This window comes from Siphateles boraxobius, unplaced genomic scaffold, assembly GCF_051911475.1.
Source record: "Siphateles boraxobius isolate OS27281-9 unplaced genomic scaffold, OSU_SipBor_1 19, whole genome shotgun sequence".
NCBI classification, from domain to species: Eukaryota; Metazoa; Chordata; class Actinopteri; order Cypriniformes; family Leuciscidae; genus Siphateles; species Siphateles boraxobius.
The window spans coordinates 6,043,434-6,104,381 of NW_027508799.1; the positions used below are offsets into that span (position 1 = coordinate 6,043,434).

At 42.0% G+C, this 60,948-nt stretch overlaps 2 protein-coding genes and 1 long non-coding RNA gene across 4 annotated transcripts; 2 read left to right on the plus strand and 1 right to left on the minus strand.

Annotated features, from left to right (window-relative positions):
• Positions 1-27,882: 27,882 nt before the first annotated feature.
• Positions 27,883-40,834, plus strand: LOC143742463 (uncharacterized). The gene is made up of 2 exons (XM_077235333.1): positions 27,883-28,061; positions 39,099-40,834. Exons 1-2 carry the CDS (start codon positions 27,899-27,901, stop codon positions 40,286-40,288), a joined length of 1,353 nt encoding a protein of 450 aa, XP_077091448.1. The 5' UTR covers positions 27,883-27,898; the 3' UTR covers positions 40,289-40,834.
• On the minus strand, positions 35,728-44,287 carry LOC143742579 (uncharacterized). Its single transcript, XR_013205494.1, has 3 exons — positions 43,469-44,287; positions 41,451-42,089; positions 35,728-40,625 (listed from the first exon to the last, which is right to left on the minus strand). It is a non-coding gene; the product is annotated as an uncharacterized LOC143742579 (long non-coding RNA).
• Positions 44,288-44,434: 147 nt separating this feature from the next.
• Positions 44,435-60,012, plus strand: LOC143742515 (uncharacterized). 2 transcript variants are annotated; one of them, XM_077235399.1, is made up of 8 exons: positions 44,511-44,562; positions 45,348-45,414; positions 46,392-46,467; positions 47,423-48,773; positions 48,852-49,007; positions 49,163-49,231; positions 58,648-58,827; positions 58,947-60,012. In XM_077235399.1, the coding sequence occupies exons 4-6, from the start codon at positions 48,454-48,456 to the stop codon at positions 49,167-49,169; spliced, it is 483 nt and encodes a 160-aa protein (XP_077091514.1). In that variant the 5' UTR covers positions 44,511-44,562; positions 45,348-45,414; positions 46,392-46,467; positions 47,423-48,453; the 3' UTR covers positions 49,170-49,231; positions 58,648-58,827; positions 58,947-60,012. The 2 variants fall into 2 exon arrangements, with proteins under 2 accessions (XP_077091513.1, XP_077091514.1); XM_077235398.1 differs by lacking the exon at positions 49,163-49,231 and having other exon boundaries at positions 44,435-44,562.
• Positions 60,013-60,948: the final 936 nt, after the last annotated feature.

Consider the following 60,948-nt stretch of genomic DNA (forward strand, 5'->3'; position numbering starts at 1 on the left):
AATGGCTGAAAACTTCTTGAGACACTCATGAAGAAGTGTAACTTTGCCAAGATGAAGTGATCCATCCGGGCTTCTGCGATGGTGTCATATGACGATGACTTTGGATTGGGGCGCTTCTTGGCTTTGACCTGATCCACATAGGTGACAATATATGGCCAAATTTCAATGGCTCGCTCCACTGCTGGAAGGTTTGCCAGCCATCGATGTCCGCAAAATGGCAGAGGAAATGTATCACACTTTGTCACTAACACAAAGTTCTCTCTCCTTGCAGGTGCACAATGAAACAGGTAGTGCAGCGCTTTCAGGACTTTCTCAACTTGCCACACTGTAAAGCCGTTCTTGAATGAGTTGTGCATCAGAAGGCCACAACTCCTAATTATTTGTAGTTGGGCTCCACCACACTGCTCTCTGTGTTCCTCTTGTAAGAGTTCAACAAACTTCAAGTTTACAGCGGGCCCATCCATACAAATTATAGTGAGAGCATGTTGTTCAGATTCAGCTCCTTTGTACCTTCCTGCACATTTGTAAAAAAAAGAAAAAAGAAAAAGATCAATCCAATGTGCCAAGTAATCCACATTATAATATAATAATAATGGTTGTGCTTATATAGCAGAGAGAGAGAGAGAGAGATTTCTCTCTTTTGTATGTATTTGTGTGTGTTTGTATCGGGGTTTTGATGGATCTTTTTATCCATCAAAACCCTGATACAAACACACACAAATACATACACCTAAACAATAAAATGCAAACATACACAAACACAGGCGATAATTAACGTTAATCATTATATAATTGGTATATGGGTATATGTTCAGTGAGTTCAATTCACATTTGTTTTATTACAAACGACAGACATTAGTTATGATACAGGATCCCTTCGTACATTAAAAATGTGAGCTTTTACATTAAAAAACTTTATGCAGATTGTAACAGTAGTACTGGTTAATGTGCTCTTTTCAAGTCAGTATATGGTGACAGTGGTATTTCTATGTGCGTGGCCTATAAATGTAATGGTAAATTTTGCTAATTAAATTAATTATTTTCTATAGGTTTACTAACTGGTAAAATCATGTGTTTTGTGGTAAAATACAAAATCTAATGTGTATGTACAGACATAGCTTGTTTCTGCATCTCTATTTACAGCTCATTGAATGTTTACTGTTGCTATGGCAGTAAGTTAAGTGACAGCCTACATTGGCAGCTACATTTGCCCTACAGCCCATAAAATCACAATTCGGCATATTTAAACTATAAACCACATCTACCAACAGTTATACCTCTTAAACTCTGAGCTAATGTGTTGTTACGTTAGATTGTCAAAGTGACCATAGACCTGTGACATGACTGGAGCACATCACCAGTCCTATGCCCAGAGTGAACACCGGGGGAGTGTTGGTGTTTACACCGCTAGCATAAGAGCTTTAAACCGCACTAACATTACACAATTTTACACCACACTTAGTATGAATAATAATATGCGATTTCAAACACAATCATAACGTTACTTACATTGAAATGACCCAACATGTCCTCGGCTCTGGAGTGACCCATGAATACCGATCCATAGTAGCGGGAGATGACGTAGTGTGTGCCAGTCTCATCATCAGTAGTCCAGAATCGCAAATGAAGGTCCATTTGTTTGTTCTTTGTCGTTTTATTCAAACTTTCGTCAAACATGACGACATATGGCTTCTCACTATCGCTGCACGATAGCTCTTTCTTGATAAATGAAGCGATGCCATATTTGGCGACATATGCCTTTTTTTTCACCACAGGTGAATGACTTTGTTAGCTGCGAATCGGGGAACATGGCAGCAAAGATGTCACGTATGTCCTCGTTAGATTTAAATGAATTGTGCCTCGTCACAGTATGGAGAACTCATAGTTACTCTGCCTTTTGGGTGTCTGGCGGTGAAATGAAACTTGTTATAGCCGACTGTGAGCTGGCATCTGAACTAGTAACATCGTTAGGTCGAGCTCCAAACAATGCAGGGATTAACCTGGACCCGCTATGACTAGCTGCTGCAACGTACCGCTGGTGCTTTCCTCCTTTCATGTGCGACTCGACGGCTTTGAGCCCCATGTTCCCTAATGAAAAGGTCTTTTTGCAGAATTTACACATTGCCTCATTATTATTTTTAGCCGGCGCCAACCACCCCCTAAATGCATCCTCTTCCATCCACTTGTCGTTAAATTTACACTTCCCCATCTTTGCATTTTGAACCTCACCTCGACAACCGCGTAATGGCGGCACGCAGGCGCAGACCGACTTCAGCGTCTGTAGCTGACCTACCGTAATAAGCTATTAAATCGCGGACACTCTCATTTGACACGTACTAAATTGGTCAACTATTAGATGTTTTATGGTGGACCACTGTGCTTCCCTATTGTCATTAAGCAGACCGGCTGAAAATGTAATACCTACAGCAACTTTACGGTAAATTTAAGACAATTTAAGACCTTAATTTCCCGGATTTTAATTTAAGACATTTTAAGAGTTTTTAAGGACCCGCGGGAACCCTGATATATGATGGCATTTTGCAACTTTTGAGAATAATCATACTTTTTTGTTTTTCTTGACCCTGTAATTTAGTAACTGTAGAACACATTAACTGTAATTATGCGCATATGATGAAATTATTACAGTTTCTTGTCAATCTATGTCTATTTTAATGTGAACAATGCGCTGCCACTTTAATTCAGTGCGGTGCAGCACAGCAAAAATAGACTCAGGGTTGCAAACTCTCACGCATCTGGTGTGACACTCACGCATTCAGACTCAATCTCACTGTCTCACGCTCAACAATGAAATCTCACGCTAAATTAGACATTCTTCTGTGTGTATTTTTTTTTTTCACTCATGTGCACTAATTTCCGAATTACTATAAGCAAGTTCAGGCTCTTAAGTACTGATTGGACCACTGCATTTTCTTACGCAGAGAAAAATTGCGGACAAAGAGGACACTGACACCGATAGACTACACAGAGAAGGTTACTTTTGATATGGAACAAATTCTCAGCTGGTGCTTTTAAATGTGACAGATCGCTGTAGCGCGTCAGTTCAAACGGCACGTCCTGCTGAAATTCAGCAGATCAACAGCCTTGAGCAAACCATCAGTTTAGTTCTAACACGTCCTTTAAAAGGTGTAAGGATACTTAATGCATCAAATAATGAGACTAAATTTGATACTTGCATGTCTCGCCCATTTGAATGAAACTGTTCTGATGCAATTTGTTGAGGCTCCAGTTGATCTTTGCTGATGTTGTTTTGATGAGAGAGAGAACCAGTTGAAGTCAGAGGATCTTTGGTGAATGGAAAGACAAGGCCGCAGCCTGGCACAAGCTTGGGGTCCTTAGAAAACTTCTAATTTAGCAGCATCTTCACATCAGGACTTACTGTATGTACACACCGCGCCGACTTGAGCTTCCAAAGCTACCGGAAGTCATTCATTTTCAATGGAAGCTGGCTTCTCTCAGCTGCAAGGAGTGTCAAATCCATCGGCGTCGCGTTTTGAGCATCAATCAGAAAGTTGAAAGTAGCTCAACTTTATGGTAATGAGCTATGACGCGGATCAGCGGCAAGCAGCTGCAAAAGCCAGCAACCAATCGGAATATAGACGTCCTTCGCACTGGCTGATTCCAGAGAAACATACCATGTAAACTTTCGTTCCTACCAAAACATTTGTTCCGAGAAAATGGAGGAGAAGCTAATCATCACCGTTGCTGGGTTTCTTATCATTTATGATATCACGTTGTTTGCATATAGATAACGGTCCTGGAGGGTGTCATGAACCCCAAATCTCCGAGTCTGACGTCTTCTCCACAAATACAATACAGCAGGACCAAACACAACAACTTCGCGATGATCCAGTGATACATGTTTGAGAATGAGCGCAACTTTTATTTGAAATATTTATGAATCCTCGTTTCAAGCGGGAATGCAATTCCTTTGCTCACAGTAACACCGATTTGACCAATTGCACTAATGCAAATAATAATAATAACAATAATAGCTAATTATTATTTTTTCCCCCCGATCAAATGTGACCAAAGCGGTTATAAAAATGCTGTCATTATAAAAGGTTTCTTCAATATATTGCTTGTTTTTTCTGTTTATTACATTTAAAGTTGTGACACTTCTCTTCTCCCTGCTACGTCAGAGCGGCCAAAGTGTCAACAAGCTTCCCCATACTTTTTGACAAGCGTCCTTGGCAGGGCGGCCAGAGCTTCTTTGTCTCTTAAGTCGGCGCCGGTGTGAACGTACAGTAAGAGACTCAAGGGAGTCAAAAAGCCAAGAGCTTCCAGGGAGAAGAGAGAGTCCAGAGAGTTCGAAAGCCAAGAGAGAGAGGAGCTGATCTTGATCAGTGATTTTTAAAAGGGTGAAGATGTCACACCCTCTGGGGGTCTGTGAGCCAATAAGAAGTGCATAATGCATACATTAAATAATTATATTTTATATACTGACAACAATAAGAAACATGAGTAAATGAGTAAAAGAACAAATAAAAGTAACCATCACACAATAAACAAATGCATGCACATGAAACAAATCTTTATTCAAACTACAAGCATGTATTTGGGCGCTGAAGCCCACATCCTACTGCCATCTCAACACAGCGGTTCCCATTCTGCGACTTTATTCTGATGAATTCACCAGAGGTGACCGTGCCTTCGTGCCGGAGCTTGTTGCTGCGCTGCGCTTCACAATCTGAGGCGATGAGGGCAGATGGAGAGATCTTATGACAGTCTCATCCATGGCACCGTTTCCAGGATTCAGCTCTGGGCTCCTCATCCTCAGTGCTCACACCAGTCTGAATAAAAACATGTTTAGTTACTTTATAGATTTGTTTATTTACCTTATTTACAGCACATTAGTCTAATGTCAACAGTGTTGACAACAGTGAATTAACGTTATCCTATCCTATGATAATGCCACACATACATCACTCAGATGTCTTTTTCATGTTGTGATGTGCTCATCTGCAATATGTCAATACTTACAATATTTTCCTTTCAGATGTAAATAGACATTTTAAATAAGCGTGTTTAAGATGTATATGGTTATGTAAATCCACTTTAGAGACGTTACGTGTGCTTAGAGCTCCCCTGTTAGCTAGCTATACAAAACATGTTTTTACAACTATAATCACAACTATACTATACTGTCTAACTACTTTACACCTTCAACAGTTAAAACGTCTACTCTATTGTAGTTTAACACATAAGGAACCGTGTTTACTCACATTTGAAAACCCCCGGCGTCGCTGATCTCCGTGATGTTTGATAATGACGTATGCTCTCGCGTGGCCTCCTGGGATAGATGAGTACAAGCTGAAAAGCACTCAAATGTTTGGGCGAAAGCAGGAGATCATCCGGGAACTTCTCGCCTACTCTTTTATGAATAGTGATGTTTCGAACGTACTGCTTCTTTCACGTACTGTTTTCGCCTACTATATAGTAGGAAAGTAGGCATATTGGAACGCACTATTGTCCAAATCTCGCGATAATTAGTACGTCAACCAGGTAATTCTCGCCTACTCTTTTATGAATACTGAGGATTCGAACGTACTTTTTTGCTCGCCTACTCTTTTTCCCATACTATATAGTAGGGAAGTATGCGGTTTGGAACGCAGCATTTGTGTTCATGCAGCACATTTGAATCTGTAATTTCATTGGGTGTTTAAGAAAAGAATCTTCAAGATTCCTATAATACCCATGCATCACAAAGTTAGCAAAATGTAATATAAATTAACAAATGGGGAACGAAGATTGGAGTTTATAGAGACCAAATATGCCACACATATTTGTATGCAAAGTTTGAAACATTAACCCATTGGAGTTTACAAGAAAACAAAGGCCAAAAAAACATCAGAAGGAAAATGATGAGATGTGAAAATTAGATACATGTTTATACAATTCTCAAGTGGTTATATATATATATATATATATATATATATATATATATATATAGGATTAACAGGGTTTATTTCTCCTTCTCAGGAGTATTAAGTGAGTGTCACATCTCTCAGGAATTTCCTTTTTGAGGTCGTAAAAATCCTTATCTATGTAACTGGACTCCGAGTTCTGCCAGTGGTGTTAGTTTCATTGGGATGTTAGTTTCGGGGGAAGTTACACTGATCTTTGTTGGGAGAGTGAGTTTGCCGGACTATTCATTAGATAAAATGAATAATTTGTGTGTGTGTGATTGGTCCAGACGCTACATGTATTTCCACAGGCAATTTCCCAATGTTTGATACCAAGAATTCACATGTTTACTAGTCAAATTCCATTACTGATATCAAGATGAATCATTTTATCTAGTGAAATTTGAATTGATTATTGATTATATAGTTGATAATTAATATTCTTGTCAAATGTTTTTAACATTTTAGAATTCCAGAAATGTTTCCATAAAAAGCTGGTGGAGATCATGCAGGAGGTCCAGAGAATTGGAAGTGCAGAACCTAATAATTCTTCGTACCACATCAGAAGAATAGAGCTGAATAACTTGGAGGAGAAGCTTCAAAATAATGAAGAGAGAGATGTTCTGGTAAAATATAATTATTCACCAGTTTGCTTATTCTTTTCTTAAAAAAAAAAAATAATAGCTTAGCATAATGAACACTAATCACTTACTTTTAGTACTGTATGTAATTTATTTAATCAATCCTGGATTTTAATTTTTTCGATATTGCGGCCTAGAATGACTGATTTTGCTGCAGCTTTTCTAAAAAAAATTCTCAATATTTGCAGCATTGTTATTTTATTTTAAATACAATGAAAACCCACCAATAATAATATTACATATCATGTGTAATAAGTGTTAGTGACAGAGTACAATTACCTGGACTGAAAATGTTTGTTACCAATATTGTATAGTAGTATGATATTTACTTATTCTCCTCTTAGATTACCCAGTTAAGTAAAGTCGGAAGCAAAAACATCAGGGACTGCTCAACAAAGATTCTGAATAGGTATGTACATTCAAATCACAAGCATTAATTTCTTTCATCATAAAATATTTTATTTCTGATAATAAAAAAAAAATGCCTGTTACCTTGACTCATCCCTTCTCACATCTCCTCTTTGCCAGCTTGCACCAAGGCTAGGTCACTAATCATCTTTTCTCCATCTCTATTTCCATCCACTTTCTTCCCCTCTCTCTTTCAGGCTGATGACCAACAATCTAATGGCACAGCTCAACATGAAGGGCCACTGCTAAAAAAAAAGCATTTCAGTCAACGTCACTGTTCACCATTGTGATAGGCAGTGGCGGGCCGTGGATTTCACACCTAGGCCTTCAGTGGTGTCCTACCTGAATTAATAACTTTTAATAGTGTAGCAGTTCACAGACTCTCTGTAATTGTTAATTGTTAATGCGGTGAGTTGGGAAAAGGCCGGTTACAGAGAAACGAGTTCAGCTTGGGCGTTAGTGTACAGTGGTTCTTGCTTTCTGATTATAAGTTCAGAAACGGAGCCTCCCTTGTCTTGTCCTTCAAGGGTTGTAAAAGTCCCTTGTCAGACGTTACAACTGAATGAATGTTTGAAAAAAACTAAATTTACAAGAAAAATTAAGAAGAAAATAATATTCACCACAGAAAAAAACGGGGACAAAAAAACTACTGATTATGTTTTTTGTCACGGGTGACAAAAACGCATAGCAAGCGGAACCCTCTTGATGAGTCACGAGTTTCTCGAGGGAACGATGTGTGTGTGCCACTCCGGTTCCGGGTGTGGCAGAAACATTGCCGGCCTGATTAGCGCTAAAAATGAACTGAACTGAAATTTGAAAAAATGTGATATAACAGATGTATTTTATTTATTCTCATTGGTACAATTATTAAAATGGCAGAATTTGTTAAAAGGGATAAAATGGTACGTTGAAAATGTTGTTGTTGTTACACGGGCGCCGGCATGTTGGATTTCAACATTCGACTACGTCACTGGCATGGTAGGCTACTCTGTTGCCAACCAACACTAGCAGAGCTAGCTTCTCTCTACCCCCTGACTTGTCAACAAAATTATTCTAGTCGTGATTTCTAGTGTTTAATCCTAGGTACGAGAGACAGATGTGTTGAAAACGTCAATGAGTACATGAAGCGTCTGACATCAAATGTTTTATTTAGCTATTCCAACGCTCCAACGCTAGCATAGCCACCTCCAACACGTCTCTCTCACCGCACCGCATTCGAAATGAACGGTGCATGGTGATGCTTTTTTGCCGATCAATAAATGTTCCAGGTTGACCTCTCTTCAACAGATTGACTCCGGTGCAGTGTCCATGCTCCGGCAGCACCCGCGCCCACACACTTCCCCCCAAACGATCCTGTACTTTATGTGTGGAGCCTGAAACTGGTCGTCGTCCATGTGGTGGTAGTCAGATACTACTGGCCTGTCCCTCACATGCTCAAATGCGTAACTCATGGCATTAAAATTACTCATTTTCGTGTGTGTATATAGGACTTGCAGCTGTTGCCTATATACCTTCGCGGGTCCTACAATGCCAGTGACGTCATCGAAATTGCTGCTTTAAAAAAGCTATATTGATATTTTTAGTTAAAATGTTTAAAAATAAATTACTTTTAATTGTCATAAACAAAATGTTATCAACGTTGATTTTTTTCAGTTCAGTTCATCTTAATGCACGGCAGGTGCGAGAGAGAGAGGAGCGGCGTTCACACAGGCTTTCGGCTCTACAAGCCAAAGATAAAAGGGCTATTCAGAGAGGTGTCGAGTCGATGTGGATGAGGGCTGGTTTTCTTTTGGATCAGTTTCGGGCACAAGCTTCCTCGGGGGGTTGTCTGGGTGTGGAAATTCCCTGACCGCACCCACCGACCACGGAGCGCCCGTCCGTCCCACCTGTGAGCTGCGAGCAGCCCCCTGGCCACGCCCACTGACACGAACAGCCTATTCGTCCCACCGACCGCCCGTGTGACCACGACCGGCCTTTTCGCCCACGGCCAACCTGGGTGACGGCCCCTGGCCCCGCCCACTGACACGAACAGCCTATTCGTCCCCCTAACCGCCCGTGTGACCACGAACGGCCTTTTCGCCCACGGCCAACCGAAGTGACGGCCCCTGGCCCCGCCCACTGACACGAACAGCCTATTCGTCCCCCTAACCGCCTCTTGACCACGAACAGCCTATTCATCCCACCAACCACCTATGTGACCACGAACGGCCTATTCATCCCACCGACCGCCCAGTGACCACGGACAGCCTGTTCGTCCCACTGACAGCCTATGTGACCACGAACGGCCCGTCCGTCCACGGCCAATCTAAGTGACGGCCTGTGGCCCCACCCAGTGACCACGGACAGCCTATTCGTCCAACTGACAGCCTGTTTGACCACGAACGGCCCGTCCGTCCACGGCCAATCTAAGTGACGGCCCGTGGCCCCGCCCAGTGACCACGGACAGCCTATTCGTCCCACTGACAGCCTGTTTGACCACGAACGGCCCGTCTGTCCACGGCCAATCTATGTGACGGCCCGTGGCCCTGCCCAGTGACCACGGACAGCCTATTCGTCCCACTGACAGCCTGTTTGACCACGAACGGCCCGTCTGTCCACGGCCAATCTAAGTGACGGCCCGTGGCCCCGCCCAGTGACCACGGACAGCCTATTCGTCCCACTGACACCCTGTTTGACCAAGAACGGCCCGTCTGTCCACGGCCAATCTAAGTGACGACCCGTGGCCCCGCCCAGTGACCACGGACAGCCTATTCGTCCCACTGACAGCCTGTTTGACCACGAACGGCCCGTCTGTCCACGGCCAATCTAAGTGACGGCCCGTGGCCCCGCCCAGTGACCACGGACAGTCTATTCGTCCCACTGACAGCCTGTTTGATTACGAACGGCCCGTCTGTCCACGGCCAATCTAAGTGACGGCCTGTGGCCCCGCCCAGTGACCACGGACAGCCTATTCGTCCCACTGACAGCCTGTTTGACCACGAACGGCCTATTCATCCCACTGACCGCCTGTCTGGCCACGGACAGCCTATTCGTCCCACTGACAGCCTGCTTGACCACGAACGGCCAGTCCGTCCACGGCCAATCTAAGTGACTGTATGTGGCCCCGCCCAGTGACCACGGACAGCCTATTCGTCCCACTGACAGCCTGTTTGACCACGAACGACCCGTCTGTCCAAGGCCAATCTAAGTGACGGCCCGTGGCCCCGCCCAGGGACCACGGACAGCCTATTCATCCCCCTAACCGCCTGTGTGACCACGAACAGCCTATTCATCCCACTGTGCACCTATGTGACCACGAACGGCCTATTCATCCCACTGACCGCCTGTGTGGCCACGAATGGCCTATGTGTCCCATCAGAAGAACTATGCATTATTAGACTTAAAATGGCATGTCCATGGACAGCTTACAGGGACTCTGTCAAATAAGTTACAGGTGGGCAAAGTAAGGGCCCACCTGTAACTTATTTGACGGGGTCCAAATAGGCTGTCCGTGGTCAATGCATTAATAGGTCATATTTCATAATTACAGTAGTTTTATTAGGTGAAACCTACTGTACACCACACAGGGGCCACAATACAACACACTGATGTACATTAAAGCTATTAATTATGCATAATTAGCCTAAATATGGACTGTCCACAGACAGCCTATTTGGACCCTGTCAAATAAGTTACAGGTGGGCAAATTAAGGGCCCACTGTAGCCTAAAAATGGACTGTCCACGAACAGCCTATTTGGACCCTGTCAAATAAGTTACAGGTGGGCAAATTAAGGGCCCACTGTAGCCTAAAAATGGACTGTCCACGAACAGCCTATTTGGACCCTGTCAAATAAGTTACAGGTGGGCAAATTAAGGGCCCACTGTAGCCTAAAAATGGACTGTCCACAGACAGCCTATTTGGACCCTGTCAAATAAGTTACAGGTGGGCAAAGTAAGGGCCCACCTGTAACTTATTTGACGGGGTCCAAATAGGCTGTCCGTGGTCAATGCATTAATAGGTCATATTTCATAATTACAGTGGTTTTATGAGGTGAAACCTACTGTACACCACACTGGGGACACAATACAACACACTGATGTACATTAAAGCTAATAATTATGCATAATTAGCCTAAATATGGACTGTCCACGAACAGCCTATTTGGACCCTGTCAAATAAGTTACAGGTGGGATCTTTTTTATATTTTGTTGTCATGATTGATAAAAATGCATAAAAATGATTAAATATCAATTTTAGGTTCATCTTTGGGCCCCCCTGAGCAATTAGCAGTCTTCAGAACCCCGAAATTCCACTGTCCACGAACAGCCTACATTTTTGAATGGGATAAGTTGCAGGTGGGACGTCCAGATCTCAGCCTCTAGACACAATTTGGAGCTGAAACTTGCGCTCCTGTGCTCACCTGGACATGCCTTGCCCATGGTGTGAATTTCAAAGAGATTGGAGAAACTTGAAAATCCGACCCAAAAAATCTCAAAGGGGTTTTGAGATTTGAGATTTGATTTGAGAAATCCCTTTGAGATTTTTTGGGTCAGATTTTCAAGTTTCTCCAAACTCCCTGAAATTCACAGCACTGTCTGGGCACGTCCAGATGAGTGCAGGAGCGCAGGTTTCAGCTCCAAATTGTGTCCAGAGGCTGAGATCTGTACGTCCCACGTACAATCTATCCCATTCAAAAATTTAGGCTGTTCGTGGACAGTGGAATTTCGGGGTTCTGAAGGCTGCAAATCGCTCAGGGGGCCCCAGAGATTAACGTAAAATTGATATTTAATCAATTTTATTCATTTTTATTCGTCATGACATCAAAATATATAACAGCATCCCACCTGCAACTTATTTGACGGGGTCCAAATAGGCTGTCCGTGGTCAATGCATTAACAGGTCATATTTCATAATTACAGTAGTTTTATGAGGTGAAACCTACTGTACACCACACAGGGGACCCAATACAACACACTGATGCACATTAAAGCTATTAATTATGCATAATTAGCCTAAATATGGACTGTCCATGAACAGCCTATTTGGACCCTGTCGAATAAGCTACTGGTAGGATGCTGTTTTTTACTTAGACATTTTCAGCGGGTGAATCCCCGTAATGATTAGGCGATTTCATCACATGTGGTGAAGTCCCACCTGCAACTTATTTGACGGGGTCCAAATAGGCTGTCCGTGGTCAATTCATTAACAGGTCATATTTCATAATTACAGTGGTTTTATGAGGTGAAACCTACTGTACACCACACAGGGGACACAATACAACACACTGATGTACATTAAAGCTAATAATTATGCATAATTAGCCTAAAAATGGACTGTCCACAGACAGCCTATTTGGACCCTGTCAAATAAGTTACAGGTGGGCAAAGTAAGGGCCCACCTGTAACTTATTTGACGGGGTCCAAATAGGCTGTCCGTGGTCAATGCATTAATAGGTCATATCTCATAATTACAATGGTTTTATGTGGTCAAACCTACTGTAAAACACACTAGGGACACAATACAGCACACTGATGTACATTAAAGCTATTAATTATGCATAATTAGACTAAATATGGACTGTCCATGAACAGCCTATTTGGACCGTGTCGAATAAGCTACAGGTGGGATGCTGTCTTTAACTTAGACATTTTCAGCGGGTGAATCCCCGTAATGATTAGGCGATTTCATCACATGTGGTGAAGTCCCACCTGCAACTTATTTGACGGGATCCAAATAGGCTGTCCATGCTCAATGCATTAACAGGTCATATTTCATAATTACAGTGATTTATTGAGGTTACACCTACTGTACACCACACAGGGGACACAATACAACACACTGATGTACATTAAAGCTAATAATTATGCATAATTAGCTTAAAAATGGACTGTCCACAGACAGCCTATTTGGACCCTGTCAAATAAGTTACAGGTGGGCAAAGTAAGGGCCCACCTGTAACTTATTTGACGGGGTCCAAATAGGCTGTCCGTGGTCAATGCATTAATAGGTCATATCTCATAATTACAATGGTTTTATGTGGTCAAACATATTGTAAACCACACTGGGGACACAATACAGCACACTGATGTACATTAAAACTATTAATTATGCATAATTAGACTAAATATGGACTGTCCATGAACAGCCTATTTGGACCCTGTCGAATAAGCTACAGGTGGGATGCTGTTTTTTACTTAGACATTTTCAGCCGGTGAATCCCCGTAATGATTAGGCAATTTCATCACATGTGGTGAAGTCCCACCTGCAACTTATTTGACGGGGTCCAAATAGGCTGTCCGTGGTCAATGCATTAACAGGTCATATTTCATAATTACAGTGGTTTTATGAGGTGAAACCTACTGTACACCAAACAGGGGACACAATACAACACAACACACTGATGTACATTAAAGCTAATAATTATGCATAATTAGCCTAAAAATGGACTGTCCACAGACAGCCTATTTGGAGCCTGTCAAATAAGTTACAGGTGGGCAAAGTAAGGGCCCACCTGTAACTTATTTGACGGGGTCCAAATAGGCTGTCCGTGGTCAATGCATTAATAGGTCATATCTCATAATTACAATGGTTTTATGTGGTCAATCCTACTGTAAACCACACTGGGGACACAATACAGCACACTGATGTACATTAAAGCTATTAATTATGCATAATTAGCCTAAATATGGACTGTCCATGAACAGCCTATTTGGACCCTGTCGAATAAGCTACAGGTGGGATGCTGTTTTTAACTTAGACATTTTCGAGGGGTGAATCCCCGTAATGATTAGGCGATTTCATCACATGTGGTGAAGTCCCACCTGCAACTTATTTGACGGGGTCCAAATAGGCTGTCCGTGGTCAATGCATTAACAGGTCATATTTCATAATTACAGTGGTTTTATGAGGTGAAACCTACTGTACACCACACAGGGGACACAATACAACACACTGATGTACATTAAAGCTAATAATTATGCATAATTAGCCTAAAAATGGACTGTCCACGGACACCAACACCGCCGTGCCGAATTTGGGGCCGCTGCGACCTTTCGACCCGTCAAATAGGTTACAGATGGGATGCTGTTTTTGACTGTAACGCACTTAACGGGGTACTACGGACCCCAGTCTTTGCGGACCGTCTGAGGTGCCACAGATTTCAAATCGGAGCCATTCGGAGCTATTGGGACCGTTGCGTGGGGATGTCCACCAAACGCCTATGAAAATGAATGGGATAAGTTGCACGTGTCAGTGGCTCCCCCGCGGCCCCCGACTCTACAAAAAGTTGCGTCATGTGGCCCTCTGCGACAGACAGAGCGGGCTAGGTCGAGACATGCCAAGTTTATTTTTAGCTATTTTTTATGCACCTCTCTGTCTCCCATTGATCTCTATGGGAGCATGTGTCTGCAAGGGTTAATTCAGCAGTTAGGATTAGACGGCCTACTAGGCTCAGGAAGCATCTAGAGCCACGATACTCTGGGGCCCGATTCGGGGGCCCGTGGCGGTCGTCAGTGACCAATCTCGAGGTCCTGCGACCTTTTGACCCCTTAGGGCGACTGTTTATTTGACGTCCCACGTGCAACTTATTCCATGGGTCTGTTGGTGGCCAATTAGCGCGAAAAAAGGTCAGAGGGACGCGGAACTCTAGAACCCGTCCCCGGGGCCCGTGACGAGACCCGCGTGTCGGTTTCGGGCCGATCGGGCGTTTCCTTCAAAGCGTTTGGCTGAAACACATACTTAAAACCGATCTAGAACCCTGCGATCCGGGATCTAGAACCGGGGGCCCCTCGACTACCAGGGCGGCGAACGCATACGTCAGTTTCGGGCCGATCGGACCTTTCTGTCCACCCTTCACCGAGCACATGGTCCAATTAATGGCAGCCCTCTTGCACACACAGAAAGACATATGCTCAGTAGAACCAAAAGTGAGGAGATTTTTGCACAAAAAAAGATACACTTGGAACCGATCTAGAACCCTGCGATCCGGGATCTAGAACCGGGGGCCCCTCGACTACCAGGGCGGCGAATTTGGAGGCGGTGCGACCTTTCGACCCCTGTATTTCCGCCCTCCCACGTGCAACTTGTTCAGTTCAAACTTCACAGGCGCTTCCAGGTCAAGGGAGTGTTTTTTGGCCAAATGAGCAGCTTTGGACGCGGAACTCTAGAACCCGTCCCAGGGGCCCGTGACGGGACGCATACGTCAGTTTCGGGCCGATCGGGCGTTTCCTTCGAACCGTTTTGCTGAAACACATACTTGGAACCGATTTAGAACCACCAAATCCGTGATCTAGAACCGGGGGCCCCCGGACCACCGCCGTGCCGAATTTGGGGCCGCTGCGACCTTTTGACCCGTTTTGGCCCCTGTTTTTTTGACGTCCCACGTGCAACTTATTCCATGGGGCTGTTGGTGGCCAATTAGCGCGAAAAAAGGTCAGAGGGACGCGGAACTCTAGAACCCGTCCCAGGGGCCTGTGACGGGACGCATACGTCAGTTTCGGGCCGATCAGACCTTTCTGTCCACCCTTCACCGAGCACATGGTCCAATTAATGGCAGCCCTCTTGCACACACAGAAAGACATATGCTCTGTAGAACCAAAAGTGAGGAGATTTTTGCACAAAAAAATAATACACTTGGAACCGATCTAGAACCCTGCGATCCGGGATCTAGAACCGGGGGCCCCTCGACTACCAGGGCGGCGAATTTGTAGGCGGTGCGACCTTTCGACCCCTGTATTTCCGGCCGCCCACGTGCAACTTGTTCAGTTCAAACTTCACAGGCGCTTCCAGGTCAAGGGGGTGTTTTTTGGCCAAACGAGCAGCTTTGGACGCGGAACTCTAGAACCCGTCCCAGGGGCCCGTGACGGGACGCATACGTCAGTTTCGGGCCGATCGGGCGTTTCCTTCGAACCGTTTTGCTGAAACACATTATGGAACCAATCTAGAACCACCAAACCCGTGATCTAGAACCGGGGGCCCCCGGACCACCGCCGTGCCGAATTTGGGGCCGCTGCGACCTTTCGACCCCTTTTGGCCCCTGTTTTTTTGACGTCCCACGTGCAACTTGTTCCATGGGGCTGTTGGTGGCCAATTAGCGCGAAAAAAGGTCAGAGGGACGCGGAACTCTAGAACCCGTCCCAGGGGCCCGTGACGGGACGTACGTGTCAATTTCGGGCCAATCGGACCACCGTCCACCAAGTACCTGTGAAATCGCATTGAATAAGTTGCACGTGTCACTGAACCTCGTTCGGCCCCTGGAGGTGCTAGGGGCCCGAAACTTCTTGGAAAGCTGCGTCACTCGGCCCCGGTAAGCACACAGAGAGGGGAATGTCTAGTCACACAAAAAAACAACATGTTGCCCAATGTCCACAGAACACCTATGAAAATCAATGGGATAAGTTGTACGTGGGACGCTTTGCCGTTTGGCCCCCGGGGGCCCTGGCGGCCCCAAACTTGATCTGCCTGCTGTCACTGGGGCCCAGAAAGACCCTGGGGGATGGAGAAAGCTGAACCATGTGTGGATCAGGCCGAACCGCCGAAACGCACACTTGGGAACCACGTAGAACCTTGAAACTAAGGATCTCGCCCCGGGGCCCGCTGGGCTAACCTCACACCGAATTTCGAGGCCCTGTGACTTTTCGGCTCAGAGTTAGAGACACAGTGACTTGAGACAAAAAACAGGTGGCTAGGGGTCAAAATAGGCACTTCGTGGTACTGAGGAAGACTATGGTGAAGTTTAGGTGGTCGGGGGACCCCATTGGCACTTCGTGGCAATGGAGAAGAAAATAGGTGGTTAGGGGTCAAAATAGGCACTTTGTGGTACTGAGGAAGACTACGGTGAAGTTTAGGTGGTTAGGGGACCCCATAGGCACTTCGTGGCAATGGAGAAGAAAATAGGTGGTTAGGGGTCAAAATAGGCACTTCGTGGTACTGAGGAAGACTATGGTGAAGTTTAGGTGGTTAGGGGACCCCATAGGCACTTCGTGGCAATGAAGAAGAAAATAGGTGGTTAGGGGTCAAAATAGGCACTTTGTGGTACTGAGGAAGACTATGGTGAAGTTTAGGTGGTTAGGGGACCCCATAGGCACTTCGTGGCAATGAAGAAGAAAATAGGTGGTTAGGGGTCAAAATAGGCACTTCGTGGTACTGAGGAAGACTATGGTGAAGTTTAGGTGGTTAGGGGACCCCATAGGCACTTCGTGGCAATGAAGAAGAAAATAGGTGGTTAGGGGTCAAAATAGGCACTTCGTGGTACTGAGGAGGACTATGGTGAAGAGTAGGTAGTTGGCGGACCCCAAAAGCACTTGGTGGACTCCCACGTAGTGCAATGGCACCCCCAGAGGCATCCACAGAGAGCCTATGGTAATATATGCTAATCACGGCCACTTTATATGCGATTTTGGAAAAGTGACACGGCACCACTGAATAAGCAGCTCGTGTCGTCCATTTCGAGCACGCGGACCTCGAAGTGTCGGTGCTGACAATGGCAACTTAAATGAATGGGGGAAAATACCACGAACAGCTTGACTTCCCTTACTCTGATAAGCCCTATTGTGTGAGTGAAATGCAGTGCTTTTGCCTTATTTATAAAGATTGATTCATGGCTGTGGATTTGAAGTGAACACAAGTGTGGTGTGCTTTTGCTGAGAAGCGCTCCCAACCCCTGCTTACACGTTTGTGAAAAGTTATTATATCTGCTCTACATCAGAAGCCCAGAGTTATACAGCTGAGTCTAGAAGTATGCAGCATCGCTGGTGAAGTAAGCTTTTAAACCACTATCTCACTATTGTGCACCGACGAAAGTATCCTGTACTGAGAAAAATCCTTATCTTCCTACGTACTGTCTGAGTCTAGAAGTATGCAGCATTGCTGGTGAAGTAAGTGTAGCCAGTGGGACTTTAGAACCCAGGAGCAAGTAGCAAGGGCTTAAATGTAGAGGTGTCCGTAAGGGCGGGTTCTTGCGTTTTGTCGGCCGCTTAGACAGGAAATGGAGGGGAGCGGAACCGCAATCATAGGTAAGCGTAGGCGGCCAGGTGTTGGCGTCCCTCGTGTTGAACTGTGTGGGTGTGCATGTGCCGTCACCAGTAATTGAATCGCGGAAGCGTTTCGGAGTTTAACACCGGTAGGTATGCTTCCCTTAATAGAGTGTGGTTTTGATGCGAGCTTTGAGATGCGGTGGTGTGATTTTTATTGTGGTTTATTTTGTAGAATGGGCGGGTAAACAGAACGGAGTTTGATATTCGCTGGGAATGCTCTCTCTCTCGTGTCCAGGTACGTATAGTCAACAAGGCATTGAGACGGTCCCCTGCTTTACGCGCTGAGTATATTTATATCCCATGGTTTTCAACAGACTGTGCTGGTGTTACAGGGTGTTGGCGTAATTGCTACCGTGTGCTGGAGCGAGCGGTTTAGCCCAAAGTAGGTATCTGTTAGCCCGATATCCAATTAATTGTTAGACTTTGGCCTGGCAAAGACTCATGTTTGTTTTATGTGTAGCCCGTCATTATAACAGGTCCTGTGCGTTCCTTCATCCGTGTGCACTGGCTTGGGCGCAATCCGGCGTTTGTGTGCTTCAGTGCACACAGGGTTATTAGGAGCCTTTTGTGAATGAACACCCTCTCTCGTGAGTGTTCAAAGGTTAACAAGTGCTTTCAATGTATATCATCAGTGGGGTGCATGGGTGGAGGTCATGGGGATAAATAAATAAGTGTGTTTTTGTCTTTCTAGGTCTTTGCAGTTTGTTTACTTTGTTTGGACATCCAGCCACTGTTTTCTCCGCTATGAAATTTTTGTATGCTCTTCTCATTAATTTATATAATGCCTGTGCACTTCTATGATTAAGGTCTTTGTCTTCTGATTATTGATGTTTTACCATTGAGATAAATTATTGTAATTTGGCAGTGTGCAATAGCAAAGATTTGGGTGGGGAAGTACCAGTGGTATGTGAAATTTGGATAGCTTCATGTATAGCTGATCATAGTAGCGCTTTTTGCACTTTACTCGTTCTCAGACTGAAGCGGGCATTGCTTATGTTCTCATAGTTAGTGGGCAGGGCTCAATGCTCAATGTATTAAGCCACTCGTGTGGTGTAATTAGAATTGGTGTGTACTAACAAAACACTTTATGGTTGATGTAGTAGAAACTTTGTTGCTGTTTTTGGTGTGTTGAATCCTTTTGGAGCCTTGTACTCATGGTGAATTAAATGTGGATCCCTGTTAACATTGAGCACTGTGGTCCGCCCAACCTCATTTAGTATAGTTTGTCATATGAATATTTGCCTATGAGAATTCATGTAAGTGCCTCTGATGTATTGCTGTCATTAATGTTTGTTTGTTTTTTTATACAAAGAAATATTTTAACCATTCTGACTGAAGATTACAAATAAATAATTGTATATTGCTTTTGTATATCAGCCTTCAAGTGGTTCATTAATTTGAATATCATTAGCGTGGGGTATATCTTTATTCGGGGGTTCTAATTGGGTCTCCCATCCCAGTCCAATAACTGGGAGTGGCGTAGTTAGACCATATTTGGGGTATACTATTTTGGGTTATTACTCCCAAAGGCCACATATGTCAGATGAGTGAACAGAGAACCCAAACGCAAAGGTGAGCTGATATTCTTTAATCTCAGTTCAGGAGAAACAACACAGGTGGCCGCTTGGCAAAACTTGAACAGAAGACAGTCTTTGGTAAATGTAACAAAAGTCTCTCAATTAATGAAACAGAAATTCTTGGCTTCAGCCGAAACAGGAATCCCAGACGATTGAGACAGGCTGGGTCTGTAGAGAGAGAGTGCGGGAACGCCAAACCGAAGACCACTCACGTTTACCGAGGCTTTGGATAAGCAGAGGCGAAGCACAGTGTCATCAGAATAATTCTGCCAGCAGACAAGACGAGCCAAGACAGGACAGAGTACAAAACCACTGGATCAATGAGCAGGTAGATACGCAGCATTTGGCAATAATCTGACAAAGAACAAAGGAAAAGGAAAGCCTAGAAATAGGGAGTAGAATCAGAGAAAGTGGGAAACAGGTGCGGAGAAGAGGAACAGATGGGATAATGAGAAACGGCTGGAGATGAATGGGATAATGAGTGTGAATGAGAGAGTGTACGAGGATGCAATAACAAATATGACCAGCAGAGGGAGATAGAGTAAAGGATAAGGATACCAGGATCATGACAACATAAGCTTTTAAATCACTGTTTCACTACTGTGCACTGACGAAAGTATCCTATACTGAGAAGAATCCTTAACTTCCTACTTACCGTCTGAGTCTGGAAGTATGCAGCATCGCTGGTGAAGTAAGCTTTTAAACCACCGTCTCCCACTACTGTGCACTGACGAAAGTATCCTATACTGGGAAGAATCCTTACCTTCCAACTTACCGTCTGAGTCTGGAAGTGGGCAGCATCGCTGGTGAAGTAAGCCTTTGAATCATTGTCCCACTACTGTGCACTGACAAAAGTATCCTGTATTGAGAAGAACTCTTACCTTCCTACTTACCGTTTGAGTCCTGAAGTGAGCCATATCCTTGGTGAAGTCGCCGTCAGGGCGAAACTGTGACGTTCGATCAGTACCTACTTGTAGCCGAAGAAGACCTAGAGGACACTGAAGTCTATCAAGTTTGTGCTCGTTGATATATTGTGTTCAATAAAGATTGTTATTCCTTTGAACTTATCTCTGGTCTGTGTCGTCCATCTGTTGCGGACCCGTGGTGTCGGCTCCTCACGGTGGTGTCTAAGTCAGGGGTGGCTGGTCATCCGAGTCCGCCCCGGCCCGCACCGGTGACATTTACACAAAATCCATCCTAATTTTTTTCCTCAAACACTTCAGTTACTCTGTTGTACAGGTTACCTGTGCATTTCAGTTCCTACAATATTTTTTATCGAGGCTAATGATGAAAGTCGAGTCTATCCCGTCGTATTTCTGGCATTAGTTTTAATTCTCTTTTGGCCTGAGAGTGTCCGCTCGACAGAAGCAGTGGACACAGGGACAGTCACCGCAAAACATGACAATTTGTACAGCTGCTCCACATGCTCTCACATATATTTTTGAACAAAATCAATGAGATCAGCGGGACTTTTGCCTTCAAAATCATTTGTGGCATACATTACAGTCAGTTCTGTTTTTTACCACGCGAAGATCACGCGGCAGGAAAGGCTAGGAGTCTCATGTTAAATGACACACCAAAAAACAAAGGCAACACTCTTTACAGATGGTCTTGGGTGCTAGCTCATCAATTTACAGAATACACACACACACACACAGGATTCCCGACGTAATTCCCCAAGAAGGGGGGAGCAACACCCCGCGCCAACCACGGGATGAACTTATACATACACGCAGACATACACACACACAAACACACAGTCAGAAACACTCATTTTGACCACGTGTGAGACAAATACCTTGTTAAATGTTTCATACGTGTATAAAATGTTTTTGTGGTGTTACACTATTCCCATGTGATTTTCATTGCTACAACCATCAGCTTTATGATATGTGATATGCGTTTAATCACGAATAATCATGTATCTTTATCTTACTAGCAAACAGAAGTACCGTGTGTGGTATTGTTATGATCCAAGAAATTCAATGGTATCGAATTCTTAACCCAAAGTGCAACATGATGCATTATTTTATTAATACTAGACTAGAAATGTTTTTATGATTCAATTCCGTCTCTTCCGTACATTGACCGTAACGAAGTGTGCCGCCACGCCTCCTCCCAAACGATTGGATCTGGCACATGAGAAAGGCGTGCCACTACTCCCTTTAAACATGAAGCGCCACTTCTGTTCTGTGCAGTCCTACGCCAGAGAGAGGTTCCCTTCTTCAACAAGAACTCCAACCGGAGCTCTTCGTTTGCTTTCTAAATGTCGTTTTAATCTAAGTTTTTCTTTCCGTTTATCTACCTCAGTTGATAGTTTTCCTTCGTTCAGTGCACTCACGAACGAAACGAATTTAAGGTTAAGCACCTGTCGTACGAGCTGAAGAGATCGCAACATCTACCTCCGTCCGAACGAAACTCCGGACATTCAGCCTACGTTTCTTTTCAAACCAGCTGCACAAAAGGGGCCATATCAATGCAAGTATAATCTAAAATGGAATGCTGATTTTAAGGTTGTCTAGAACTTCCTAAAAAGCCTTTGGGTCTCATTTTGAAGTAACTGTTTGAACTGTTCTGTCCTGAGAAGATTTCTCTCTCTCTCTCTCTCTCTCTCTCTCTCATCCTCTAACTTTCTCTCTCCAATATTTCGTATTGCAATCATTTTCTGTTTCGTTGTAATTGTTGGCTTTGCTATGCATATTTACTCCTGCGTGATTTAAGTAGTTTATGTAATCTTTAGTCTTGTTTTATTAAATTCCATAATCTTTTGAATTGAATCTGTCTCATTGTTCCATACTTGAAATCCCTGAAAATGTCGATTTAAGCTACAAGCTCTATTTGGTTTAACTATTGAAATATCTAAAGTGCCTGGCACGAAAATATCCTTCCTTGTGGCCACAGGAAAGTTAGTTTTCGTTGTGTACCGGCTAGTAAATTGTGATAAAGAAAGTCTTCTCCTCCACGTCCGCTGGACGGACAGGTTGTGTGATAACTGAACTTGAATCATATCAAAATTTACTCTGATAATTTATATGATTTTACCGACCTATATTAATAATTAATACGAGCAATCGTGTTAATTGTTCATATACGGTGAGGTTTAGTCTATTCCCTATTTGGGATAATTTAATTTGTGTATACGATAATGCATATTCATCATCTCATGAATATTATTCCCCCTTTGAGTTAATAATTTCCCTACGAAAGTCATTGTCGCTACATCTGTGACTCTGCGTTAAGCTCAGACTGAATAAGGGATTTTTTCCGGTAGGTTTGAACCTGCTGGGGGTCGAGGAGGGAAAGAAACATTAATTTGTGGGTTGAAAAACTATTAAATCTATTATTAAATATTTTAGTTTATGCAGTTCGCTAAAGATGCGGTTAGCTAGCTCTCTGACTACCAGTAGTAGTACCAATAGTACACTATTGATTCCTCTGACTATCCAATCAGAGGACGTGAAAATGCTGACGCTATTGTACGCCTGCTAGATGGCCCCGGTGCCAAATCGAAATCTGATTGGCTATTTAAATCTGACTGATTATCTGATTGGTTAAAGCAACAGTTTCATTGCCATTCATTTTAAGCTACAGGCGCCCGCACTATTGATTCTGAAGGCCTCAAGGCAGATTTCTTTGGTCATGGCAACACATGATTGCAGAAATATAATTGGATAAAAGCTCTAACATAAACATACACTGCTGGAAGCAGTGCAACCCAGAGAAAAGTGATGAAATTAAGAGAATGGACTATTAGGAATAATTTAATACTTATTCATGGAAAAAATATATTAAAGTGCAAGTCAGTGATTCTGATAGTGGCTGGCCCTGGCGTCCCAGCACTGGTGATAGGTATATTAAGATTTTACTTTGAGTGTGTTATATGGAATTCAAAGTGATGTAACAGACCATTCAGAATAGACAATGATTGGAGGAGAAATAGCACACAAAAATGATGGTTTGGTACCTCGGTTTTTGAAGTCACAGTTTGGTTTTGGTTTTCAGTACAACAGGGTGGAAAAACTTTTTTTTTGTTGCATTTTTATTAAACAAATTAAATAAATTAAATTATAATAACAAAAATTTATTTGAATCAATTTATAATAATAAAATAATTGAATCAATAAAAATGTAATCAATTAAAAATAAAAATAAAATTTTTAATTAAAAATACAAATCTATCTCTTCTAATGTTGTAAACTGTAATATTATCCTCTGGTGTTCTCCAATCACTTTTAGCTGAAAGAGTATTACTAACTAATACTAAATATACTAACAGAGGCAAACCTACACTGAGTGGGGGCCCCAGGCAAAATGAATCAATGTTTATATATATATTATTTGTTTCCACTATTGATAGGAAAATGCAAGTGACCTCGTCGGCGCCTCCATGTCAGGCAGTGCGCGCTCCACAAATACTTGGATATGCACCTAATAATAGCGAACATTTATAGGTTAGCGTTAGAGCGAGCGGCCATGCCAGATGGATAAGTACTCTTCATGTTTAACAAATCAAAAAATGCATTTTCTACCCATACCGCGAGTAAGCACTGCGCTAGTTTAAAACAGGCTGAGGCGGTAAAAGCATAACCAACGAGAGAGGGGGCCAGAGATTTTACCGTGTCTTTATTTTAACATATCTGATTGTTTAAATGATCAGCCTTCGGGGCCCCCTTAAAATGCGGGGCCCCAGGCAATTGCCCGCCTTGCCTTACCTTTTGCCTCTGTAAGCAGCACAACTGTGACATGCGACAGTGAAGACTGGAATAGACTAATGGCTGATGAAAATTCAGCTTTGCATCACAGAAAATTTTAAAAAATATATATATTTTAAAGTCAATTAAAATAGAGAACCATTATTTTAAATTGTAATATTTTTAACAATATTACTGTTTTTTTTTCTGTATTAGTGAATAAATGTAGCCTTGATGGGCATAAGCAACTTCTTTTAAAAACATTAAAAATCTTTATACAAATTTTTGAAAGGCACATTAATTAAGACATCACTAACAAGTAAAATATAATGAATATTCTAAACTAATGTAATGCAGATCTTTACATATAAAGTCCATATATATATATTAGTTAAAGCGATCTGTTACGCCACATCAAGACAATCAAAGCATTTATTGTTTTATTGTTTGAATTTCCCTTCGAAAATTTGAAAGACGAGACTATTGCTTTAAGTAACAAATCACGAAAGTAACAATTGCTTATATTGTGATTGTGATTCGACGGGAGGCAACTGAAACAACATTGAATTAAGCCATATTATAATGTATATTATTTTAAAAATAATTTTCACAGGTGCAGTGGTTGAAACATCACTGCAGTCTCATGCGAAAATGCAAACCGAACTGAAAGACCTGTGTACCGTTGCCTCTCTAATTAATTCTTTTGAGTAACAAACTGAGCAGAACCAATGTTTTTCTTTGTCATCATTACAGATGCAATCAAAAAGTGTAATAACAAGGCCACTGATCACGAGATCTACAAAGCCGTGGGAGACCACCTTAAACATGCGCCTGGATGATCTGGCGGTGGGGGACATGTGGCTGACCAATAATGAGTTTTTCGTGTTTTCATCAATAAATGTTTTCTTATAATTTTTTTTATCAGTTGTTCTATTTTGAGAGTATTATTAATAATAATAGTAATTATAATAATAATATGTAATATAATATAATGAATATATTACATTATAATGAATTCATGCTTGAAATTAGGCTAAAGTCAAGCCTGAAAAAGACATCACTTTTCAACCAAATTTCGCCTTAAGATGGGCATCTTTTTATAGACGTCTTTTTAACCTGAAAATGGCGTCTTTTCCCCTTTCACTTTCAACCAAATTTAGACGTAAAATGGACGTCTTTTTATAGACGTCTTTTCAACGACCTGAAAAAGACGGCTTTTCACCTTTCACTTCTCAACCAAAATTTAATGTTGTTTAGACATCTGGCAAAGTCGTCTTTTCAACGAGTTTTTGCTGGCTCGGATATATTCAAACGCTCATACCTATTGACTGAACACGTGATGCGCATGTGCGCGCTGTCTGGGTTTTTTGCGTTTTAGAGGTTTGCGCAGAGAAAACGGATAATCGTTTTCACCTTCGAACCCATTTCTGCGATTGCGTTCTCGAGACACCAGGCACTGTTTTGTTCGGATGGATGGCCGGAGCACATTAGAGGTTTTTCTGTTAGAACAGTGTCGTGTTAGCGGCCCCTAAGTTAATAACTAATGATCTTCGCAACGGAAGTGTATCAATCAAGACTATCTTTAGCTGGACAATAACTTTATCCTAGAGCTGTGGTAAAGCCTAAACAATCTGTTATGTTAATTTGTATTATCACTGTAAATCTGCTTTGAAACAATCCATACTGTTAAAAGCGCTTTATAAATGAAGGTGACTTGACTTTACTTGACTTTCGGCCAAACACAATCAGGGTTATAATAAAAAATATCCTGGCTCTTCCAAGCTTTATAATTAATTAATAAACTAACAATAAGACATATGTAAGTGCTGTGACCCTTCCCAGTTTGGTCTAACACCGTATATGTAATTTGTATTTCCATATAAATTTTCCATATTAATCCATATTAGCGTTGTAAACTATAATCACTTGCTTCCGGTAACGGTCGTATGCGAATCTGGTTCCGCCATAAGAGTGACTTCTGACACATCTCTGGGTTAAAACAAATAGGGCTGGGCAACAAACTCAAGCTCCTTAAAGATTAGCTCACCTCAAAATGAAAATTTCCTAATAATTTACTCACCTCAATGCCATCCAAGATATCCATGTCTTTCTTTCCACAGTGGAAGAGAAAACGCTCGGGAAAAAAAAAGTTTAGGTTTTAAAAGATTTAAACACCCAGGATACGCACACGTAAAGACCATTTTAAACAATAATATGACACAAAGACATAAATATGTCATTCAACATACAATACAATTTGAACTATCCTCCTTCTCACGGTGACCTTACAACGTGATGACGTAGTTCCCGGCGCGTTGCAGATCAGCTCAAAAAAGTATATTTTTATTTTTATTTTTTTTGAAAATGACCTACCTTCTTCCTCAGCTGCGATCGTGCACAGCATTTTCAAGCACTTCAAAGACCTTTGAAACTGCATTGATTTGGACCTCAAAACGCTAGTTGCCATTGAAGTCCATTATTCGAAGAAAAATCCAGAAATGTTTTCCTCAAAAAAATTATTTTCTCTTCCACTGAGGAAAGAAAGACATGGATATCTTGGATGGCACTGGGGTGAGTAAATTATTAGGAAAATTTCATTTTGACGTGAACTAATCTTTTAAGAGTTTTGTTATAAATTACTTTATTTTTGTAATTAAAACAATACTATTTAGTTGGACTTTTATTTTTTAATTACAATATCATAATTTTTGCACTCAAACACATTATGTTTGATGGAATAAAAAAGACCAAAAGTAATTCCATATGATGTCAGGTATAAAAAAAAAAAACACTGCAACCAAACATTAGTGTCACGCAGTGTGTGAATGGGACTTTTATTTTGATCTCGCGATGTGACCTCATAAAGCTGCGCTGCGCTCCCTGCATCATTTGTGATTCGGATTAGGAAAGGTTTGTTTAAAGCATTTTAGGTGTTTACATCGATACAAACTGTTCTGTAAATGTATAGTTTTTACAGGAGATGGAAAGCGAATTATTTATCATTGAATATATCATTGTAATGCTTTATCTAACATTAATGAATGGGATTTTTTTGTCAGTCAAGCGTATCCACACATGAGTAACAGAAGACCAGTGCGTCTAATTTTTCTCCCTATATCGTGAATCAGTTTATCATAAACACGAATTCGGTCACTGGCGAGTTGTGATGGGCAAACGGAGATTTTGAAACTCCAAGTAATGTATTAGGAAAAGCGCTATCAAATATTTGTGAATTGAACCGGACCAAATGATTCGCAAAATGATTCAATGATTCGAATCGCTCGATTCACCACACGCAGTCGCTGACGAGACATGCTGGTCAACACAGTGTAAATGCAACGAGAACACAAACACTAACATGTGTAATGACAACTTTAACAAACAACTGCAAATGTTTTCATTAAAATGCAGTCTATTAAATATAATAAACGATAAAAATAAATACCAAATGTGAAGCTTCGATGTCTAATGAACCTTATTTGTGTTACTTTATTGGTTAGTAGTGCTAGTTTCGAGTGTTCTTGCTAATCAGTCCATGAACTCTCACTCTGACTGACTCTTACCAGTGCGCACACACTGAGACACACACTGAGATTTAGTTTGGATTTATTTTTATTTGAATTATTTTTTTTAAATCTCAATCATGACAGAGTGTGCCAAACCCATAGAAGAACTCCTGGTGAAGCGACTGAGATATGCGTGGCGTGACACACTTATAAAGATGGCGTCTATTAAAGAGGAGAGTGAAGACATGAAGATTGAAGAAACATTTAGAGTGAAACATGAAGATACTGAGGAACAAGCAGGTTGGTTTCATTCTCAAAGCTGAACTCAGTCATTTGATCCTCATTAAAATGTCCAGCTATACAGAAATTAATGATATATTTTTTAAGGGATGCACCAATACGAAAATTTTGGCTCAAACCTATAATTCTTTATATTTGAAAGCCGCGTTAACCGATATATTGGCCGATAAATCCAAATTGTTTTTATGATTTAAGACTGATTACAAAAGCAAAAGTCTAACCATTAAAAGCACTTCAACCTATATAAAACATATACCGTACAGTACAGTGGCCTAAAAATCTGCCTTTAAACTTGAAAGAAATAAAAATTTGACATTTATCGTGATAATTATCGATATCGACTGATATAAAACAATTATCGTGATAATTTTTTTTTGGCCATATCGCCCAGCCCTACCTTCATCTGTCCTTCAGGTCTTATATTAATAAAAAAATTAGAATAATAAGATCGCCATGTCCAAGGAACGAAAAATATTTGTCGTATCATCCTTTTTATCATTGTTTAAAGAATGGCGTCATGAAGTTAAGCATCAGTTTCAGCGTAACCCAGGCGGCTTTGTAAAGTGGCTCTCAAAAGTTCAAATAATTTCAACGCCTTGTTTAATTACATCCAGCTTTGAATGAATCCGCGGTAGTTTAATGAACGGTTTAATGACTCACTCAAAGACAGTCCCTTGCCGCCACCTCAACTGGTCAGGGATTTAAGTGGCACCGAAATTTGTGTTCTGATTCGGTCCGGTACATAACATGGCATATTGGTTTTTGGTAGTCAACCCTAGACATACATGTGGAGATCATATGACCAGACATAGAGTGCTGTAGGTGTGACATCAGGGCCGGCGCTAGCCATTTGGGTGCCCTAAGCACAAATGCTTGGTGGTGCCCCCACCCCCCACTCCCCACTCCCCCGAGGAATAACAACCATTTAGAATTTCTTAGTTAGGTTCTTAGTTAGTTTATATAGGCCTATGTGTCACTGGAACATTTAAAATTCAAAACTCTATTTTACCTTTAAAAGAGGTCCGATGAGGCACAATATAATAATTCTGTACATTATTTGTAGGGCTGGGAAAAGATTGATCGCGATTAATCGCATCCAAAATAAAAGTTTGTGTCTACATGAATGATTTATGTGTGTGTACTGTGTATAATTATTTTGTATATATATAAATACACATTTGCATGTATGTATTTATGAAATATTTGTTATTTATATATAAAATATTTAAATGTATATATAATATAAATTATATATAAATATATACAGTATATACATGCAAATATTTCTTAAATATATACGTGCATATGTGATTGTATTTATATATACAAAATAATTATACACCGTACACACACATATATCATGTAGACATGTAGGTTTTTTTTTTTTTCCTTATTGCAGTTTCACCAACAGGTGTCGCCCTTGGGCCTTGGCCTATGAACCTCTTGAAAATGACCGCATTATTCGCATAGAACAACAACGAAAAAACGTATCTAATCGGTCTTCCTTTTCTTCTCAAACAAACTAACTGCATCTTAAACAGCCCAAGTTTCAAAATCTCCCGGGGGAGAAACCCCCGGACCCCCGTTAAAATAAAAGATTCAACATGCAGGGCTAAAAAAGCCTTCCCCGGATCATTTGCACTACTAGCGATGCCCCGCTGGACATGCATACACGACGCAAGGGCGCCCGCGCTACAAAACTAACATTTTTATTTAAAACATTGTCTTACCTGCAAGCGACGAGTATCATCCCGCTGTCTCTTCTTTTTCCTTTTTCCGCCCCGACTCTTGGTGCCTTTCCGAGGCCATGTCTGAGGTCAGTGTCTGCCAAATTTGACATTGATTGAGCCATGAACAGACCACTGGGAAGTAGGAAGGGGGGGCACCAGAGGGAGACTGGCACAGGAGATTCACCTTTTTCTTGACTAATTTGGTCTAGGCCTATATTACTTTTGTATTGCTTTTGTATATTAACATGCTTTAGACATTTTATTTATTATTTATACTAGTAGCCTATTGTGATGATTTTTCACGACCCAGATTTTTTGGTGCCCCCCCCAAGCACTTGGTGCCCTACGCGCAGTGCGTGATGTGCGTGTGCGGAGCGCCGGCCCTGTGTGACATTACTTTGTAGGCCACCTGACAGTTAGCATCACACTGGTTTCCACGACAAAAACCTAATAGGATTTTCCCATAGGCTTTTAGATCATCGCTAAAAACAAGCTCTGATCAACAAAAGTTTATGATACTTGCACGTGTTGTCCATAATTATCACTGATGGCTGTAGCTATCGATTATTTTAGTAATTGAGTATTCTACTGATTATTCCATCGATTAATCAAGTAATTGGATAAAAATTTGTGGTGATAAAAATGTGAAGAACAGCCTTTGAAATGACTTAAAATACAAATATAGGTAACACTTTACAATACGGTTCATTGGTTAACATTAGTTAACTACATCTAGGCTGAGCCTGGTCAGTACCTGGATGGGAGACCCGTCTCCGTTCCCTGTACTCAGGGAACGAGGGTTACATACGTAACCGAGACGTTCCCTTTCGTCCTGGGAACTCCGACGTGTCGTCGGGGGAGTTCCCTGACGAATTGGGATCCCTAATAAAACGCCATGGTGCTGGCCCCTTCCAGCGCCTGGCAAAGCTACCCTGCAGCAGTTTCTCGAAATAAGTTGCGGGAGCTAGCATGGGAAACACACTGCTGTTCCGCAAGACCCGCACAGTGGATATTGGATAACACTGGGAAAGCGTTCCCTCTAGAGAGGAGGGAACGCTGCGGAAGCCCCAGCCTGACTGAGGAAGGCCAGGAATACACATATGTACTAGCCCGAAGGAGTAGTGAAACATATGGCAGTCCCTGAGGTAGTCCCAATCCAAGGGAAGTGGGACGACGAACGAGTCCGTCAAGGGGAAGACACGGCTGAACTGCACGTGGCATCATGGGTCACAATAGAAATCACTGGAGCACCCAGTCTACTAGCAACTCCTTACTAGAGGTAGCAGACCTGGTGCCGGGCGGTCCGCCACGGCCAGCACCGAGGGGTGAAGGAGGAACTCACGAGGCTCACCGACGAAGGGCGCCAACGGAGCAAGGAACGCACGTATCCGCTGCGAGGCGGAGTGGCGTAGCAAGCCGACACAACCTATTCCCTCGACCCACTGGCTGTAATCAGAACTCGGGAGGAAACAGGTTCCACACGAAGGCTATAGAACCTAGCGAACGTGTTCGGTGTCGCCCAGCCCGCAGCTCTACAGATGTCTGTCTGCGAGGCGCCTTGAGCCAAAGCCCAGGAAGCGGCAACACCTATAACCCGCAGGGCATGGACGGGACAGAGAAAAGCCAGGGCTGGGTCTGCCTCCTCCTGGGGCAGCGCTTGCAGGTTCACTACCTGGTCCACGAAGGGAGTGGTAGGAACCTTGGGCGCATATCCGAGCCGGGGTCTCAACACAACGTGAGAAAGGCCCGGCCCGAACTCTAGGCACGATCTGTCGACCGAAAAAGCCTGCAGATCCCCGACCTTCTTGAAGTTGGCCAATGCTAACAGGAGCGCTGTCTTAATGGACAGGATATTAAGCTCTACTGCCAGCAAAGGTTAAAAAGGTGGACTTTGAAGAACTCTAGCGGAACTAGCGGAAGTGATGGTGTCTACCACTGCCTGTGGTAGACCACTTAGAACCTCCGCGTTCCGTCCAGGGACCAGACATGGAGTTTCCAGAGGTCTGGACGCGGGTGCCATAGAGTGCCCCGTCTCTGAGAAAGAAGGTCCTTCCTCAGAGGAATCGGCCAAGGAGGGGCTGTCGCGAGGAGCATGAGTTCTGTGAACCAAGTCCTGGTGGGCCAATACGGCGCCACTAGCAGGACCTGCTCCTCGTCCTCCCTGACCTTGCACAGAGTCTGTGCAAGAAGGCTCACTGGGAGAAACGCATACTTGCGCAGGTCCCGGGGCCAGCTGAGAGCCAGGGCGTCCGTGCCGAGGGTTCCCTCGGTCAGGGAGTAAAACCACTGGCAATGGGTCGTGTCTGGAGACGCAAACAGATCTAACTGTGCGGCTCCGAAGACACTCCAAATCAGCTGGACCTCCTGGGGATGGAGTCGTCATTCTCCTGGCAGGGGAGGCAATCGCGAGAGCTCGTCTGCCACACGGTTGAGCTCCCCTGGAATGAGAACGGCACGAAGCGACCTCAGATGCTTCTGACTCCATAGGGGGAGGTGGGAGGCGAGTCGCGACGGGAGCGTAGACCACCATGATGGTTGATATACGCAACGGTCGCAGTGCTGTCCGTACGGACCAGTACGTGCCTGTATCTGAGAAACCCCTTGAGGCGACGCAGGGCTAGACGTACTGCTTGCAACTCTAGGCAGTTGATGTGCCAATGCAGTTGATGCCCCGTCCACAGACCTGAAACTGCATGCCCTTTGTACGTGGCCGCCCACCCGGTGGCAGAGGCATCCGTGAAAACCACAGCATGCCTGGAAACCTGGACTAGGGGCACTCCGGCCCGTAGAAACGCAGGATCTGACCACGGGGAGAAGCTTTGACCTAGAACGTGCCGCTGTGCCACGCCCACCTCGGGACTCGATCGTGAAGCCAGCGCTGAAGCGGTCTCATATGTAACAGCTCGAGCGGCGTTACTGTGGCTGCGGCTGCCATATCACCCAGGAGCCTCTGAAATTGTTTCAGTGGAACCGCTGTCCTCCCTCGAACCGGTGCGGATGAGCCATTGGGACGGACCCGGAAGGGTTTTTAAAATAAAAATTTTTAGCCAGGCTTCCAGATACGGTCTCAACAAATCCACCCGAACCACCGGCGTACCCGCGGAGGGGCAGCGAGGTGGAAGGCAGGGACCTGGCTCTGGTGGCATTGTAGTGACCAAGAGCGGGGTCTGGGCGTTTTAACTTGACACCAACCTGCTTCAACCTGTGGGCAGACGACAGAGAAGGCCCGTGAGCATTCTGCTGCGGGCTGCCCGGTGGCGAAGGGAGGGGGAGAGACGAAGAACGAGGCCCTGACTCCTTGTGTCCTGGTCTCTGCGCCTCCGGGCTTAACTGCAGACCGGAGCGACGCAGCCGAGGCTGCGAGAGACGAGAGTGACAAGGCCATAGCCGTCACTGCCATCTGAGCGCTGGGGCCTAGTGAACGACTCAGAGGAAGTGGACTGCTCAAACTTTGGGTACCGTTGAGTACTGGATAATCAGCGGAGGAACAGAAACAAAATTCTCCACCTGGCCCTCCCCCGGGGAAAGGAGTGGTGATGACACGCACTCCCAAAGAGCAAATCGTCACATACTCTGGGTCGCTCCTATCAGGGTTGCTTCCCTTCCCTTTGCTGGGGGAAAACAAACTCCGAGCGGGCTGGTTTTGAGGTGCTTCTGGACCACCAGTGTGGACATCGTCTAACCGAGGGCCAGCGCTTTGACTAATCACGGTCAGTCACTAAGCACAGCTCAACCCCGAGTTAGAACTACGCACGTGCAGTGGTAGTGAGAGAGGAAAAACTTCTGCAGATTTAGTTGCCGTGACAACCCGCGCTGTCAGCCGGCGCTCGACGGCACACGGCACACTGAGCGGCTCAACCCTTTACGAGAAAGGGGAGACGAACAACGTGCCGACGTGGTCATGCACTCCTGAGAGAACATGAAACACCCACGAACTTAGTCTCACACACTGATTAGGCATGTGAAATAATGAACGTGGCCGTCAAATAAGGACAGGAAACTATCGCATCCAGAAACACATGAGTGAAACGTCATCCTGAAAAGGACGCGATCTTCACTCATTTTTCTCTTTCAGGAAGAAAGTACTCTCTCTATCGTGCTGAAGCACACAGGGACCCAACGCGGCAACACAGCGGGGAAACTGCAAGCCCGCTGTGCGCACTCAACCGTTTATCAGCTGTGAAAACAGCTTTTGAATTAACAGCATATAGACGCAGCCGGTAGACAGGAACCACGCGGTCGCTGAAACGCCATCTCACCAACACAGAGAGATCCCCTCCCGAAACAGCAGACTCGTAGCCGTAAGAAAAATTCAATCTTAAAGCTCACTCACTCAGAGAGGACACAATCGGTCGGCTCCGAAGCTAAAAGCATTGCGCAATGTTTACTTCCGCCTTTTATACCCGCGCTGTTAGGCGGGTCGCGGAATGCAAATCTCCGCATGCCAATTTTCATTGGCTCGTTTTAATTCACTCGAAGGCAATTGGTCTCCCTAGCGTGATCCCAATTCGTCAGGGAGCTCCCCCGACGACACGTCGGAGTTCCCAGGACGAAAGGAAACCAGGTTGCTTCTGGAAGAGGTGTTAGTGGGGCCAGCAGGGGGCGCTCACCCTCTGCTCTTTGTGGGTCCTAACGCCCCAGTGTAGTGACGGGGACACTATACTGTCAAAGAGCACCGTCCTTCGGATGAGACGTAAAACCAAGGTGCTGACTCTCTGTGGACATTAAAAATCCCATGGCATTTCTCGTAAAAGAGAAGGGCCCTGGGAAGGGCCCCCTCCAATGGCCCTTGCCAGTCATGGCCTCCTAATAATCCCCATCCATTGAATTGGCTCTATCACTCTCTCTCCTCTCCACCTATAGCTGGTGTATGGTGAGCGCACCGGAGCCGTTGTACTGTGGCTGCCGTCGCATCATCTAAGTGGATGCTGCACACTGGTGGGGGTTGAGGAGAGATCCCGACATGATTGTAAAGCGCTTTGGGTGTACAGTAGTACATATGAAAAAGCACTATATAAATTCCTCATTCATTAATTCATTAGTTAACATATAGCCTACAACAAATGAACAATACTTCTACAGCATTTATTAATCTTGGTTAATATTAATTTCAACATTAGCTAATTAATTAATAAAATCAAAGGTTGTATTTGTTAACATTAATGTACTGTGAGTGTGAACTAACATTAACAAACAATGAACAGCTGGATTTTTATTAACTAACATTAACAAAGATTAATAAATACAGTTACAAATGTATTGCTCATTGTTAGTTCATGTTGGTTAATACATTAACTAATGCTAACTAATTAACTATTGTAAAGTGTTCCCCAAATATATAATAACAAACAATAATTATTGGTTCAAATAAAGTATCAAAGTAATCATAGGGGTTTTGAACAACACTGTTAAAATACACAATGTAAAATAAATTCTATAAAATAATATAGCCTAAACATAACTTGCATTACGTATTATATCAAATGCCTACAGAGGGCGCCAACGGCCTGGTTACACTATGGCATGATCAAATCCTTGTTTAATATTAGTCAAACAACATTTAATTCAAATGTCAACTTAATCTTTAATATTTGGTAACTTATGTACTATAGAAATGCAACAGCCGCTGTAATTTCTTGAACAAGAACGTGCACATCAAAGCATGCAAACTCAGAGCAAGGGTTAAACTTTTATTTTGAAATCGAATCGAATTTTGAATTATTCGCATATTCAGAAATATATTTATGTATTCTCCTGTGTTAGCGTAGATTTACAAATGAGTTACGGAACAAATCTTGAAATGGCGCACACTGCGGTCCCAGATTTATGTTATAAGCCACACAAACTCACAATATGCAGAGATGACCAAATCAATATCACGGTTTTGTTAAAACGAGATGAAAGTGTTCAAAAAGAACTGATGCTCACACTGAAAACATTTCAACAAGTTTTATATTTGAAAATCAACAAACAACAAATAAAACAAGCAGCTCTATGCACTTTTTAAGCAAGATTCTATTCTGTGGCATTTCCTTCCTTATAATGACCGTCGTCAATAGCAACGCATTATAATACAGGGCACATCCATGTATCACAATAAAGCGGCAACATTCTAATCTGAAAAATGAAGCCTACCTGGAAGTGCGAAAAACTGCAATGCATCGAAAATCCGCTAGGGGCAGGTCCCAAAAGGGAGCAAATGTCCATAGACCCCCATGTTAAAAGGTCCGTTTTCACAGCATAAATTCATGTTTTTACAGGTTGGTGCCATGGACTTTTATTGTATTTTTCGATAGGTTCCGAGTGCCTGACAACTGTGAGGGGGGTGAATTTTTTCTAACTCGTTAGTTTAGATCGTATTTAGATATAAAATGTATGACAAATAAGGACGTGGTTAACGTCCTTTGATTTTCAGCGTGATTGACAGCAGATAACGGGCTGCGCCGAGTGGAATTCCTGAAATTTGACGTCTCGGCCATGATCTGACACAGCACATCATACCACCTCTGTATCCTTTCTGAAAAGATTTTCCAAAGTGGCGGCGCCCATACCCCCCATAAAAGGCCTCAAAACCGTTCTTCAGAAAGTCTATGGGTGACATCACAGACGCTTTGTCCATATTTTTTACAGTCTATGATCACAATGTATGCGCTCTCTCATTTCATTCAAATACAACTTGCCGTCTTGCGTCTCCGTTTTTGATTGTATTGAAAATGAAATCAGAGTTGATTTATTGTTCAGAGAATTGTATAATATTGTTGTGATCATCTTGTCCGGACGAATTTTGTACGCTGTACAAAATGGATTTAACAGGTAAGAATAGAGACATTAATCTCAACTCAATATGTCCCCGCAATTATGTGGTAAAAAAAAAATTGGTGTAATAAGTGTACAATGAATAGGCCTATACATTTTTTTATCTCTTAAATGTCACTCTTAATAGTCTTTGGCTCAAAGCCACTTACTGCAAACTTTTTTCGCGTAAGCTTCACATTTATTTCAAGTGAGGGAGATAAAATATTTCAACTCAAAACAACATTTTGTGCCCAATTATTTCCCAGACGTAGTTTTGGTATTGAGGTCAAAGTTAACTTGCGTTGCGTTCGCTACAATAGTGGGTGATGGTCACACAAGACGACTCGGCAGATTTGAAGTGTTTCCCCCCTTTTTTTGTGCATGTTCTGCAGACGGGGTGACCATCCTCGATTAAGTTTCCCTCAAGACTTTTGTAAAAGCCAAAATATGACCACACCTCAGATTTGATCCTCTTGAAAGACTGAAAAATCTCCAGAGCACAGTCACTGCCTTCCGCCATTCCTTCTCGAATAAAAAAAAAAAAAACACGCCTGCGTCTGACTGTTGCTGGCTGGACAAGATTTATAGTGAGTTATTAAAATTGCAATAATCAAACAAGGTTTTAATGATAATTGTATTTTAAACGATAATACTAACCGTCAGTACATTTAATCATGGTTTATAGTGAAACCGTTAATCATCCCATCCCTAGTTTGAATTTAAGCAAATCGTGAAATGTGATTGATTAACTTTACATTTTTTGTCTGTATACGATTTTTTCCTTGATAAATGCAAGATCTTTATTGATTTTTTTTTTCTTTTTTTACTAAACGTCTTTTTAATGAACAACCTGGACTTTGTATTACCTAGAATTTGCTCTCGACAAATGACCAATATCAGAACTACCCAGTCCTTGGCTTTGTGTCTTGGTACAGACCGCCAAAACTGAGTAAAAAACAATCCAACCGTCTCCATTGACTTTGCATTGCAAGAGGCTGCCTCTTTGTCATAAATGCCTAAAAGCTGCTGTGTGACAAGGTGTACAGCAAACAAGCTAAAAAAAAACCTGTAAAAGCCAGCCTTTAAGGATACAAAAGTGGATACAGGCAATAAGACGTGAAACATCAGCAGGAAAAATGGGTAAATTGTGGGATCCTGACACTCAGTATGTCTCTCAGGTTCACATAGGGTGGTAAAATAAGCAATCGGCATGGTTAAAATTATGAGTTTGTTTTTTTACATGATATCATGTTGCGTTCCAGTGGACGTAGTTCTCAGAGTAGTTCGAGAACTAGTTGCGCTCTGTCTCAATTAATCCACTTTTATGTCCTGGAACAAACAGTTTTTTGGGGTCAACAGCTTATAAAAATGTATTTCTAGGTTATTTAGCTTGTTTGCTGTGCACCTTGTCACACAGCAGCTTTTAAACATTGTTTTGTTTTTTGTTATGAGTCATAAATGACAAGGAGATAGCCTCTCGCAATGCAAAGTCAATGGAGACTTTGCAATGCAAAGTCAACTGATTGTTTTCGGGGGGAAATTTGTTTGTGTAACTTGTAGGCGTGGCCTAAATACGCTCTGTCTCTATCCACGTACTTCAGAAAATATAACAAATAAAGAAGGCATAAATATCGTATTTTCCGCACTATAAGGCGCACCGGATTATAATGCGCACCTTCAATGAATGACCTATTTTAGAACATTAACTGTATATATAGGGCGCACCGGATTATAAGGCGCATAAGATACTGCAGTCAAACGTTTGACTGGGTTTGCGTTATGCATCCACTAGATGCTAAAGGGAATGTAGCGAGTGCGCGGCGCCGGAGGCTAGGCGTTTATTAGTAAGCGTGAGCGCGCTGGGGCGGGCACATAACTTACAATCGCAGCCTGACTCTAACGAGTATTCATGTGCGGCGGCTCGCTGACAGCAACAGCTGGCTGTTTTGAATGAGACGACCCGGTTACTGTGAACGGGGAACGCTTTATGAACATTCTGTGACACGCGAGCAGCGCCGGGGACAGTGTGTCTGTTTGTATGCTTGTTAGTAAGAGTGAGCGCTCGTGAGCAGGCACGTGACATTACACATTTACACAAACAAAGTGGTTGTGGTAAACCATGCTGGTCCACAAATGCCAACATAATTCTCAAGCCATCCAAGAAAATATTGCCCAGTACGAGAAAGATGGACAGAATCACCTCGATTTTATCATTTCTTCAATGTTGTGTTTGTATTGTCTTTGTTTGGTTTTCTTGATTGCTTTGTACAGCACTTTGGGCTGCACTTGAGGTAGTAGAAATGTGCTTCATAAAAAAAAAAACTTAAACTAATAAGGGGTTTGATAACTGCCAGGTTTTTTGGACTGCAGGCATTTTGAAAGTGTCCTAAAGAAAGTGAAGTTAACTATTGAGAAGAGGTTCTGAGATTACAGGAAATGTCTCTGTTTTTCAGTAGGTTTTGATGTTGTTCCTTTGTGCCATTAAACTGGTGTTAACTTGTATTTTTTTCAGCTTTAGACCTGATGGCATGGAAAGAGGAGAGTACAGAACTGAATGACATGGAGGGGAAAGATCAATATGAAAATCATCATGGTTTCATGACTGGAGAAAAATCCACAGAGACTGAAAAGACATCATCACGAGAAAGACGTCGGAACAAGTCTAACAAGTATTTCACCTGCCATCACTGTGGAAAGAGTTTCAATCATCTTGGAAACCTTAAAGTTCACATGAGAGTTCACACTGGAGAGAAGCCTTTCACCTGCAAACAGTGTGAAAAGAGTTTCACTCAAAAACAAAACCTTAAAGTCCACATGAAGCTTCACACTGGAGAGAGCTCTTTCACATGTCAACAGTGTGGAAAGTGTTTCACTCAAAAAGGAAACCTTACAGTCCATATGAGAATTCACACTGGAGAGAAGCCATTCACATGCAAACAGTGTGGAAAGAGTTTTACATATAAAAACTACTTTAATTCCCACGTGAGCAGTCACACTGGAGAGAAGCCGTACACATGTGATCAGTGTGGAAAGAGTTTCACACGTAAAGCATCTTTTAATTACCACATGAAGATTCATTCAAGAGAGAACTGTTTTGTATGTCATCACTGTGGAAAGAGTTTCACCTATAAATTAAGCCTTAAGACTCACATGAGAGTTCATACTGGAGAAAAGCCTTATTCATGCACTCAGTGTGGAAGGAGTTTCACATATAAAGCATCTTTTGACTCCCACATGAGAAGTCACACTGGAGAGAGGCCTTACACGTGCAACATGTGTGGGAAAGGCTTCCCACAGAAAGGAAACCTTCAGACTCACATGAGAATTCACACTGGAGAGATGCCGTTCATGTGTCTTCAGTGCAAAAAGAGTTTCAGATATCAAAGAGATTTGAAACATCATTTGCAGACTCATTGTGGAAAGAAATTGCAGTGTTCTGAGGGTGGTAAGAAGTTTAAAAAAAGGAGCCATTTTAAAAATCACCGGCGCACTTACACTGGAGGAAGACAATTTAATTGTGATCAGTGTAATAAAAAATTTATTTTGCCATTACACTTAGAGATACACCTGAAAAGTCATGCAGATGTGAGAACTTATTCGTGTTCTTTGTGTGGAAAGTGTTTCAAATGGCTTGGCCATTTAAAATGGCACCAGCAAATATGTCTCCGTGTGAAGTCAAAGCTGCATTCACACCTTAGCTAAATGTGGACCAAATCTGTTTGTCCACCTTCATGACACTACTTTTGTTAGCATCCTTCACCTTTTTATACTTCGTCTTGGGTTTTTTTCTTTTTCTATTTTTCTTTTGTCAAGTACACATGATCACTTATGGCCCCACCTGACTTTCTCCTTTGCTATAGTTTCAAATATTGAGTGGTTGTGGGAAATGCCCTCTAATTTTGATTGTATGGAGATTTTGCTGCATTCTAAATATTGATACCTCTGAATCAGAATATTAGTTGATCTTCTTTCTTGCTTTGAAATTCCACAATGTGAATGAAAGTTTGAAAGAAAATGAAAAAAACTGTGAAATAATTACCTTACTTGATTCTTCTTTAGTGAGAAAACATAAGTGTTGTCAAGTAGGCCTGTCAGGATATCAGATTTTTCCACTCCACGGTTATCGTGGACAAAAGAATTCACTGTAATGTAGTGATATGTCGCAATATCTATAGAAACCTTGAAAAAATCTTTACTTTACTTATTTTTTTAGCCAATGAATCACACCATTAAATACCAAAATAATAAGAATTGAGACTCTGGCTTCTTTGACACAAAATTTCAGGGTCGGTTCACATTTAACCCAAGTCCCAGCTCTTCTGCCTGGGTATAACGGGGGGGTGCAGGACCACCACCTGTTTGTTTTTCTTTTAATTTTTTCTCAGCTTTTTTCTTGGTTGCTTTTATAAACAGGCAAACATTTATTAGCAGTGCCTTATAAGTACAAATTCCCATTAAGTAGAATATTCTAGTAATTTACTTTTACTTGTTCCCATGTTCTAGTAGTGGAACCGGTGAAGACTGACATTACAATGAACAATGTTATTAATTATTTAGATGTTAAAATACAAAAATATATATGCCTACTGTAATAGGATAAGTGATAAAAAAAAATCTAACATTGTCACTACACGCTTAATTTGGTACTTTTTGCCAGCCCTCTCTCCTGGCTTTTTCACATTTGAGGTTAAAACTTTTAATTAAGTTTTCAAATTCTGCATATCCTTCAAGCAATAACTCTTGCTCTGCTGCGGTGAAAAACTGAGTACGCTCTCTGGCCACGGTGAACAGCCAATAGCAGCGTTGCTGATCTGTGTTTCTACTATCGATACATATCCCCTTTTAAACCAACGCATGAATGCACAATTATCTCACATAACTCAATCCAGCGATACTAATCATAAACAACAGGTATGTTCGAAGAACCCAATTAGCCGGATCATGATTAGCACGATGATATCATCTTGGATTTCTCATTTGATCTCGGATGTTTTAAGCAACGTACGAAGAACCGGCCCCAGGAGAGAGAAAATACTGTCAAGGTCAACAGTATTATAAATAAGCTTTAACAAATATTACCTATTTCTGGCATGAAGCTCTAGATGGTGCTATGATGATGATAGATCTGAAAAAGTATTGGTAGCAATCATGTCATTATCTACATAGCACAGCTGATTGGTTTCTGTTGCATCAGTGGCCAATGAGCTTGCTGCTCAAACATTCAAATACTTGCAATTGTTTGCTGTTAGCAGTCTGTAGCGTGCTTTCAGAACCCATCAGGAATCAACATCTAAGATAAGCTAATTATCTTTTATTCTACATCTCTGCACATATTGTGTGGACCGGTTATTAATTCCTAAATGGAGCAATCTTTACAAATTTTAAATCTAGATTAAATGGTTAGCTGCATAAAAATAATGACACGCCATTTATTCAAGGGTAATGTTTCATTAGGATTCATATGCTTAACATGTTGATGCTGTGCTCCAGTCATTAATTATGACTAGGGGTGCAACGGATCAAAAAACTCACGGTTCGGATCGTTTCTCGGATCAGAGTAACGGATCGGATCATTTTTCGGATCAGCAAAAAAAATAAAAAATAAATGGCCTCATGTCTGCACCTATAAACACACCGATAGTTAGGCCTGTCACGATTACAAATTTTGCTGGACGGTAAATTGTCCAAGAAATTATTGCGATAAACGATAATATTGATAATAAACGATAATATTGTCGTTCTGAGACCATTTTCATCTAAAATAATGATAATGGCATAATAATGCAGGTATAGCTTTTCAAAGATCAATAAACTTTTATTTCTAAAGACTATTTAACACTGAAAACATTTTAAATATCCGCAATAAATGAACAAAACAACCAAAAACAATAAAATCAAGGGACTCTCATTCTCTGTTAACAAAAAATGCATGTCTTGTCTTACCAATGTGTGACTTACGTTCACACTGAGAATCATATGCATCATGTACTGTGTGAGCATGCGTCTCATATGAGTATGTGCGCGGAGAGTTTGTGAGTGTGTGCGCTCGCGTCTCATTGAGTTTGTGCGCGAGTTTCTGTGTGTGTGTGTGCTCGCGTCTCATATGAGTATGTGCGTGGAGAGTTTGTGTGTGCGCGCGCGCGTCTCATATGAGTATGTGCGCGAGTTTGTGTGTGTGCGTGCGTCTCTCATATGATTATGTGCGAGGAGTTTGTGTGCGCGCATCTCGCGTGTGTAGAGTTTGCGTGTATGTGCGTGAGCGACTTTAGGTGTGTCTTTGTGCATTTCATATGTTGTTTGAGCATTCAGCAGTATACATGTATGTTTGACTACTTAGTATGTGTATGCAAGTGTTTCATATATGTGTGCGTGAATGAAGTTTGATTTAAGCCCTAGATGGCACCTTATATGAGGGAGAGAGAGAGCGCTCGCGAGAGAGAGAGAGAGAGAGGGACGAGCGAGGGGTAGTGCTGCGAGAATGCCGTTTGTGATGGCTTTAGCCCAGTCTGATTGTGCAACAAGGGGCTGCTTAAATGCTGCAGTGATAAGCGGTTGTTGAGCAGCCTTAGTTTTCACTCCTGTCAGTGAAACATCGGGGTGATGTCGCTTCAAATGCGTGGCCATGCTGCCACAGTGCCTACACATTGTCACGGTTTTATCCACTAACCTCTTTCCTTCATCATTATATTTGACAGGGAAGCCAAAATGCTCCCATACAGGGGATTTAAATGACGCGGGGCGTTCAAGCTCCTCCGTTCCTCCGCTCGCCATGACCACGCTGTGTGTGGACTGAATCCGCAGGATCACGTGTGTGCCGAACCGAAGATATTGATCCGAACGGATCACGGATCAATGATGATCCGTTGCCCCACTAATTATGACTGTTATTATTACGCTCCTAATGGCTTTTCATTTATCATAAGAGTATAAGGGTTATGTAATCATTATCAAATGACGTATTGATGATACTTGCTCAGGTGGTTGCTGGGTTCCTATCTCTATCAGCTTGCAACGTTTATATCTATTGTTCATGAGAACACAAGCATGCATTTCTAGTGTTAAGCCGGTCAGCAAGGTAGCCAAGGCACACATAGATAGTAAAACATGCGGTCCCATGAAAAGAAAAAAACAGTACATACAGTTGTAATCGAAATTATTGAACCAATTGCAAATCAGGTTTATTTGCAAAATGTATAGGCTTTCATTTGCAATGAACAAATTAAACAAAAGTAATTAAAATAGCTCAACACAACAAATGTTTCAAGTGGTTTCCCCAAATTCAACTGAAATGGCAACTTTTAATGACTTCTGCAATCTCAGAATAAATTTTTTTTGGAATACACTGTAGAGACATTGGATTAAAATGTTCAATGTGACAATCTTGCGCAATGAACCAGTAACTTCCTACACCCTTTTCTTTTCTACTCTGATTCCCCCTGAAGGACACTGTGCCAAGTGTGGAAGCTACACGATGATGGACGTGGATGACAACAAGGTGGTGGACATTTAGTTAAAGGGGTGGTATAAAATAAGTCTCTGTTGTCCCTAGAGTGTGTGTGTGTGTGTGTGTGTGTGTGTGTGTGTGTGTGAAGTTTTACCTCAAAATACCCCACAGACATAGGCGTCGATTTCGGTGGGGATGCGTCCCCACCAGATTTCGTCATGAGTCATTTTGTACCCACCATTAAAAAAAAAAAAAAACACGAGCTCAATTTAGCCGTTCTGCTGCTGTGCCGGCTACACGCTTCTCTGTTCATAACACTGCAACAACTGTAACATTGGGATACGTTCGTTCTAGGTTGGGGGAGGGGTGGCATTTGGAACTTGTTACTTTGATTTGAATTCCCCGTGTCGGAATCGCACATGATAGGGTGGTGCAGCTCAGCTGACGTGCCTGTTCACTTCTTCTTCTGGCCACCTGACTGGACAATTTTGTTCGTAGTGCTGGTGGCTGCCTGCATGAACATGTGGAGGAGGTAACGTATTAATTTATTCTTGACATCAAACAGTAACAACTAATTTCTCGTAGTTTTGGCCAAGAGCAGCACGTAAGTGGCAGTAAACAGTAAGCTTAGAGATTGTGCTGACTTGAGGGGCAGAGCAGCTATATATAGTTAGCTTAGCTGACTCAGTTCGCAGCATTGTATCATCTTCTGTTGAGCGTTATTTGAAGTTCAGACCACAGGACAGGAGTTCAAAAAAGACCAGTCTTCCCATGTGTTATATTTTTAACAAAGTACAATAATGGGCGATAGAAACGATATGCAACATAAACGATACAAAATTGGCCTACGATAGAGATTTTAATTATATTGCCCTGTCTATCGCTATAATGCATGTTGATGACGCAATATACCCGCAAAATTTAAACCCACGACTCACGAGCTGCAACCGGCTGCAACGCATCATCGTATTTGTTATTTTGGATAAACATGGCTGCCTGGAAGCGAAATGGAGGAACTCTGGAAAAAGACTGGTGCAACAGTTTCGGCTAACGCCCGTTTCACACGTCCCTACTCCGTTTGCAGTGCATATTTTAAATGTTTTGCCACTTGCTTGAGCAACTTATTATTACTTCTATATAGATTTATAATATATAGTAAGATTTTAAGTGTATTGAGTTTAAACGTGATAGCCTATGTCGGTGAGGTAGGCAGGCCTATAACTACTGTATGTGTACAAATAGAATCGCAATGCTGAAACTTTTTTATCTTATTTTATGAAAGACAGTGTTTCTAACCATCTTTCTTTAAACGCGTAGATGAGATTGTGTGCACACTCGGAGAGGGAGCCTTTGGCAAAGTGGTGGAGTGCATTGATCATGAAAAGTAAGTCGGATAATAAAAATAGGGATTTGAAATTTAAAAAAAATAGAGAATAAATGTGTTTGTGGTACAGACGTAGATCACTTGCGCACTGTAAACCCTTCACTTTGAAATATGTCTATGGTCTAAACAGGTCTATGGTCACCACCTCAAAGAACATTCACAGAGAAGTCCAAATTAAACATGATTTAATGACTCGGAAATGTAAGTACACATTGATGGCCTAAGAAGACGCGAAACGAGCGGTTTGTGTGAGAAAACGAACAGTATTTATATCGTTCTTATCTCTTGTAACCACACCCACGTCCGCAGACCAAAGCGCCCGCGCCCTCAGATCACTTGTACATGGCTGTGACTACAAGAGGTAAAAACCCAGCGCCCTCAGATTAATTTGGACTTATCTCTGGATGCTCTTTGAGGTGGTGACCGTAGATCTGCATTATATGACTGACAGACAAGAACGGTTTGACCTAAAAATATCAAAATTGAAACTACTGCGGAAACAAAGACACCTACATCTTGGATGACCTTGAGGTAAGCTAAAACATACCAACAATTAATTTCAAAGTGAACTATCCCTTTAAGCTTTTTCTTTGTTAAAGTCTCTGCAACTAGTGTACTTGAATTTTATTTATCTGTAACATTATGTTGTATAATTACAGTTTTGCACAATAAGTGTTCTCAAAACTACATTTATTGTATAAAAATGGCTACATACAACGTTTCTTTCTTTCTTTAAAAATACATTTAGCAGTTAGGCCATATCGCCCATCCCTGGAGTCGTGGCATTTGCATGTTATTTTTATGTAAACAGTGAATTATAAGTGGTTAAACCAGGTAGGATCAGACGGTCGATTCAAACATGTGAGCGAGAGAGGAGGATTTATAAGAGCTTGTTATGACGGGTTAATTTCTGTGTGTATTTATATTTCTGTCACTGATGCCAATCCAATATTTTATTATTGTCGTCCTTATGCCAGCCAGCCAGTGTTGAGCTCCAGACTGGCTGCCTTTGTGTGTGGACTGGACTGAAAAGAGGTGGCCAGATCTGACCAGGTATGGATGTGAATTCAGCAGATTTTGAATTGTTTGCAAAAGAGAAATGAAGTGCTGCTTTTTAATTGGGCTACTATTTCTAGCAGAACACTTTGTGTGTGTGTGTGTGTGTGTGTGTGTGTGTGTGTGTGTGTGTGTGTGTGTGTGTGTGTGTGTGTGTGTGATTAATTGTAAAAAACAAAACAAAAATTAAGTGCATGTGAATTCAGCAGATTTTAATGATTGCAAAATAGAAAAAGTACTGGTTTTTAATTGCCACCTCGGTAACACTTTATAATAACGTTCAGTTGCAAGTCATTTTTAAGTGGTTAGTTAATGATGAACTAATCATTTACAAAACATTCATAAATGATTAGCATATGATGTACTCCCATTTTATGTATGTTTTGAAATTCTGTTACAAGTAATTTACAAGTGATTAGTAAATTATTAACTAATCACTTATAAATGACTTATAACCGAATCGGCAAAACATACATAAAATAATTAACGTATCACTTATTAATAATTTATGAATGTATATGTATCTTTTGTAAATGATTAGTTAATCATTTACTAATCACTTATAAATTACTTGTAATGGAATTTACAAAACTTACATAAAATGTTAGTATATCACTTGCTAATAATTTATGAATGTTTTGTAAATAATTAGTTCATCATTAACTAACCACTTATAAATGACTTACAACTGAACGTTATCATAAAGTGTTACCGCTATGGGTGAACTTGTGTGAGTGACAAGATGGACAACTATCTACTGAGTAAGTGAATTGACTAATGTCTCAGCAGTATTTGGAAAAACAAAAGCATGCTTTTATCTTTAGTACAACACACAAACAAAAAAAACTAAAATTTGCCAAAGAGATGTGAACGCCTCTCGGATGTTCCAATGAAGGCCACAGCTATTTCTTTTTTGTCAATTTGTTGCAATTTCTCCCTGTGGACATGGCAGACTGACACGCTGTTTAGCCGTGACTGTGCCATTGTGGAGCGGAGCCAGGTCTTCAAACGTCGCAGGGCACTGAAACTCCGCTCAGCTTCGCAAGAAGACACAGGGACCACAAGTAACAGCCTAACCAGAGCCTCCACTTGGTGAAACAGCCGTCTCACTTCTGGCACCATGGTCTTCAGGATCTGACTGACCTCCTGACAAGAATGGAACTGGTAGCTTGCTTTCAGCATAGCCAGTTGCATTTGCAGCAGCTCGACGTCCAACTCCGGGTACAGCTCCACTGCCTCACTCGACTCTCCTGTCCGAAGGTGTTCCTCCAACTTGGCCAGATAGCCAAGGCCCTCCTGGCTAAATCTGTCATCCAGCTGAGTTACAGCTGTATCTGTGGCACAGAAAAACTGTACTTGGAAGTACTCCTCCGCAGAAGACGGGATGTGACTATTTGCTGGCCCACCATATCGGTTGGATGTTTTCCGTATATGTGGCAGCTTTATTGGCTCGAGATCAAAAGTTGAGGAGAGTTCTACTGCTCTTGAATAAAGACTCATAAATGAATCTCTTGCTCTCTTCACCACAAAGGCTTTCTTGGTGCAATCCACAGCCTGTAACATCCCGCCAATTGATACTGCTTTCCCTTGCAAACTTTTATTGAGACCTTCCAGCTTCAGCAGGATATCCTGCCCCATTACAAGGCCAAGGACAGTGGTGCCTTTGTGGAAATGGCCAAGAAGGCCTCTTGCTCGAGGAGCTGAGACACTCCCTTTATCTGAAGCCATCTCCTCCAGTGCAGCCAGGACCACCTCATACTGTGTGAGGACCGACTTAATGGCTGGTGTGCGCACAGTCCATCTTGTGGCACACAACGGCTTAATAGTGGTGAACGATCCATTTTCAGATATGGCTATCTGTTTGAAGATGGTCTTGAACTTCCCAGACTGGCCAAACAAAGAACCCAGGTCATGGATCCATGTGAGGGCATCGCTCACATCTGTTGCGGATGAGGAGACTGCCTGAGTGACCAGGTTCACACAATGCGGCCCACAGTGAACAAAAATGGCAAGCGGCTGTACTCTGCGGACCAAAGCTTGCATCCCAGATATGTGCCCCGACATGTTTGTCGCTCCGTCATACGTTTGGCCACGAAGACCCGAGAGTGGGAGGTTGAGGCGGAGAAGCACATCGGAGGCAATTTTCCAAAGATGCGCGCCAGTTGTGGAAGAGGCCTCATACATCCCCACAAACTCCTCCCTTGGCTCCAGGTCTTTGTCGACATAGCGGAGGCAGATGGAGATCTGCTCCGTTCCACTGATGTCCTGGGTTCCATCCATTATGAGGGAGTACTGCAGTACAGGTAAGGCAGAAATTTTTTCAGCAATCCCCCTAATTATGGTGTTTCCCATAATGCTCAACATTTCATTTTGTATTTCAGGGCTGGTGTAGGGGTGATGCTTCTGCAGCCAGCTTGCCAGGTTGGGGTCATCCTCTGCCTTATCCCTGAGATAAGTTTGGAAGTTTCCCTCCTCGTTGGAATGGTCTCTAAGAGCCAAGCCCTGTTTGGAGAGATACCTCACAGCACCTACAATTTGTAAGAGAGCAGACCTGGCTGCCTCTTGAGCACTTGCTGATGGGCTGCATAATTGCATTCTAACAGAATTTTGTAGATGCGTGTGTGTGTTGACAGCTATAATGTATGCCTTGCTGATCTCATGCCTACTGAAAGCTTCCCTAATCTTTCTCCAGTTTCTGAAGCCTGCCGATATGAATGTTGGTTCAGCACTTTTGGCCAAGGTGGAGGTTTTCTGTGCAAAGGTATTCATGCAATACACAAATACACAAAACCCCCTTTATTTGATGGCTGTAATGTAGCCAGGGGAACGCTTTGTACCAGCTGTCCTGAAACCTTAGTGTCCGATTAGGTAGGGTTAGTGGCTCAATATCCCTTGCACTGGGCTGGTGCGGGCAGTCCAAAGGATGCTCGAGGTGGATCCCCTCATTTTGAGTAGCTGGCTGCTTCTGAAATGTGAGTAGTTCATTGGATATGAATGAAGGGGTAATTGAGTAGTAGTTTAGTTAATGGCATTATTTTTGTAAATGGTTATTTCTGTAAATAATATAGTAGTTTAGTACTCATTTCACATCTTTCAAAGGGTTAAACCATATAGACTGGTTAACATGTACATAGAATAAACCTACTCCTAGACTAAAGACTTTCTGTTTAGGTCTAGGATTATTCCATGTGCAAGAAATCAACTCCATATGGATTAATCCTTCGAAGGATGGATGATTGAGGAGGTTTCTGTTCTAATATGTGTTACTAGTGCATGCCCGTCCTCATAGGTGGTCCCGCTACTAATTATTTTGGCGTACGGCTCTGGGCCTACTTAACAAACCGAGTTGGCTTTTTATGATGCAACAATGCAAGAGTGCCACACACACACAGATTTTGTGATTTTAATATATGTGTGTGTTTGATTTTGTTCATAAATCCCACCTGCACTTCATCTGTGCTCGGTTCTCGAACACACTCGGCTTGTTCAGTCTGTGGTTGCATGTGCTGTAAAAGTATGCCAAAGTTTGCAGTTTATGTATAATGTTGCTTGTATTAAGAATAAGATTATTGTTGCTGTCTGTTGTAGCGACTGACCGAATCCTGATTGTTCTCCTTTCACTACTGAACAAATATGAACACATATATGTTTAATTCACAAAACCTTGAATCATGTGATATGGTGCCCCAATGTCTGCCAGCAGGTCATTGATTAACTTCATTTATGACGCATTGCGCAATCAAGAAACAGGTCCCCGCTGTTCTCGAATCCTTACAATTTGTGTTCAGTCACAAAGAATAAGAACTGATCCATTCAGGGTCTCAAGCTAGTCCCCCCCATCCCCCCCCCCACACACACACACACACGCCACACATACCCGCACACAAACGTCCTTTGTGTGCAACTTAGGATAGAAATGTCCTTAATGTATATAACACAGAATTGTATCTGACCTTCCTGTATGCATGCATATCTAATTAGTTTTGTCTTATTCTATAGATGTAATTTGAGACTGGTCTGTAACTTCGAATCTTAAGTATACTTCCAAAGAAAGATTCCCTAACAGGATCATCTTCTGTAACTCTCCTTCTTGCTAGGTCATAAACTTTATGACCCCCAAAAGGAATTCCAAGGGAGTCACAGCTCCCACTTGAATTCTAATAAAGAAAGAGGAATAGACTCTGCAATCTTATATTTTCTATAAGTGTAACCACTTTAGAAATCTATAAACCTGAATTTGATCTTTCCTAGGTCATGGTAGCCGGTATTATGGCTTTATAGTCGTGTGAGTGAACATTAAATGTGTGTAGTTCTGCATATGAATGTAACTTTATGTTTCTTCTACTCTTTCCGGCCCATCTTGGTACCTGTTTGACCGTCTTGTTTTGACTAAACAAGTCATACATAGGATATTACAGTAAAATGTATTGTTCTGTGTGTACAATCTTTCTGGGTAGAAATGACAATTTCATACCATCACAAATTATCCTGACAAGACAAAGAAGAACTTTTACACTCTAAGATAATTGGTTCACGTACGCGAAGCAGGCATGAACCCCTCCTCTCCATAAGAGACTGACACAGAAGTTTCTCACTGAGCACTACATAGCACAAGTGAGCACTTACGTTTCCAGAGAGAAGACCTATGACTCCCGTTAGGGAGTTTTCTTCCGTTTCTATTTTCTTTTCTTTTCTAAGTCTTTTCTTTATTTTCGTCTTCGGACCTTGCCTACGTTCAGTGAAATGAACAGCCTGCAACTTCAACTTTAAAAGGACTCTTTGAAATCCCCGCGGTTCTTAAAGGAAATACGCAAGCTGCGCTCAACGGAAGAAGATGGGAGTGTGAGCTCTCATCTCCGTTTTTCCTGTCTTTACTAAGTTTCAGTCTCATTTTCGCCTCTCCCTCCCGAGGGAGATGAACTCTGAACTATTTCCTTGGTAACTTCACGTTCGGTGAACCTTTAAAACTTCCCGCGAGTCTGCTCGCCCCGGAAGACACGAGAGAACAAGCCTATAGCGCCGAAGGACAAACACGCACACGACTCTGCGTTCCTCAGCAACACAAAGAGAACCATACGCAAGTATAGGTTATTGATTTGATTTGATTGATGTGATTTCTTGTTGTCTCTCTAAGGGTTACGTTGTCTGTTATTTTTGCCATGCTGCGATCACCCCGGTGATCTCTCTCATCCTTACCGTTAGTTTCACTTTCTAATCCTCTTACTCTCTCTCTCTCTCTCTCTCTCCCTCTCTCTCTCTCTCTCTCTCTCTCTCTCTCTCACACTCCTGTTCGTTATTCGTCTGTCTCATTAGTTTTACTGTTTACTGTACATACATGTATCCCGTGTTTATATGTAGAATTCTGTATCCGTAGTTTCATTTTATTAAAACCATTATATTCTTGATTGCTAACTGTCTAAAAATGCTCATTTTACAAAGTCAATGAAATGTTGGTCCTTTAGCTACAAAAGCTTTTATTATGGACTACTTTGAGTAGTTTAATTTTATAAACACAGGAAAATTAATGTTCAAGGCCAGAAAATTAATATTTCTTGGAGTTTATAAGAAGTGATAACTTTTATTGGGAAGTTGATAAGTTAATCTTACGGCCGTTTTCTGGACAAACAGATTGTTCGATAACTAAATTAATTCCATTTAAGGCATAGTTATTCATTTAGCCGCTAATAATAGGGCACTTACTGTACATGTCTGCTTGGCTTTAAAAAAAGCTCTGATGTCCTGTCCACTCATTTTTGACATGATGCTGCTGGTGCTGGTATAAATCTCGCTGATTATCGTGCTTATTTTTTTAACCCCTTCACACAAGTTTACAATATTATGGCTGACCACCCACAGCGTGAATATTTCAAGGCGACCGTTATTTAGAAATGTGTTACTATGGTTTCCATGGAGACGCGTCATCGCTTGTCTCGTACGAGACACCGCAGCCACAACAACAGTGAATGAATGATGATCTGCTTTAAATTGGCATTATTACTTTTTATTCAAAATATTCACAAATTTGTTTGCTATAGTATGCTGCATGACATATCTGATATTTCGATTGTCAAATATATGCAAGTGGATGTGTTTTGTTTAAACGCCTTTATTTTTCGTTATTTTTCAAATGAGCAGACAGCATACCTAATAGTAACCTAGTCTTTGCTGGGATGACGAGCCTAGGTAGAGAATTTCTGGCCGCATTTTAAGGGGGCCCCCGAGAGCTGATCATTCAAATAATCAGGAATGTTAATATAAAGACGCGGCAGCATCTCTGCATCCCCCTTAGTGAGACCCTCTAGCTACGCTAGCTATGCTTTTACCATCTCGCCTCTGCCGCCTTTTTCAAACTGGAGCAGCGCTTACTCGCAGTCGCGGGTATGTAGAAAATGCATGATTTGATTTGTTAAACATGAGAAGGACTTATCCGTCTGGCATGACCGCTCACGCTCGAACGTAAAACTAGTTTTTTGTTTGTTTGTGCGGAGTGTGGAGCGCGCACTGCATGGAGGCGTCGACGCGATTACTTGCATTTTCCTTTTTCCTATCAAGTGGAAATTTGAAGCAATATATGCATTACTAAGATTAGCTGGTATTGTGGCTAGGTCTTGTGCATGTGCACACAAGGGATCAGCTGTTTTAACTCTTCTCTTGCAATACATGTTGTTACTGTTAGCCGCCTTAGCCACCAACTTCTCAGCTAGTTACGGGTTGCGTTCGTACAGCAAGCATTGGTGGAGTCGGAGATGATCATGGAGTAGTCAGTTTCTTGTTTAATTAATGCTTGAATCTATTGCTGAATTCTGGAATAGTTGTGATGATGATGATGGTGCCGGGATGATTTCAAGTTTTGGTCAAAATGCCTGATGTAGATTGGATGGATGGTGTTGTGAATTGAGAGCAGTCAGATCATGGTGTGTTATAGCGATCATCTGTGCGACACATATTTTTGCTTTTTCAATCTTGGCAAAATTTGTAGTGCAGAAATTTTGTCAATTGTATTGGGGATTAAAAATAAATTTTAGCAAAAAGGCATAGCTACACATTTTCCCACTGAAATTCAACATAGCTGTAGGCCAGGCCTATTTTCCTTGGGACATTCATTCTAAAACGTTTAACGTGAAAAAGCGTTTTCAGTGGTTATGAGGAGCAATATGAGAGAGAAATTTGGTAATCATTGTTTACATTAAACCACGTCATGTCACGTTGTCAACATACTTATCTTATGAAGCAGAATAGTGGGTCATACTCACATGTCTAATGCTTTTTGAAAACCTAAGGCTTTCTTTCTACATAAAATGAGTCAGACATCATCACATTTTTGTATACATTTTTATTTATTTACATTAGTAAGCTACAGTAGCCTACATAGTCTTTCAAAACATGACCTGCGCGAAAGAGAACAAGAAAAATGAATGCGTCAGTCATTGTACCCAGCACTTCTGAAAATGCACTTCCGAATGCGTCTCTGTCCCCACCATATTTCAAACCAAACTGACGCCCATGCCCTCAGATAATATTTTACAACATGTTTAATTGTCCCTTTTTGAGGGTCCGTAAAAACCATAGACTGTAAAAAAAAGATGGACAACGCCCCTTCACTCTTCCATTGGTGAAAAGTGAAGCCGCCAAAGTCCTAATATGGTGCTGACATCTTGCGCACATTTGGGACCTGCTTCTACGCAGTAGTGAACACGGGACTGGAGTGTGCGCAGTAGTGAATGCGGAATCCAAGTCTGTGCAGTAGTGAATGCGGGCCCCGAGTCTGCGCATTAGTGAGCAGGAAGTTAAGATGCGATTCAAGGTCCCGCCCTCACTCCCGCAGAAACGGTTAGTACAAAGTTTACTGTGTGAAATAAACAGTTATGGACATGTAGAAATTAAAGTTGAAGCTCCATTCTCCTCCCGAAAATCCCCCAAAAAGTCTGCTGGTGCTTCAGTGACTTTGTTTAGAGAAGCTGTCAATCATGACGTTACATTCCCGTTTTTATAGCATCAAATAACGATCTAAGATCAAATTTATGTCAAAAACAAAGACTTAAACTTACATCAGCGTGATAAAAACTACCTAAAATGACAGAAAACATGTATTTGAAGTGTAATTTGATTGTTTAGTTTCCATCGCGTCCATTAGACTTCATGGAGAGGGCGGGGTTTATGAGCGATCAAGACGCTTTGGCTTCACTATTCAGGACCTGTGCAGCACGCATGATAAAAACTCGTCGTTTCGTGTATGTCCCTTTAAATGCAAATGAGCTGCTGCACTCGGCAGAAAAGACGGAGCTACAACAGCTTGTGTGTGTTAGCAGCTCCGATTACCTCACGTAGGCAAGCACAAAAATGTCAGAAACTGTTCTGCCTTTTATGTTTAAACTGGAGTCGGACGATGATGGAGAGACTCAGGAAGAAGTGACAACATAATATAACTATCTTCAAAAAGCATATTATGTGTTATGATATCTATAAAGATCTATCAAATTCTGTGACACTTCAAATAAGCATAGTTTCTATACATATTGATCTAGCTGTGGATTCAACATCTACCGTCATAATTGTCAGGAAAACATTAACGTAATGTTACGCATGTCTTCCTTCTCATCTCATGTTACGTTGTTCTTAGTACGATAATTTTGGGCTTCTGGTACGATACATTCCCAATCTGGCAACAATGGTTGTAGTCCTTAAAAAAACAATTTCTTTAAAAGCTTCCTTTGCCCTGAACTTTGAGCATTATAACTTTTCAGATGTTGTTTATGCTCAAACAGCAAAATTACACACTAACTAAAGTTAGAAAAGTGAAATCATAATCAGCCACCCCTTTAATCCAGGTAAAAACGCAATTTACTATGACACTGCAAATGTCTAACACTCGGCTGGATGGTGATTTAGCTCTAGTTATGAGGACTATAAATGTGGTTGGTGCGCGTTACCTGTGAGGGCATTACACGTGACGTCATTTCATTGCTGTCGTTACGGTGTGGTGTGCTGGAGCTAGAAAGTGGACTAGAGAATTAATCATAGACAGGAATTAATCGGCATACACTCTGCGGCGCTCGTTGTTGTGCGAGTTTCCGTTAAAGCGGATGAGTTTCGCGGTGCTTGGAGAACGTGCTGTTTCAGGTGTGTTTCCTATGCCTGTGTAAAGTTATGGTGGGTTGTTCGTCATGATTGTCATTATTGGACGCTTGCATCGGAGGCAAAGAGTATAGAAGTAACAAGAGGCGAAACTCCGTTGCAGTTTTGGTAACAATCGCTAGATGGCACTGCTGTCGCGCTGACGCCATTTTGGACTGAACCAACGGTTTTACCGTTAGCACAACTGTAAAGCATTATGTCTGGAAATAATTGGAAACAAAGAAAACAGTGTTCTGCCATCAACTGCAACACTTACCAGTGTACAACCAATCAACTAGCATTTCATAGATTCCCCAAAGATCCAGAGAGGTAAAGTAGAAAAGGTTTTTATTAACGTTAAAGTGAGCAGCGTACGTACGTCTCCATACGTAAATAGCGGCATGGAGGTGTACAACAGTGAGTGCAGGGAAGTTGTGTGTGACAAGGAAAGTGCAAAAACACTCTTGTATACATGGTGAAACTATTCAATACAGTCAGAATCCATCATATATTACGGTCTCAAAATCGACAACTCTCACAGCCCAAACAGAAGCGCAACAGAATTATTTTTAAAGCTAAGTCATCTATAAATCTGTACATAAACTCTCTCTTTCTGTATCAAATGTAACCTGTGTTGTACAAAGTTATTATTAGTCAAGATGATTTTAATTATAATAAAACTAAACACTTAAAACATATAGAACAGCTAATATACTTAACATTGCCATTCTATTTGTAGTAAATGTGTGCACTTTACTTGCACAATGTTTGATTTGTTGTGTGTAATGCAGCCAGAAATTAGGCTGTGATCTACTTACCATCACCAATTTTATTACTGTTCATTTTGTGATGATCTTCTATTACTATTACATATTCTCTCTTGACTAATGTGTTGTCCCTTTCACCTACTCGCTGTTCATTGTGTTTTGGCTTTTTCAATTAATTTTTCAATCATTTCATGAGGAACATGGGCTGTTGTTACTGGTGTTGTAAAATTCTGCTGTGTATGAAAACGGGAGTTATCCCCAAAAGTTATTGGGGTAAATATATAGCCTATTTGACAGCTTCATGCTCTGTGACGAAATTGTTTAATTATAAACCGATCCATAAGCATTATTTTGTTGTACATTATTCAACACGCCGTTTTAGTTTAAGCTATAGAGATATTAAAAACTAGAAACTACTATTTAGTTCCCTTAACCACTTTTGAATTGGAACCGGTATCGTTCAATTCTATGACAGCTGTGTTGCGTTCAGTCCAAAATGGCGGAACTGCAGCTCTGCGCATGGGCGCGTTTGTTGCAATGGAACGTTCTATTGAGTTTCGCCTCTTGGTACTTCTATACTCTTTGTCGGAGGTCCAGTTCAACATAAGCTGCTGAGCGACCACAAACCTACTACGTGACTGCTATGTCAATTGCTTTCGAATACGACTGTGAGTGTACAATGCTGTGTGCTGTGGTGCTGCTGGGCTATGTAGCCTTAAAAGACTAACATTCTCACAACGTCCCTGATCTCAACGGTGCCATTTAACTCTAACTTGTATTTTTTTGTTGTTTTTTTTCGATGAGAACTGGTGGGGTTGCTTTCATTGCCCGGGATTCGATATTGGTTACCCAGAATGTGGACTTTCAGTGCTCCGTTATGGACGCGAACGAGACAACAGACTGGTTACCAGTGACGACAGGAGTGAAGCAGGGGTGCTGCATGTCAGGATTTTTGTTCCTCCTGGTAATCGACTGGGTAATGCGGAGAACTTTGGAGGGTGAAAGAACTGGAATCCGATGGGACTTCAATACCATGCTGGAAGACCTTGACTTTGCAGATGACCTTGCCCTTCTATCTTCAACAATGGATCACATTCAGCACAAAACAACCAGATTAGAGGTCAATGCAGCCAAGGTTGGCCTAAAACTGAATGACAAGAAGTGCAAGATAATGAAGGTCAACAGCAAGAGCGACAACAAGCTGAAGGTTGGAGAAAGCGAGGTAGAGGAGGTGGAGAGCTTCACGTATCTGGGTGCAAACGTCACTAAGGATGGTGGAGGCACAGTGGATGTCAAGAAAAGAGTGGCACTGGCAAGCGCGCAGTTCAAAAGGCTATCAAACATATGGCAAGACAGCGATATCAGCAGGAAGACCAAAACCTCCCTTTTCAAGAGCTTAGTACTTTCGGTTCTGCTTTATGGATGCGAGGCCTGGAAACTAACCAAAGGAGAGGAGAAGAAGCTAGACATATTCCATACCAAATGCTTACGGAAGCTTTTTAAGATTCGATGGCAGCAACACGTCTCCAACAAGTCCGTTCTAGAGATGGCAGAAACAAAGAAAATCAGTGAGGAGGTGAGGAGACGGAGATGGAACTGGATCGGCCATGTGCTGAGGAAGGACAGAACGGACGACTGTGCTGTGGCCCTCGGGTGGACCCCTGAAGGAAGAAGGAAAAGAGGCCGCCCAAAAACAACTTGGCGGCGAATGGTGGAACTGGAACGAAACAGTGCAGGCTGGAACACGTGGAACACAGCACGACGTGCAGCTGCAAACCGAACCCAATGGAGGAGTGATGTCCAAGCCTTGTGTGCCTCCTGGCACGGAGAGAATTAAGCTAAGCTACCCAGAATGTAACAAGCTGGGTTTAGTGTGGCTTTTGATGCTCCTCACTCTGTCACCACTATTCATTATAGTTTTGATTTAAGTTTTATCCCTTTGTTTATGTACTTATCATGTGAATTTTGTTTTGTTTGTTAATCTCGGCGATTCCCTGGTAGTAAGCCCCCAGGGTGGCGTAGTTGGTGTCCCTGTCCCCGAGTCCCAATCGCCACACAAATAATAAGCTATAATGGCTATGTTTTGCATGGCTTTCTCACAATGAGTGTGTATACAAACACAGCAACACTTTGATAACTATCAAAATTAAAAATGATTGTGCATGTAAACATACTCATTGTCTGGTTTCATATGGTATCTATTAACTGTCAGGATAAAAGTCTGCATGTTTTTTTGACATCTCAAAACATTTCCATTTCTTAAACTGCTAAATTGAGATTTTTTTTATTCTCTCAGAGTAATGAAGTGGATGGAAGTCCTCGCATGGAACACAAAGGTTTTTTGAAAAGCCTCCAGTTCCTGGAATCAGCAGGGTTGGTGCAGTCGTCACAGATCGCCATCCCTCTATACAGTAATACCTGAGGGAGCAGCGATCTGACATCCAGCATTGATTCGATACTTGGCATGTCTCTAAGGGTAAGATCACAACTTTTTTTTTTAAGTGACAAAAGCACAAATGATCTTGGAATAAGTTACATGTTATTAGAAAATTGTAATATTTTAATTCATTCTATTTTCTGTAACTGCTGCTTAAGGTCTCGCCAAGAACATCGATGCTGTGGAGAGGTTATGGCCTGGAAGAAAAGTGTCAATAGCCACCTGTACTGGTGTGCATCCTCTCCCAAGACAGGTGAATAAGCCGTGAAAAAGTGGAAGTCCGTAACCAACCACGTGCAAAAATGTGCACCAACTTGACAGCGACTTTTTCCCGGTCTGTGCCCACACACCTCATCATTTGGAACAGATCTTTACTATGACTCGGGACTACCGAGTTGTCTCAGAGAGTGATTCGTTCATTTTGTGTTGACTGCGCATGCGCATCATCCTATGGGTTCTGTACTGGAAAGAGAAATGATTAGTTAATCTCTCGAGTCTTCGGGTTCAGGTCCGAGTCTTTTGTTCTTCCCGTCAGTCCCATAGAGGCTAAGCTGTCAGTACCGAAAAGAGAAATTATTTGTTCAACTCTCGAGTCTTTGGGCCTGATTCTTCTGAGTCTTTTTATTCTTTTGTCACGTGATATGATGTGACAGCGCTGGACACAGAAATCAGTTAAATCACAAACTGTCTTATAAACAAGCGAGTAGTCAGTTTTTTTAACAGTTACATGCTGCGTTGTAACTGGTCTCAAATTATAGCTTTTTTATTTCTTTCAATTTATAATTTTTATTTTGAATTTATGTCATGATGGTTCTTTTTCATATGAATGTGGTACTAAAAAGTTGGTAATGCTTTAAACTTTATCTATGATGGGGAAAATCACTTATAAGATAATCTTATAAGATTATAAGATAAAAATACCTATATATAGCCTAATAATAACAACATAAAGTTAAGTGACATAATAACCAAATGATTCGAACCCGAAGACTCGAGAGATGAACTGATCAATTCTGTATCCGGTACCGACTGCGTAGCTCAGCTAATGTGGCTGTCACGTGATTAAACTAATGACTCGAACCCGAAGATCAATTCTGTATCCAGTACTACAGACTCCAGTACTTTTTTATAGTGTAGACCTGCTTTTTACTATGTACAGCACTTTGGATCAATCTATATAGTGTTGAAATGTGCTTTATAAATAAATGTTATTGTTGTTGTACAGATTGCATAGCTCAGTTTATGAGGATGTCACGGGATAAACAAACGACTCAGATAGGGAGGTGAGGTAAACTAATAGACTGCATAGCCTGAAGACCCAGATGAATGAATCGTTTCTGTTTCTTATAATATGGCCTCTTCTTTGCATTGAATTATTTTTCTTATTCTAAATGTGATTAATGTAACATTTTAAATACATTCTGCTGAAATTAACGAAATGATTCATTCATTTTGATGAGTGAGATTCAAAGATCTGAGTCAGTAAAATGATCCGAACTTCCCACTACTAACCTCGTGAAATGCGAGCTTGGCTGACACCAAGTAGTGATTTTGTTGATAATGTAATGCTACATGATTAGCAAAAAACAAAAACAAAATCCTAACTAATGCTTTAAACTATAATACTTTAAAGTTAAATACTGAAATCTAAAACTAAAATACTGATTCTGCTCAGAGTGAAAAGATGCAGATCCTGAGAGTATGCATGCAACCAGTGGTGAACCGTCAATCAGAATCAAATGGCCAAAATACAAAAAAGGGTAACATTTCCTCTTCTACATAAAAACAGCACCAACCTACAGTAAGTAAATATGTAACCATCCAATAAATATGGAGAAGATGTAGATCTCCTGCCAAATTAGATATTCAATTAACATGTACATTCCATTTAAGTATGTTGTTTATGATAAATGCTGTTTGATTGACCACAATGTTGTTTGATCCCTATTGTGGTTTCTCTATTGGCGCTTTTCCACTGCATGGTACGGCTCATTACGGTTCGGCTCGCTTCGCTTTTCCACTGCGTGGTACGACTCGGCTTGGCGCGGCACGGCTCGGTTCGCTTTAGCTCGGTTGCTTTTCCACTGCAGTTAGTACCGTTTCAAAGTGGTTGGGATTATGACTGATCGTTATAGTTTATCCGCTCCTCGGCAACTAACA

Excerpts from the sequence above, each read along its gene's own strand:
- LOC143742515 (XM_077235398.1), top strand. The coding sequence starts at position 48,454 with ATGCGGCCCACAGTGAACAAAAATGGCAAGCGGCTGTACTCTGCGGAC. Across the intron at positions 48,774-48,851 it reads GAGGGAGTACTGCAGTACAG|GGCTGGTGTAGGGGTGATGC; the intron begins GTAAGGCAGAAA and ends TTTGTATTTCAG. Across the intron at positions 49,008-58,647 it reads CCTCACAGCACCTACAATTT|AGTAATGAAGTGGATGGAAG; the intron begins GTAAGAGAGCAG and ends TTATTCTCTCAG.
- LOC143742463 (XM_077235333.1), top strand. The coding sequence starts at position 27,899 with ATGACAGAGTGTGCCAAACCCATAGAAGAACTCCTGGTGAAGCGACTG. Across the intron at positions 28,062-39,098 it reads AGATACTGAGGAACAAGCAG|CTTTAGACCTGATGGCATGG; the intron begins GTTGGTTTCATT and ends TATTTTTTTCAG.